At 38.3% G+C, this 62531-nt stretch overlaps 2 protein-coding genes across 4 annotated transcripts; both read right to left on the bottom strand.

The window, feature by feature from the left end:
• Nucleotides 1–4841: 4841 nt before the first annotated feature.
• On the bottom strand, nt 4842–31764 carry fhdc1 (FH2 domain containing 1). The gene is made up of 13 exons (XM_057328820.1): nt 31648–31764; nt 23303–23337; nt 22613–23081; nt 15270–15331; nt 13899–14001; nt 13690–13775; nt 13480–13580; nt 12496–12566; nt 10578–10685; nt 10418–10488; nt 10164–10281; nt 9557–9721; nt 4842–9391 (listed from the first exon to the last, which is right to left on the bottom strand). The coding sequence occupies exons 3-13, from the start codon at nt 23057–23059 to the stop codon at nt 7229–7231; spliced, it is 3495 nt and encodes a 1164-aa protein (XP_057184803.1). The 5' UTR covers nt 23060–23081; nt 23303–23337; nt 31648–31764; the 3' UTR covers nt 4842–7228.
• A 2331-nt stretch (nt 31765–34095) lies between these two features.
• arfip1 (ADP-ribosylation factor interacting protein 1 (arfaptin 1)) lies at nt 34096–50778 on the bottom strand. Of its 3 annotated transcripts, XM_057328818.1 has the most exons (10): nt 50600–50778; nt 50487–50511; nt 48893–49236; nt 43708–43806; nt 43140–43245; nt 38720–38832; nt 38108–38329; nt 37362–37519; nt 37078–37252; nt 34096–36070 (listed from the first exon to the last, which is right to left on the bottom strand). In XM_057328818.1, exons 3-10 carry the CDS (start codon nt 49232–49234, stop codon nt 35909–35911), a joined length of 1377 nt encoding a protein of 458 aa, XP_057184801.1. In that variant the 5' UTR covers nt 49235–49236; nt 50487–50511; nt 50600–50778; the 3' UTR covers nt 34096–35908. The 3 variants fall into 3 exon arrangements, with proteins under 3 accessions (XP_057184801.1, XP_057184800.1, XP_057184802.1); XM_057328817.1 differs by lacking the exon at nt 50487–50511; XM_057328819.1 differs by lacking the exons at nt 48893–49236; nt 50487–50511.
• Between the last annotated feature and the right edge of the window lie 11753 nt (nt 50779–62531).

Here is a 62531-nt window from a genome sequence, read left to right as displayed (position 1 = left end):
CACACACACACACACACACACACACACGCACACACATCATCATCACATACACTCGCGACCCAACCATTCCCTGTGCAAATCTCCACCATGCTGATATTTTTATTGCTAATATATTAAAGAGAAAGTTCACCTTCAAAATGCAAATTTTGTCTTGTACACACCCTCTTTTCATTTCAAACCTGTATGACTTTCTTCTGCAGAACACAAAAGAAGAAAATGTTGGTAACAGAAAACCGTTGGTCCCCATTGACTTGCATTGGTTTTGTGTCTATGTAATAGAAGTCAGTGGGGACCAAGGGTTTTTGGTAACCAACATTTTTCGAAATATCTTCTTTTGTGTTTTGCAGAAGAACAAAAATCACACAGGTTTAAATGACAACAGGGTGAGTAAATACAGAATTTTCATTTTGAAGGTGAACTATTCCTTCAAGAGAATTATGGTACAGTCCTTTATTTATTTTTTACTGATTTTTTTTTTCAACAGATGTCTTTTCAATATAAACCCAGAGAAGGGATCCAAAACCGTAAAGAACACATCAAGAAATCAAAAGGCAGTCAGTCCAAAGGTTCTTTCATGGTTTAGCAAAATTGCAGACTATGAATGGATGGAGTAAAAATTGTCAAATACTACTCCATTATCTTATCTTAAAATTATTGGCTGTCACTGATTGAAACTACATGTGCTTCTGTTGTCTATTTGTTCTTTCATGACTCATCTGTTGACAAGACAATTTCATGGTAATAAGTTGTCTAGTTTTTAAGGCATTTTATGAAATTTAAATTTTTGTATAAGTTGTAATTTTTATATCGTTGCACTTTTATATTGGTGAATTGTTGTAATGATTAACTAATTGTTCTATTGATATATTGTCACAGTGCATTTATGATCTAATTTTCTATTGGTCCATTACTGTTTAAAAACAAGTTATTTTTTTATTAAAACCTGAAAAACTCAACTTGAGGCAAATTATTTGAATCTGTGATCTTATTGGTACTTTAATGGTTTCTACATAAATTCCCACAATATGTAAGTGAATCTTTAATCTTTAGATCTTAAATTTAACATTATAAAAGTCAAGAAGTACAAAAAAAATCTTGTGTAAAATTACAGTTAAAAACTGTAAAATTGTGTGTTACAGTTAAAAACTGTAAAATTACAGTTAAAAACTGTATTTATAACTACGGAAAATTACTGTAATTTTATGTAACGGATATTTTCTGTTAATTTTACGGGTTTTTTTCCGGCGCCCCACCTGCCGGAAACTTTCCGGTTTTTTTACAGTGTATATGAATCCGCTTCGTGCTGTCCAGTGTCTCGCGCGGCTTTGTCACGCAGCAAAACTCTGAATTCGTCTTGGTTCACTTGATGGAATGTACACAGAAGCAAACTTGTGGAAAAATGTGTTAACCCGACTACCACCAACACAGCGAATTTTGAATGAAATAAAATAAGTATATGAATCCGCTTCGTGCGGTCCAGTGTCTCGCGCAGCTTTGCCACGCAGATTTAACCCTGGAGAGCTAGAAAGATGCGGATGCGAACTACATTAATATTTGTGATATAAATATTTATATGAAATGCGCTAGGTTGCACAGAAGAAAGTCCAGTCTATAATCTGCCCTGTACGGTTTGTGGACGGTTGTTTAATGTGAGCAATGAAACATACTTTCTGTACAGCAGCGGAGGACTATTTATTCGGAACCGAGGGACAACCGAAGACGTCGCTTACTGACCTTTGATTTGCCAATCAGCGGAAGGGGGCGTTTCATACCGCCCACATGTGAGAAACTAGTTTTCAAGTTTATTCGTTTTTTAAACGTTAAACTGAAAACGAAAAAAAAGCTGAATTCTCGTTTTTCCGTTTTTTTTGTTGAACGAAAATGGCGCAGTTTTCTCACTCCCTTTTGTTCAATTTCAAACTGAAAAACAAATGGCCAAAAGATACACGGACCATACACGGACCGAGAAGCCCCTTCATCCAATCTCAGAACTAACTCTACAACCCACAACATGCCTAACCGAACCCCAAACCCCAGCCAGACTAAACCAAATGATAAAAACACAAAAAGAGAAATATCTAAATAACTGGACAGAAGCACCAGCTCAGCAAAGTAAATTGGAATGCTATCTGTCATTAAACAGAGAATATAAACTGGCAGAATACCTCAAAACCGTATCAGACCCTAAACTAAAAAAGTCTTGAGCATGTACAGACTCAGTGATCACGAGCTCACTGTAGAGACATGCAGACAAAGACAGACATGGACACCAAGAAAAGAGCGACTGTGTCCACACTAGGGTTGCACGGTGTACCGGTGCTACGGTAGCTTCGCGACTCTAAAGCTTCAAAATACCCGCGATGCCTCTCTATTTTCGAAACGGTAGTACCGTAGTTAATGTTGCATATGCGCATTATATTTATTTGAACACTTACATCTGCCTTTTTGCGGTGTTTATCTCCAAAATGAATGTGTGTTTTGAATATCTCGGACGAGTTAATGATTCAAATTGGCGATTTGAACGAGTTGGTTAAATGATTCACTAACTCAGTGGAAAATTGACGCCACCTACTGGCCGTTTAAGTTCTGCATTTAAAGTAAACCTAATATTTCCCTTTATAAAGACTGCTGTATCGATTAAATTTGTCCAACATTTGAATTAGTTCCTATACGTGAAAAATGATCTTTAAAGTGTATTTACTACAGTAAACTACTAAAACTCATAGATACTAGTGTTTATGAGTCTTATTAGAGTAAATATTGAAGTATACTACAGTATTTATAGTATTTACAAATGACTAAATGTAATTGTATCTGCTACAATTTATCCAATTACTACAGTTAATACAACAACATATTCTAGTGCAAAGTATAATACAGTTTACTATAGTAAATACAAATGTTTCATCTAAATCTATGTTTTTTGTATAGATTTGAATTATATGGCACAGCATCGTGATACTACTTGGTATCGAGATACTTCAGCTGGTATAGTATCGTAAGACATGTTTATGGTACCGTGACAACCCTAGTCCACACTGCACACAGAATCAAGTGGAAACAGAGCTGCACTTTTTAATCTCATGTCCAAACTATACACACATCAGCGAAACATTCTTCCCCCAGTTTACAAACTCCCACAAAGACTTGAACTAGTTTCAACAAAAGGACAAGATTTCATACATACTGGGAGAAAACTCAAAAAGCTCAAACCTAGCTGCAAGATATGTCAGGTCCTGCCACGACAAAAGAACAATCAGCACAATAGAACAAAACACTGACACTATATGACAGGATCCTGTCACCCTGACTGAGAACCGTCATCAATACTTTTCTCTTTTTCTCTTTATATTGATATGTATATAGATAGTTATATACTTTTATTTAATTTTTACCTTAATCTGTATCTGTGCAGAATGTTTATATTTAATTTTCCTGTGCTTTGGCAATGTAATTTTTTTTTATCATGCCAATAAAGCTTCTTTAAATCTTCAATCTCTTGAATCATTCAACCAACTCGTTCAAAACAGTTGATTCATTCAAGAACAAAGCAAGTGTCTTGATGAATGACTCACTGAATCATTATCTCGTCCGAGTCGTTCAAAACACGGATTCATTTAGGAGAGAAACACCGCAAAAAGACAGACGAAAGTGTTAAATGCACGTTAATGCGCATATGCAACATTAGTTACGGCACTACGATACTACCGTTTAAAAAACAGAGCGGCATCGCGGGAATTTTGAAGCTTTAGCATCGCGATGCTACCGTAGCACCGGTCCAGTACACCGTGCCGCGTTCTCCTCGAAACCTTTCTTGTGCTTTCCACATTAGCAATTCCAGCGCCATCTAGTGTTGTGATAGTGTAAGAACCTAGTATATGTGAATTGGTAAAATTAGATTTACATCAAAAAAATAATATATAAAACAAAAGTATAATTTAAAATAAGTTATATTTTTATTTTGAAATAAAACAAATATATGTTTTATATACAATATATATCTTTATAAGATATATGCTATAGAATTCAGATTTATTTTTCCACTGCACTAAACTACATTTGTACTGTTGTTTTACTGTACTACAATAGAGTATTTAAAGCTAGCATTGATTTATAACGTTTATTTATATTTTATTAATTTATAGAAAAACAGACCATATATATATAATTTTTTAGCAATTTAGTCTTTTCATTTAAACAAAGTGTGATATTTAAAATCTGATTACAAATAAGAGCTCTGAGGGAAATTGTTCTCTTCTGGAAAAGCATTGCTATGGCAACCTAACAGCTAACAAAGACCACCATAAAAGTCAGTCAGTGGGAAAGGCCCTCACATCAACAAACCTCATGTTACTCTAAAGAATGAACAGCAGGTGGCATTGTAGTAGAGGAAATAAAAACGAAGTTTGGGCAGTAACTTTGATCAGTGTGAAAAGATCACTGTTCGCACTCAGTTAAGGTGGTAAGTTGACCACTGAAGTGTCATATTGAACTAAATGTACGCACGCACGCACGCACACACACACTTCTTTGTTTTACTACACGGGGTATTGTTTTAGTCAGGACATTCCGTCGACTTCCATTGATTCTAAAGACATTTTCTAACTCTTTTCCTAAACCTAACCCTCACATAAACATGACATAAATAAATTGCAATCTTTTGGTCTACCAGGACAACACACAAACACAGACCTTTGAAGTTGCGGCCTAGTAGTAAAGATTTCTCATAGATGTAATGGTTTTAATATTATTCTGCAACTCACAGAAACTTTTTAGTATTTTAGTCATTTGGCCGATTCAAAAAAGCATGCATGAAATCTTAATTATTTTAATATTTTTCACATAGATTTTTATTGATTAGCTTATATTGATTGTAATAATACAATCACAGAGAAAAAGGCTCCAAAGTAACATTCAAAATAGAAATTTCAAGCACTAACACATCGACATACTGTATATTCCAAGTTATCTGGCTGGACAAATGCAACTTCATTTTCATTTTAAAGTCACTCCAAGTTATCTAAATCAACAACCTTGACTATTGACTATTGTGTTTTTGTTGTTTATATGATTAAACTGCTATCTACAGCTGGAACAAGGATTCCATTGTGCAAGATTTCCCCATGTTGCCATGGATGCATTCTAAAGCATGTTAACCAATCAGTACTAAATACAAATGTCAATACAGTACATTAACTTTTCTCACAACATGAAAAAGGCATTGTACAATGTAACTGAGGTACACCTGCAGAAAAGCCATTGATTCACTTGATAAATGATTCAGAGTGAACCATCAGAATATTAGAACCAGAGGTGGCAAATATGATTCTAGAGGTAGAATGATTTTAGGCCTTTTGTGTTGTCATAGTGTGAAATCAGCACTACATTTAATTAGCGCATTATACATAGAAACAAAATAAAAAACAAGCTGACAGCATTCTATTAGTGTTGACTTATTATTACAATTAAATATAGCTGTTTTACACAATCGCTTCATAATAGAAACAAAGAAGTAGAAAGCTAAGAAAAATAGATAGCTTTGCTGTGCGGCAAGCTGATGGTAGTGACGCTATGCCCTTGGTCAAGGGCATAACAGCAGACACAGACAGTACCCTGCACATTGACAGTATAGTGCACACAGCATTTACCACTCTTTCCTAATAACACTTATTCTAAAACTGATTTTTTCATTTTTAAGAACACAGATACTATTGTATGTAAACATACTATACTTCCTCAAACACATACTGTGAGAACATTGCATACAGTGTATGTGCTTTCTCAAATGTTTAGACCACACAAAGACAATGTTCACAATATTCTATAGTCTCCCCTCTAGCACAATGTTTTGCCACTCCTGGTTAACAATATGGCTTTACAAATAAGTAGCAGTATATTCGCAAAACAGTCACAAATACAGTGCCAAAAGCAGCAAGATTGTACAGCAGTTTATAGTAAAAAAAATCTGAAAGCAACTCCGCAGCCACTGAAGATATTAGACCCGCTTTATATTAGGTGTCTTTACTTGCTTTATATTCAATGTATCTATTGTGTACATATGTGAAAAACCCAATTTGGGTATTTTTTTAGATTGACTGTTTTCTACATAAATTTATCCTACATAATGTAAAGAACAATCTGTGAAAATATAATCTTGACATATTTTAAATAAACTGAGTAATGCCATGTCAGACAATGAAATCATAGGGGTTGAAATCAAATTTTGATACATGTAATCTCATAATTAGATTATGAGACGTCAACATGGTTTTCACAGGCAGGGTCACATACTGTATGTGTTGTTAAATTGTTAGTAAATATGTGTTTTCTTTATCTCTAATCCTAAACCCGCCAATAAAATACACTATAAAAAATCCACAAAAAAAACGTAAAATAAAAGTTTTCCCTGTAAAATTAAGATGTTTTCACCGTTTGTCTTTTACTGTTATTTTACGTTTTTTACTGTATTTTATTACAGGTTTTTTACAGTGTGCCCCATAACACATACCAAACGATTTCTCTTATATACTGTAAATACACTGGTTTTAAAGACACCTAATATATTCTGGGACCAAGATATTTTCTGAAGAGGTTTTAAACTATTAGGTGTTGTACTCAACTTTCATTGCATCAGCTACACTAAAATGTATTTGGAAAACATTCAGACATTCATCACTTAAGATTGATTTGTCATGCACAAAAAAACATTTTGGTGGTATATCTTTAAGTGGAAAATCTTTTTCCTTCATTTGTTTTAATGAAAATGTGATCTTAGTAAACAATACTACTTACATTGCTTTTACTAAATAATATATAATATAAAGCAAGCATGTCAATATATGACAAATTGTCTTTGTGAGAACAGCTCACAAGTTTAATTACTAAAAATATAATCTAAGTATAATTTGTGATTGATGTGTTTTATGTGTTCATGACAGTGAGTTCATGACAGTTGATGATGTGTAAAGTACATGAAGGCCATCAGAACCATCCGTGTATGGATGTGAAAGTGCTTCTAACATATGCTGTCAAATGGTGACAGTAGCTTACATAACTTTTAAAACGTTTGCAGAGCATCTATTTCAGCTACATTCTAAAGGCAGTAGATACATTCAGGACAATATGAGACAACAAGTGCCTCTTTAGTAACTCTGGTGCACGTGCAGAAAATACATTTGTTCTGCCATGTTCAACATTGTTTTTACACCTAGTATGTTATATTTCCACTCTACTTCCATGTCGGTTTATTGGTCCTGCATACAGAAGCAGAGTCTCTATTCTGTGTGGATTTCTCTGAAAAACTGCTACTTTTAAAGGAATGCTCTCGTCCGGACTGTTGAGGTGTTGTGTCACTTCCTTGAGTGGTTCGACTGGAAGCCCTTACGCTCTGAACCCTCCTTAAAGACCCCCCTAGTTTGTCCTCACCCCTTGGCAAAGGTCCACTACTGACTGAGTCCGTTCTAGCAACAGAAGCCAATCTCTGAGAGCTAGTTCTTGATACGGTGGAGCTCTTTGATGGTGTTCCTACTGCAGGTGGTGCGGGGGAGTCTTTTTTAGATCTGGAAGAGGATGCTACAGTGTTGCGAGCAAAACTGGGCAAAGAACCTTTGGGGGTGTTGTTTGGAGTTTCACATGTAACTCCTTCCGAAGTTTCTTGGGCCTGAGCTAGAGCCAAGGCTCGCATTGTTGAACGACACATCTTTTCTTCTGGTGGTGGTTTTGAGATGTTAGGTTTGGCATTTGATTTCTTGTGGGAGGGTGTGCGTTGAGTTGACTCCCTTGTCCAGCGAGGGTTGGTGTTGCTTGCCAGTGTTCCTCTTTGCGCCCTGGGATTCTCTGGAGGGAGACTGGAATGTCGAACGGGTCTGCTTTGTCTCTCACCTCTCCTAGCTGGCATGCTTTGGTCACGAAGTGGACGCCTGGGTTCGGCACTTTCATGTCCAGGGGGTTTTTCCACTCTCCTCAAGTTACTACCAGATCGATTCTGCCTCGTAATGGGCACCACTTTACGCATGTTTTGCTTCTCAGTTGCCGTGAGGGTTCTTGTGGGACGGCTGGCATGAGTAGACCCTGGTTTGGACACAGTCTTGGTTTTGACATGACTGGTCCCTTTGGGTTTACAGGTCTGGACTGCCTTCTCATCTTTCCGCCCCTCAGCTGTGTCACAGCTGTCTGTCTCTGGTTCTTCGGTAGTTACAGATGTACTGACTGGTTCTGGACTCTCTTGGTCAATGTTTTCTGTTTTCTGTTCATCACTTAATGCAGAGACAGAGTGACCATTGAAGGACTCAAAATTGGAGGAAAGGGAATTGGCATCCTGAGGGATTCTTGAAAAGTTGGCATCCTGTGGCTTTGATTTAGGTCCAGATACTTCGTTAATAATGGGAAAACTCTCAATCTCAGAACAGTCCAACACAACAGAACAGTCAGTTTCAGTGCAGTCCATGACATTTAACACAGGTTTCTTATTGGACGCAGATGGATCGAGGGGCAATGGGGTGTCACACGTTGTTGAGGAAAAGGTGCTTGTGTCCACTTCCTCCTCCTGGGACATATCGTTCCATAGTTTTTCAGGCTTGGGTGCTTCCTCAGAACTTCTACTATATGGAGGGGTATCAAGAACAAATAGTTTGGAAGAGTTTTCATCTCTTTCCAGATCTGTCACTACAACTTCACATGGGTTGTCTAAAGTAACATGACTGTTGTTATTGATCTGGCTTGCTATTTCAAAGGGCTGTAGGCCAGGAACTAGTGTGTGTTTCTCTACACAAACACTCATGTGTCCAACACCTTGTCCAGATGTCTTCTGAAAAACATTCTTTGAGTTACTTAATTGAGGGGTAACTCTACCTTCTGAGAGAGATGTGTAATTATTATTATTGTAGGGATCATTGTTCATGTTGTAGCCAGAAGTTGAGTATCTAGCTAAAGGACTGATCGGTTCCGTTTCAGCCTTTGTTGAAGTTGCCTCCGTCTCTTGATAAGCTTGACTTTGTGGGTCCAGCTCCCTATTATTATCCTGTAAAAAAAGCCAGGGCACGGTCTTTCTTTTATGGTTCCTGCTTGAACGTGGAAGGCTGCTAAATTTGTTGTACTCAGTAGCTGAAGGCCCAGAGACGAGCTCCACGTAGCCACGGTCACCAACCGTGTGATGATAGCGACGAGCACTTGCCGAGCGCCCCAAAGGACTGTGGGGGCTTTGAGGTCTTGAATGAAGCAAGAAGTCCAGAAGACCTTCTTTTGTTAGGATGTCAACGTCATTTTCACTACTACTCCGACCAAAACCTTCATTATCACCTTTCTCATTTCCAGCCCAGGCAGACCGTCTCTCCTCCAGTTCCCGTAAGCGTCGCCGTCTGGCTTCATCTTTTAATTCTCTGTCCAGGTTGTCCTGCAGGAGAGTAGACAAGAGAATGTAATAAGAGGGAATGACTACACAGAACATGACTGTGTCCATGTTGTAATGTCAGCGACAGATAAACTCTTGATTTCTATTATTTCTTGTTCATTGAAAGACTGTGTTTTTTTTACTTTTTCCTGAAAAGGTATGTCATACCTTGACTGCTTTTTTGAACTTTAGGCAAAAGTCTTGGAAGATTCTAAAGCACTCATCCAATATAAAGGTGTCTTTGTCTTCACAGAAAAAGTCAATGAGAGCATTGCCCTCCTTGCGCAAGTCTAGTCTGCGGCGTTTAAGGTCCTGCAGGGCTTGTGTAGCGCTCTAATAAATAAAAAAGCAAATGACAAATGCACAAAAATTAGCATTAATGGGAGGAACAAGGGAAATCCTTTTCATAAAATCCAATATTTAATAATAGCACCATTATGACATAAGATATTGGAGTTAACACAGTTGTGTATGACCAAAACATATAAAATATAACATAATGACAATGTAACAAAACAACCAAAAAAATTGCTTAAATCTGCAAATGATAACTTTTGCCTCTATGTTGCCATTCTGTTAAGTGTAAAGTATAAAATTGCAGATTACATTACATATATTTACATAAGATGAAGTCAAATGACGTCAAACTGACATGCCCCATATGTACTTGCTCAAGTAATTTAGTTTATTTTTACCCCTGAAACATTACGGAATGCAGCTTTAACAAATAAAAAATGGAAACATGAAACTCTTATTGGAAGAATAATTCATTTACCTGCAAAAATGGATCTAGCTGCTTTTGCAGCTCATTGTCATGCTGGATTTTCTGCTCCAAAGAACGTGTTTTGACATAAAGAGAAGAAAACTCTGCCTCAATGTTTTCTACTGAGATTCTGCAACAGTGAAATAATAAGGCAGTGAAAAATCGAGAACGGGCAGGAGAAGTAATGAGGAGAAGTGAAGGATAAAATAGAGGAAATACAGGTTAAACATATCTCAGACATATCTTAGAAACAAAGTGAAATATACCTAGCTGCACTCTGGACACATGTTAGTTTCTCTGGAAACTTCAAAAGGGCCTCGTCTTTTTTCTGTGCTTCCTGAAAGTAAAAGCGCAAGTCAATGTAAAATAAAAACAGCAAAAACACTGCAGTACACCACATTTGCATTTGGTTCTAGTTCTAGTTACCAGTGCCACAAAATGGAGCAGGTTCATGCCAGGTTTGTTGGCCTTGTTATCTGCCAGAGAGAGCAGGGAAGACAGTTTGAAGCCCACAGCATTGCCTGCATAGCCACCCTATAAACAAAAAAATATTAACATGAAGCCAACTAAAATCCTGCATCTACTATTCACAAGTGTTAAGTTTTTTATTTTGTCTTAAACAATTTCAGTAACTTAACATTTATTTTCTATAGGGTTAATAATATAGATCGCAATTTTCAACAGGCTTTGTCACGAGTGTGTGGCAGGAAAGAAGAACCCAAGCGCAGGCAGACGTGAAGGGGTTAAACAAGATATATTTATTACAAAAAACACGCAAAACAAAAACCCACGAGGGGGTTTAAACAAGACAAGATAATAATAGGGGTAAACAGGGATGAAAAACTAACTAAACACTAAACTAGAAACAATACTTGACATGAACTACACTCAAACACTTACTTAGACTGGACAGGGTTCTTGAAACAGAAAGACAGGATCACAGGACCACTGACAAGCACGATACACATACACGTATGTAATACACGGGCACAGGACAAAGAAACAAGAGGGTATATATAGGTAAGACAAACGAGGGATAACGACATGGGGCAGGTGTGGTTAATTAAACACTCAGGGGAAGATAACAAGGAAACGAGAGGAGTGGGGCCAATGACAAGACACTGGAGAGAACGTATATTATTGTCAAAAGGACAATAATATGTTTCTCTCCACACATAACCAAAAGCCTTGTCATGGCTCTGCTACAGGACCAAGAAAAACATGACTAAATGAAGCAGAGCCATGACAGGCTTACCACTAACTGATGTGGAGTAATTGTATCAGCTCCTTATTAACTCTGTCATTAACTCAAACTCTTTGACATTAAGGGCCCTATCATACACTAGGCCAATGTGGCGCCAGGCACAACGCAAGTGTCTTTTGCTAGTTTCAGCCCGCTGCAGTTCTCATTTTCACGTCATGCGCCACGTTGTTTAAATAGCAAATGCATTTATATCCATTTGTGCGCCCATGGCGTGCTGGCCTGAAAACGAGGTGTGTTCAGGCGCATTGCTATTTTGCGGCAACTGAAATAGACTGCACCACTGACCAACTGAAACCTGGTCTAAAGTTAATGGCGCAATATTTTTTTGGTTATTTAAAGAGTGCGTTAGTAATATGTGCCCATAGAATAAGCGCACACTCTTATAACACACAGAGGGACGTGCAGCAGCACACAAACATGCCATGATGTAAAAGATTATTATTGTGTACATAAAGATAAAAATCCGACTTGTCCTGTAGTTGGACTGCTCATGCGCGAGGTTAAATGGTCTGCTTGTGCACGAGGTTAAAGCACACAGGCAGAACATTTACAGGACAAGTCGGATTTCTATCTTTATCTACACAATAATAACGTGTGCCGTTACCTCACTAGAAAAGCATTCAGTCTTGGCTATTGCAAATTCTGCCACCTAAATAGAAAATCTGCCATGGCCAACTGGCCTTAAAGGGAATGGTAGATGAGACTTTGACGGTTTACTGCACGTTTTGCCCAAAACACACCTATTACTCATTTAGAAAATAGGGACAACCCTTTTAGATCATTCGCCGAGCGCATTGACCATTTTCCCCGTTGTTAAACTAGCAAAAGTGGATTCAGAAGCGCCCTAAGCGCACTTGCGCCGTAAGTTAGACCATGCGCTTAGATCGTTAACACAGGGCCCTAAGTGTGATTAGCTCAAACTCAACAGACGTCAGAGAATCATAACCACGTTGGTTTTTGACAAAAGTTCTTGTTCACAAAAGACCTCTAATTGGAAAAATGTAGTTACGATTTTGGAAAACATTGTCTGGTCACTGCTACAAAACTGAGGAGAAAGCTATGGATAGAGACCATTCTTACAGCATTCATGATGTTTCCAGCTTGGAGAACCAAATGTAGAATGGCGTGGAGCTCTTCACAAGTCATTAGTTCTGTGGAATAATCAATACAAATATTGTAATCGCGGAAATCAACATCCATACACTTACTATTTTGTGTCATACTCTCTATAGTTTAAGAAATGCACTTGGCCATGTGTCCTAGTTTATGTTAGACTGTTTGGTAATAATTAGTACATTAGTGATTATTTTTAACATTAGTTAAATGATTATTAATGGAGTGCTATACATTATGCTATTATTGTACATTGAAGTACTGCTGAGTTGTAGAAAGCTCATACGCCATTGGTTTCTGCAAAGGCTACTGAAGACATTGCTGACAGATAGAAAGTGACTCAGCATTAATGCACCTCCAATTTCTACAACTGAGCCCTGATGAAAATTCACTCGGCTGTCCACACTTAATGGTAATAAGTTGGTTGTTTGAGCAAACTATCAAATTGCATGTGGCTGTATTTTGTGCAATTTACAAAAAAAAACAATGTGTAAAAGCCACACAGAAAAACAGGCTGGACACACTTATATTATTGCAACAAAGAATAAAGGTTCATGTTGCTCAAATTTAGAGCATTGCATTAGCGACGCAAAAGTTGAAGGTTTGTTTTCCAGGGAACACGTTTCTGCATGACTCAGATAACATATTCATTTAGGAAACCTGCAAAAGCAGATAACGCAGTCCCCAGTATAACACATTAGCAGATCAGCACTGACATTTTAAGCACATGCTATCAAGTTTGCATGTTTCATGCATGTAAATCTTTAGTTCAACGGTCAAAATTAGACTGAGTTAGATCAACAATTTCCCCTCAAAATATTCTGGCCAATTTGGCATAATTTTTCTACATTGACACAATATTTACAAAACTACTAATACAGAAAAGAGATTAAACTGCAGTACTTTAAATACTTTAAGTCAGAACAATAACAAAATGCGTCATGTTCTTACCTTCGGTAGCCTGACGCACAATGTTAATCTCACGACACATGGACGCACAAGACGGATGGAACTCTTCCTGTAGTACCATAGCCTCAATACTCACCTCAAAGCTTTAAAAGTGGACACACAAGCATAGTTGAATTGCCTGTTTTCCAAGGGGTTAAATGAACATACTGTATACTGTAAGTTTGTGTATCATTGATAAGCGAGTTTTCTTACCATGGTACTTGAATCAACAGGAACATGAAGGAATCGACCAGTGTCAGATTATTGGGATCTCCTTTGAATTCTCTCAATCTCTTTACCTAGCCATAAATATTGTGTTATGATTCAAATTTACAGTCATACATGAAATACACCAAAACTTTTCATACACTATGCATCCTCTATGAATATGATGTGCAGGTGAGGTTTAAAGGTCTTCTCACCTCATCTGACTCAGGTAGTAGTTTGAGTAGTTCTTTCAGTGGTTCAGCCCCATACTGTTTACTGTTGCCCAGACGGATATCTTCTACTATTGCATGATTGGACCTGAGGGAGCAAAGTAAGTACAAAACAGACGATCATGTATTTGCTCAGGCAACAAGACCACTGAGAATCTAAATGAGACTAACCCACGCACACTTCAATGTATGCTCCCAAGAAATACACACATAATAGGTTTATTCTCACGAAACCACTGAAACATCATGGCAGTTAAGGTTTTAATTATAAAACATAATACGGTAACACAAAAAATGGTCATAGTAAAGATAATTCGGTTCTCTACCTTGCACAAATCATAATTTTAACATAGCAATAAATTACTTTAGCATTTTATTGCTTTTTCTGTTGAAATTATCATTACGGCCCTGATTTGTCTGTTTGTAACAGATTAAACAATTTGAAAAAATAACTGTTTGTTCTACTTGATGTCCGACTCTCTAACCACTAGGCCACAACTGCCCATCAGTCCATGACTGATATTCTCATCCTCTGTATCATTTTGTAAAGACTGTTTAAACACACATGTACCAGTACCTTTCAAATGGCTACCGGGTTAACCGATTACTTTAGATTTTTCTAGCTAAAAACTTAAAGGAGTAGTTCACCTGTATGGTTAATAAAAACTTGCTTAGGCATTATGACTTCTCTTTTTTTAGGCAAACATGCTATGGGATTGACAGTTTTTAAATGGTTAGGGTAATAAGGCCTTTTTTGTAAAAAAAAAAAAATGTTCAAAATTGTGTTTCAATTGTTTCTCACAAGTGACCATATACTTTTCAATAATGTTCTGTCATAAATGTGTGAACAATCCACTAAAATGGGATAATCCTTTAGAGAACTTGTTTTCTACATTAGTGATTCAACAGTGTAAATATGACATGATACAGTGTCCACACACATGCATACATACACAGTACAGAACTAATATACACACATAATAAACACATAGACACAAAAAAACATTCATATACAAACATGTAAATAACAATGTGACCACAGCAAACTGTACTTATAATCATTCTGTCTTCCAGTCAACAAATCAAACAAAAGCCCTGTTTACACAAGACACATCCACCTCCGCCTGCCCACTTCCCCTCATAATAGAATTTACACACGCTTATCTTATTTTCTGCTTTATCTGAATTGTATATCTCACAATGAATGTACGTGACATCCTTGTGTGAAATACTCAGGTGTCAAACTGAGCAAAAAAGCTATCGACCATTACACAAAAGCGTTGGGTTTCCATTGACCACCAGATCTCATTTCTGTGCTGTAACACATAAATAAAAGGACTTCTCTGAGAAACTTACTTTTTGAACTGTTTGAGGAAAATTCCAATGTTCATTCCTCTCTTGGAATCCAGGATGCTGATCTGGGAGAACAGAGTGATGGAAAGGTAATTCATTTGGATGAAAGGATGCACAGAAAGACAGAGCGTGTGTGTTTTGATCACAAACAATGGGCATTCAAACAAAACATAGGCTATAAAATGATTTAAATTAAAAACGTTAAATAAGTTTTTATTACTGTAATAAGCATTATTGCCTCTTATTAACAGGGAGTTTTTGTATGAATTATGTCTCCCAGTATTACAATAAAAACACAGTAGTACAATAAAACTCCCAGTATTATTGTATCTCTGCTTTAAAAAAATTCCATATTCATTTTTTATACCTAAAAGAAAACGCTACGAAATACAATATTGTTTAACTAATTAACATAGTATCAGCACCAGGAAACCCTTTGAAGTGTGATGACTCATACGGTGAGATCATTACCCAACATGACACAGCGTTTTACTGGCAACTAAACAGACATACAAGATGCCTCTCTCTCTCTTTCTAGCAAACACATTTACATGGGTCATGTGTGTGATACATGCAATTTGTGCAGCTCAAAGAACAGGAGCTCAAAGGACGAACAGGGCGGAGTCTGAAATTACACATAAGACCACACGCGTGACCCACACCACCTCAAACAAACAATAGCTAAGCTACATTAGATCTGCACAGGTACACTGGGTGCCTTCGTGGATAATTACAAAGCTACCAGACCTGCATCGACCACACAAAACAGCAGAAAAACACAGCTGGTCGCTTAGACACAAAATTACAAGGGACCATATGTTTTGAGTAATAGCGACATGTTTGTTTTATGCAGAGGTGGGAAACAAACTATGGTTTCTACAGTACGTGATAAGAAATGTGTAAACATTTGATTAAAACAGAAAAATCAGACATTGCATGGACTACAGTGTCATGACTCTGCTTCATCATGTCATGTCTATTCTTGGTCTTGTAGCAGAGTCATGGCAAAGCCTTAGGTTTTATGTGGAGAGAGAGATTGTTGACCTTTCGGCCTTCCATACTCCCTCTCTCCGGTCCGCGTCTCTCTTCCCGCCATCTCGTTTCCTCGTTAACTTTCCCTGAGTGTGTTTCCTGCCATGTTTAGTTTACAGAGTGACAGAATGACCGAACCAACCAGAACCCAGCAGGCAGCTCCAAAGGACGGCACGGCGTCGTCCTCGCGGGCCGCCCAAGCCCACTTGCTGCTGGGTTTCCGTCAGGGGAGTTACGGGAACCGGGAGTTCGCCGGGGCATTCTCGACGGTGGCGAGGTCGTCTGAGTTTGGCGAGGCGGAGTTGAAGGCGATCTTCAACTGCTGCCTCAATCAGCGCATCGCCCCGTCGGAGAAGAGGCTGCTGGCTCCCCTTGGGTTTGCGGACATAGTCAGGTTCGTGGCCAACCGGGACGGTCCCGGGGGTGAGGTTCCACTCGGAGCTCTCGCCCCACGGTCGACCGCTCCGGAGGGCCTCGTCCTGGCTGCCGCTGCCCGGGGGGGCTCAGTACCCTCCGGCTTGAGCTCCACGGTTCTCCTGGTGGCGCCTGTGGTGAGTGGGGGAGGAGTGACCCGGGGACGACGTCTACAAACTCCTCCGACCCAGAACTCCCTCTGTCCTCCACAGACCCGGCTAACTCGGCCATGGGCCCGATGAACGAGAGGAAGAGGGAGAAGCGTCGAGGAGGAGCGTCCACGCCGGTGCAGCCGGTTTCCAGTCCGGTGCATCCGGTGATCCAGCCGGCGTTGCAGCCGGCGTCCAGTCCGGTGATCTAGCCGGCGTCCAGTCCGGTGATCCAGCCGGCGCCCAGTCCGATGATCCAGCCGGCGCCCAGTCCGGTGATCCAGCCGGCGTCCCAGCTGGCCTTCCAGCCGGCGTCAAGCCCTGTCCAGCCGGCATTTCAGCCGGCCTTCCAGCCGACATTCCAGTCGGCGGTTCCCCCTATGAGTCCCCCCCTAAGTCCCCCAGGACTTCGCGCCCTCGAGCGCAGCCGGGGACTAGGACTATTCCCCCAGAGACTGTTCCTTCCCGTCCCAACCCCTTTGGACTGCCCCATATGAACCCTTGCGTGTCCCCACCCCCCCCCCCATGTTTGTTGTTTTTGTTGTCACACCCCAGTCCCTTTGTTATTCTTGCTTGTCTGCCCCTGATTTTGTTTTCCATGTTTTGTCTGTTTTTGTCACTGTCTCAGTCTGTCTTGTCCCATTAGTCTACCCCTTGGTGAACACCTGCGGGTGTTCATTAAGGGGGGGGGCTTCTGTCATGATGATGCTTCATCATGTCATGTCTATTCTTGGTCTTGTAGCAGAGTCATGGCAAAGCCTTAGGTTTTATGTGGAGAGAGAGATTGTTGACCTTTCGGCCTTCCATACTCCCTCTCTCCGGTCCGCGTCTCTGTTCCCGCCATCTCGTTTCCTCATTAACTTTCCCTGAGTGTTTTATTACCCACACCTGCCCCTTGCTAATTATCCTTTGTCTGTCTCCCTATATAATACCCTCATGTTTCATTGTCCTGTGTTCGGTCATTGTGTGTGCTATGTGCTGTATTCAGTTGTCTTGTTCTCGTCCAGCGTTAGCCGTTATTGCCTGTTCCTGTTGTTGCTGTGTCATCGTCTTAGTAAGTGTGTAGTTTAGTTTAGTTTAGTTTGTCAAGTGTTTATTCAGTCTAGTGTTTAGTCAGTCTTCGTTCTGTGCTTGTTTATTATTTTCTTGTAGCTGTTTTTACCCCATCGCGGGTCCTTGTTTTGTGTTTGTTAAAATAAAGTCTTTTGTGTTAACCCCTTAATCCCCGGCTGCCTGCAATTGGGTTCTACCCCTGCTGATCGTGACACTACAGTATATAGAAGCTGCACAGCTGTAGACTGTTACTTTATCAGAAATAACAGATATGAATAGAATCTTATCTAAACTATAACCAATGCAAATAGTTCAGGGAAGTTATAGTTAACTTACATGTTAACATTTATGTAGCTGTGACAACTGATAATAAAAGATTAATTTCAATATTGCTTGTTTAACATGTTTTTGTTATGTATAATAGTCTCTCTAAGTGGATTGTGGGATTTTTTTCTTTAATTAAAAAATCTCATGTTACATACGTCATTGTGATCGTTAGAAGTCAAATAATCACAATAAATCTCTTGCATTTAAGCATTTCTGCATTCATTATTTGTAATGTAATGTTTACTGTCTAATAAAATGTGTTAATTTAGTGAAGCATCACTGTAATTTTATTAATGCAGCGCAGCATCACTAAACTTCCCCCTCTTGCTGTGAATTTAGCCATTGTAGTGTCCATGGATCTACACTTCTAATTTTTATTGAAAATAGTAGAACATCCCAGTAATTTAGGAATACTTAGTGTATTTCAACATACTATGATTTGGCACATACTGATTTAAATTTTTAATAGTATTTAGGATGAATATGCGAATTGGGGTGTAAGGATATAGATTTGGCAAAACACAGCAAAAGCACGCACATCAACTTGAAATGGGTGCTTGATCAAAAATGAAACAGGAAAAATTTTATACAAAGTCTGCACACCTAAGCTCCAAAATTCTAAAAAGTTTTAATACCTTCACAAAACGTGTGACGTTTCGAGCACACATGCTCTTCATCAGACATACATTATGTTCAGAGATATAGGTTTGCCAATTGTTTTACCGTTGGTTTGAAAAGAGTCGACTCATAAGATTCTTTCATTTTAAGAATGCCCCAGTAAAAAGAAATCGCAACCTTGGAAAAAACTACGCATTTTGTAAAACTTGAAAAAAAGTAACGAGAGGAACGTGTAACAGTGTAACGAAGTAAAAGTACACTTTTTTTACAAGAAAAATACTTTAGTAAAAGAAACTTTAAATTTACTCCCAAAATGTTACTACCTATGTGATACTATCTACCTCTGATAATGTGTGTACTTTACTGTATAACGTCTTGGTTACGGATGTAACCTCAGTTCCCTGATGGAGGGAACGAGACGTTGTGTCGAGCCGACAGATGGGGTTCGTCCTTGAGAACCGCTTCCGACTTCTTTAGAAAAGGCCAATGAAATTGGCGAATGAAATTTGCATATCCGGGTATAAAAGGGAGATGGCTTGCTGCATTCATTCACCTTTGTTCTGATGAGCCTGAGAACCTCTCACGACTGCTGCAGCGGGCAGCACGTATTGTGGCATAAAGGACACAACGTCTCGTTCCCTCCATCAGGGAACTGAGGTTACATCCGTAACCAAGACGTTCCCTTTCTGTCGGTCTCTCGGCGTTGTGTCGAGCCGACAGATGGGGTTCCTATGGAAAACGCCACAACGCTGTGCCCTGTCACAATCTCTAGCAAAGCGACGGTGACTGGCTTGGGCGTGTCAGCCGTGAGCGCTACCGCGAAATTGTAACCTACCAGTGGGTAGGTTTTGGCCCTCACAGGCGGCGGCCTTGTTTCTCTAACAGCGAGAAGCCGCCCGATACCGTAAGGCCACTGGGTAAGCGCTACTTCCTCAAATGGGGGGTGCGCTACAGAGACCACTTCCTACCGTAGGGAGGAGTTTAGTGGAGATACCAACATGGTGTCGCCGTTAGGGGAGAACTCATGGGAGGAATGTGCGGACTGAAGGAGTTAACCTAAAGGTGGAGGACCACCTAGGGAAGGTCATGGGTTGCCAAGGTGGGTACCAATCATGAGGATACATCAGACGGAACCGCCCGATGGGGGGGTTACAACGTCCGGTAGCACTAGGTCTGGTTAGAGCTATGTTAACTATGCTATGATAACTCAGTTGGTACCCGGCCTAAGGGGCAGGGCTGCTCTGCCCAGCCCGCCCGCAGGAGGTGCTTGCTTAGTGATGGATGGAATGCCTGTTCTTCACCCAGTGGGGGAAGAAGGGGGGCAAAAAATAGCATGCTGATCCACCTAGGAGGGGGAAGGCGCTTTCGCAGGCGTACGCCCTACCGGCCGCCGGTCTTACCTGATGCCCTGCCAGACTCGAGCTGATACCGGTTTTACGCAGAGGCTGTAGAACCTCGCGAAGGTGTTGAGCGTAGCCCAACCCGCAGCTCTGCAGATGTCTGCCAGAGAGGCGCCTTGAGCCAGTGCCCACGAGGAGGCTATACTCCTTGTGGAGTGAGCTCTCACTGCTAGTGGGCACGGGCGAACTTAGGACCGGTACGCCATAGTGACGGCGTCCATGATCCAGTGCGCCAATTTCTGTTTGAGACAGCCCTGTTTGAGACAGGCGCAATGCTCGTACTGGACACAACACGGATGGGGGAGCACCTGTAAGTTCACCACCTGGTGTCTAGGGGGAGTGGTGGGAACTTTGGGCACCTCGGACCGAAGCACGGGAGCATCCTTGCCTCTGACTGAGGTTTGAGAGGATGCCCTGAAACTTGGGCGGGCGTCTGGGGAGTTGGATTGCATAGCCGAGACGGATCGTATCCCGTAGTCACCGTGACGGTTTGGGAAGCTCTTGTCAGGCTCCCAGGGACCGAGACAGGGAGGCTAGGGGTACGTTCTGCTTTATCGACGTCCCGGGGGGTGGTTCGATGACTGGCAGTGCGGATCCCTCGCCGTGGGGGGGCCCCCGGAGAGGAGATCGGCTCTGCTGTTTTACCTGCCTGGCGATGATGTAGCACATCGCACCATCGATTGAGAGTGCTTAGGCTGATGATTATCCTCGACATTGGGTCTCGCCGCAACGTTGAGTTGCCGAACACCATCATGTAGAGGGTGAGAGCGGCTGTGATAATACCCAGACTATGATGTAGCACAACGCACCGTCGGTTGAGAGTGCTTAGGCTGCTGATTATCCTCAACATTGGGTCTCGCCGTGACACAACGTCGAGTTGCCGAACACCATCATGTAGAGGGTGAGAGCGGCTGTGATAAACACCCAGAGAGAGAGAAAACTCTTAGAAGTGGGCTGTTGGGACGGGGCAGGAACCATCCCGGATCGACCTACCAGCGATGGAATGGCTGGGGTCGGGCCCGAAGGTATTCTCGATCTCCCTGGGGTTTTCCCATGAGGGCTGCTTCGGCTTCCCAAGAGGGCTTTATGGCTATAGTCATAGGCCACTAGCATTAAGCCAGTCAGCGTGGTAGCCAAGGCACACATAGTCATAGGCCACTAGCGTTTAGCTGGTCGGCATGGTAGCCGAGGCACACATAGCCCATTAGCGTTAAGCCGGTCGGCATGGTAGCCCAGGCCCCATAGGCGGATTAACCATATGGCAATTGGGCGAATGCCCAGGGGCACCAAGACTTTTGGGGCACCAAATAAACCAGCAACACAAAATTAAAATTTTATAAATGTACATAAGTACTTGTTTTTTAAGACTTAAGTCATGCATCTGCGCTAAATCGGCGTGGCACCATGTGCGTAGAATACCCCCCACTTATCTGGTTAGTTAGAACTAACATTCAGCCATTCACGAGTGAGTGTTATGAGACGAGTCGTCTTTCGTGTACACTTTAAGCTTCAAACACACGGAAGGGGGAACGGTGCAGAGTGCATTGTTGTAGTGGCAACTAAAAATGCGGGGATTAGCACTGATTAATAAAGGCATATATATACATGGCATGCATCAGAAATATGCTGGTATAGTGCCAATAATGTATGCTAATAGTACGTGGAGGTAAGGGCACTATTTAAGGTCCAACCCTGCGTTTTAAAGTGAAAGTGAAGAACGGTGTCATCACTATAGCAATCAATTCATATGTGTACTTTTTAGTGGAGTACACTTTTATCGCAGTACTTTTGTGATCGTTTAGGAGTCTGTAAGAAGAATAGACACATACTGTGTTTAAAAAGAGCATTTGAATAGCTGTATGTGCAATTGAATCCCGTCTGTTTTGCGCGTCTCTCTAGCAGTTAAAATAGTAATAATAACGTTTCATGTTATTTTTATAAATAACCTTGCTATACATTGTAATCTGATGAATGCCACTTTCTTGGCTAGTGATTGTCGTAGCAGTGCAGCACGCTTAAGAAACCCTCCTACTTCCCCAGCTCCACTTGTATAGATCTGCTACAAGGTGATCATGTACGCTATATGGGGGTTATTCATATATGTTATATGTGCAGCAGCAGCATTCCTTACATGCACACAGCGGCATGTTGTGGATGTATTGAAAGTAGCAAGGCTCTGTACTTGCTCCGCCCAGCAGATCTATTCCGCCAAGACTAAATACATTTATATGTCATGAACACTACCATGCTAAACCTTCTGAGAGTTGTCATGACAGAAATTACATTATCCACCAGACTATATTGTACGGCAGCTATTCCTAGTGGTGATTCATTTCTGATTGGGTTGACTTACCTCACCCTTGCTCTCTTTAAACGAGCCTCTGGATCTCCTTGCACAAGGGTGTCCGCTGCCCGTCTTGGTTCGAACGTCCTCCTGCTGGCCAAAGAGCTCCTCAACCGTCTTCACGTCAATTTGATACTGCTGCTGTCTCACTGCCAGAGTCCAAATATTGGGTTTTCCCCGCACCTTCTCTTCTGGAATGGTTTTCCAGAAGAAACTCCGTACCCGCCGTTTCTTCCGTGAAGCGTGCATTTGACCGGGATGGCCCAGCAGTGGTGGCGGAGGTGGAGGGGGTGGTGGGGGTCCCTCTGGTGGACTGACAATGCTGTCTCCTCCATGGCTGGGGTCATTTGTGGATTTTGCAGAAGGTTCTGGGAAATCCAGTGGACTTACTGCAGGTCTGGTATGATCGCCTGCCAACTCTTCCACGGCAGATGTCACACTAGCCATGATAAGCATCACTTTAGCATTGACACAAGTCCTGGAGGGCCAATGAACAAATACTTCACAAATCAGGTCAGCCTCCTTGCTAAAATACGGTGTGATGTCTGGTTGTCATTACAAGGTAATTTCAAGCAGAATGCATGAGGAGTTTGTTCTTGATTTCACACAGAATATAGAATTTATTTTTCACAATGCTGCCGACTCTTTACTCTGATGAGTTCACTTCAACCACCCAGTCCCATCATGCCGTGCTGTTACCTTCAGACTTTTGGTCAGAGGTCAAAGCCTTGGAACTGCAGGACAAAAGACAAAAACACACAATTACTGAGGTGCAGTCAAGCGAAAGAACTATAACATAGGAAATGAGAAAGTAACAGACATCAAAAGAAATGTGGTTGTCCACTGAAGGAAAGCTCACAGTAGGAAAACGGCAAATGCTATTGTTCAGCTTAAGTAGTTGAGGCCAACCTGCTTTGTGTAAAAATGATCCTGACAGATGAGTAAAATCTTCACTAATGAAAACTCAAACAAAGACCTTTAAAAGGAAATTGTGCAGCAAAATAATTTGGTATCAAAATGTATAATTCTACAACAAATAATTCTACTAATGATTAATTCTGATTATAAATACTAGTATGTTACATACATATTAAAACATAAAACAGGCACTTCAGTAGGCACTGAAGAAGATGCTACTCTGAATTCCTGTAAGGGTCTTTCAGAAGTTTATCAAATATCGACGAGTACATAAAACATAAATCTAAAGTATATTGAGATTTCAGAATGAACACATGTAATACCTACTGTATGTCGAGGTGCCTCATACATCTGCTGATTTGATATGTTTGCTACAATAATGAAAATAAATATAACTCACTGTTCTATCTACATACTTAGGACGTTTGTGCTGTAAGAATGTACAGGGAGACTTCAGATATAAGAACAGTGACTGGTAAGTTACTGTTTTATTATTAAAATCTGAAAAACGTCTCATTAATTAAAAATAATTTTGGGCCTACCAACAGGTGCAGTGGCTGTGAGGTGGTTTCATTATGATGATCATGTGTGTTATGATTATCATGTGCAATCCAGTTCTTTACTTCTGATTAGTGGTTAAACCATCAGTTGCTCTCATACACCCAAGAAATACATCAACAGCAAAATCATTGTTACATACTTATACTGTATGTTACCAAATAACAAATGAAGTAAACAAGTTGAAATAAATATGAATTTAAGACATAAAAAGCAATAGTGTTGAGATTTAATCAAGGTGATATATTTTACAAAATGTACATTATCTATATATTATTGTTTATTTGTTTGTTAGCTGAGAATTTAAGTCTCACATGGCCGAATGTCATAATTAGAGGAGTTTACATACTGGTGATTCAGTCATGACCACATCTGCTATTTGAATATGTAAAGCAGCCAACATCACAGAACCTTCAAAGTACAGTGAGGTTGCCAGGGAGACCAGCAACCAATCAAAAGCTGCTGCTCTACTGAATTGCAAAGATATTCAACCAAAGTAACAAACAAGAGGTCATTTTAGTTCTCTTTTATTTGAGATATGTTTAATTTACAAGAGACTTGTTAGCAGTTTAAATGGATTAGCACTTTTTCAACCATTGAAATTGTTTAGTATTACAACGAGGAAGCGTTAACTCCAGTAAAAGCCCAGGGGTTTCTGCTTTACTGTACTCTATACTACTGCTGTCTGTTGGGACTGGACAATCACACACTGGACACAGCTCTTTTGGGAAATGCTTTTGGAGGGTCACAACAGACTAACTCATGATTCTTTCTTTATGATCACTGTATTTGTTCTCCATTTGCTCAATGGGTAATATTTTTGCATAGTGCTTTTTTATTTCCAATACAATTTTTTCATATTTTATACAAAATGTAGGCCTACAGCAACAGTGCACATTAGTGAAAAGTGCCATGGGAATCTATCAAAAACCATGTTCTTGTATACAAGTAACCTTAATGCTGGGACTGACCAGTGGACAAAAGCAAAAAACACATATATTGTTATTTTTTGACAGAGTTGTTTGCAACAGCATGTAACTGTAGTTATTAGTAGGATTGGTAAAAAGACAGCAAGTCCTGCAAACCAGAACTCATCACAGTACAACCTGTGAAGTGAACAGTGTCTCATTCGATCCTCCAGGTTTTTTACTTATTAAAACACATTTGACGTCACAGGAAGAATCTGGTTCCATCCTGACTGATCTGAGCTGAGTTAAGCATAAGCTACTACGTATAATTAATTCATGTGTAAAAGTAAGGATGTCTTGCCATTTTGAGTCATCTTCTTTAGGAAATGCTGTGTGCGGTTCTAACATGAATGTCATTTGGCACAAATACTTATGTCTCAACTATTTTTTCACAATGCAATGGAAAATCTGTGTAGTCAGCCTATCAAACTCTAAAGTTCCAATCCTACATGACATCTTTCCTGTCTCAGCTTTCCTGTGCAAAGATTCCTTTCTTCCTTGATGCCAGAGGAGAGTTAAGGTTTAACAAACTCTAACACATTCTCATTCACCTCAGTGGTGTCTCTGATGCAATGTCAGTGATAGCAAACAACACACCCAGATACTCAGTATCAAATCTGTCCATTATCATAACCTACAGTACATTTAAATGATTTTATAAGAAATACTGTATATATTTTGATATTTTGAAGAATGTTGTTAACAGCCCCCCTTTCACTTGCATTGGTTACAATAGAAATTATTGGGGGGGGGCTGTGCTGTTATGTTACCAACATTTTTCAAAATATCATCAGAAGAAATCTGCAGAAGAAAGAACGTCATACAGATTTGACACGACAAGAGGGCGTGATTATGATGACAGAGTTTTAATTTGGAAGGTGAACTACTATAAGCTTAACAAATAATCAATATAATGTTGGGTCAATCACGAGAAAGAAAAATATTGATGGAGATTCCTATTGTAGTTTTAAACCTTAAATGGATACTTCACCCAAAAATGAAATTTCTGTCATCATTTACTCACCTTCAAGTTGTTCCAAATGTGTATAAATTTCTTTGTTCTGATGAACACAGAAGTTCTGATGAACTTTCCTGTAGCTTTCCTCAGTCGTAAGAGCATGGCGTTAACAACGCCAAGGTCGTGGGTTCGATCCTAGGGGATTGCACATACTTAGAAACAAATGTACAGGATAATGCAATGTAAGTCGCTTTGGATAAAAGCGTCTGCCAAATGCGGAAATGTAAATGGAATAATGCTTATAACCAAACAGATCTCAACACCCATTGACTACCATAGTAGGAAAAAAACAATGGTAGTCAAAAGTGCCCCAGAACTGTTTTCTGTCCTACATTCTTCAAAATGTATTTTTCCACGTTGTTCTCACTCTGTCTGTCACACACGCCTATAAAAACATAATACCAATCTTGAGTGTCTTTTTTTGAATTCTGCTTTTGGAATTTAGAATTTATTCATACATTATCTTACTCCAAAATAAGAGCTGCACTCTACATTCTACTAGCTCACTATAGTCACAAATCTGATTACAACAGACATTGTTAAGCATGTTTGATGGATTTTTGACAACATTCTGAATGAATGGGACAGTGTTACAGTCCTGTGAGGAAAATCTCCTAAAAGTCCCAGTTTGTTTGTTAGTGATTAACAATGCCAGATAGGAATGTGTTTTATTTACTGTTTATTGTAATTGACATTGACATTGTGATTTAAATAATCACTTAAAATCCACCCCAAGAAGTATTCTCATTTTATTCTAAAAGGCTCAGAGCAATTGGTACTCCAGAAGACATTTTCAGTTTACATAACAGTAGCCTCACCTGCCCTTGGATCATACTTTCATGGTCGTCTCAGGTCGAGACAACCCTATCACAACTCTTCTAGCAAAATCCTGTCATGCTACTTGATTCAACTGATACTACCTGTTTGACATACTCGGCTTGAATGTGTCTGGTAAATGAGGTCCAAGGCACTAACCCACACACCAGGCATATAATCCCTCCAGCAGAACATTTGGTGCTATGAACAACACCAAAACAAAGAAGCTTTGAGGAAACACACAGAGATTAAGAAATACTTCAGGAGATTCAAGTGTTCTCAATGGTGCTTTGGATTCAGTCTTCGCTGTAAATCAGCCATGTGTCAAAGTCCAAACACACCAGTTTTTTAGGTAATTACTGTAAACTGCTTTTCTATCCGAGGAAAAGATGCACAAACTAAAAGGCCTAAAATTTAGGAACAATGATAAACAGCAACTGTTTTGTTTGATACAGAGCAATACTGAGCCATGTAATGATGCTATGCAAATGCTTCATGAAAACACTTTTGGACAATCATTTCTATTACTTTAATTCTAAGGTATAATGTGTTTTATAATGATGCTTTAAAATCATTCCTCATTTAGGAAGACATATCAAGGTAAAGGGAAATCTCCATTACATTGCCGTAACATGGTCATAAAAACGTCTACCAAACATCTGCCAACAGTAACTTTTTAGTTCTTTCAGGAGGGAAGTAAGCTCTCTTTACTTACTGTTTGCTGTTAAATACTCCTGTACATTTTTTTTGTTGTAGCCTATATATGCAGTGTAAGCTAAAATATGTTAGGTTAATGGAGTATACTACAGTATATTATTTTCTTTTATCACAATTCTTTTATCGCTATTGAAAATATTCAAATGAATAGAAAACCTATCAATACTCCACCGTGTTTGGTTGCCTACACTGAACCACTATAACAAAGATCTACAACAATCTTTTATCATGAAAATATGCTATTTTAAACAAAAAATTAGGTGTAATTTTGAAATATCTTGTCTGATTGTGTAGGTGAAAAAACGTTGAATGATTTATACATAGATTCTCCACGTAGTGTAATAGAATCGTGATTTTCCACTAATGGCTACTGTGAATTTCCTAATTGAAATTAACCACATCTGCGGGCAATGTGAGTGAGGACCCAAATAGAGAATGAGAGGAAGCAAAATAATGAAGGGATGAGAGAAGATATATAGAAAGAGGTAGGTTATGAGTGGAATCACACATTAATCAAATGTGATGTGACTAAACTGGTGGTTCAGGTCGACAAGGGAACTCGGAGAGGAACTTTATAACCAAGACTTGAAAAATAACTACTATGTCAACCTCACTTTGCATTCCCTTCATTCATACAAAATAAGACTGGTCCTTTTACAAATACCTTATATAAAGACAGTTCTGTCATGACAACTCTCGGTGGGTTTAGCATGGTAGTGTACATGACATATAAATGTATTTGGTCTTGGCGGAATAGATCTGCTACGCTGCTGCTGCGGCAGAGCAAGTACAGAGACTTGCTACTGCTAATACATCCACAACATGCTGCTGTGAGCATATAAGGAAAGCTGCTGCTGCACAAATAGTAACATATATGAATAACCCTCATATAGCATACATGATCACCTTGTAGCAGATCTATACATGTGGAGCTTGGGAAGGAGGAGGGTTTCTGATATATTTCTAATATATTTCATATTATTACTGAACCAGTGCTAGTGTGAGGTGGTGAGCAGTCAGCATGAGATTCATTGCTTAGTGATCTCTATTGATTGTAAAGGGTCATTACAGAAGGTAAATGAACCATTAACAACGAACGTCTAACAACTTAGCAATGGCCATCACACGATACATAGTCCGACGTATAGTAACAGGAGGACTTCAGGAATCGCACAGATGACAGAGGTAAGAGCTTAATGAAACCAAAGTTCCAGGTTAATCTCAATAAAGGTGTAAAAGAATATCTCATTTCGCAAATGAGATGGTATTTTCAACACGTTACAGAGTAAAAACAACAGTGTTGAAGAAGCATGGATTTCAAGGTACAATCTAATAAATGTTGGGTTATATCAACCCATCGTTGGGTCAAACATGGACTAACTGTTGAATTAAATTAAACCAGAGAATGTTTACATTTGACCCAGCAATGAGTTAAAACAACCCAGTATTTGGGTTTAAGGAACCAGGTATAGGTTAATTTACAACCCAACGGTTGGGTTTGCCCATCATTGATCCAATGCTGATTTGAAATAACCCATCGTATTTTTATAGTGTAGATGTAAGTAAAAAGAGAAGAATAACTCTGAAAATGTGTCTTCTAAGTCTCTGGAAAAATTTGTTAGTATATAAGTGTCCCTTTATGAACTTGTAGGTAGGAGCCAATAAGATCATCGTTCAGGTCATGGCACAATCACTTAATATAGTATGAAATGTGTACTGACAAGGAAACTGTCAACTGTCTTCACTTCACTGTCAATCACTGATGCTGACTTTATATCTGCCTAAGAGAGTTTTCTCCTTCCAAAAAAACCCCATACATCTAATAATATGGTGGAAATGTGTTGATAGCTAAGGGGCTGACAAAACACACACACACACGCACACACACACACACACACACACACACACACACACACACACACACGCACGCACACGCACACACGCACACGCACGCGCACGCACACACACGCGCACACACACACACACACACACACACACACATGTCTGGTTTACTATCTCCATGGGGACAGTCCATAGGCGTAATGTTTTTTATACTGTACAAACTGTATATTCTATCCCCTATCCCTAACCCTACCCCTAAACCTAAAGATCATAGAAAACTTTTTGCATTTTTAGATTTAAAAAAATATTGTTCTGTACAATTTATAAGCTTTTTTGCCCATGGGGACCTCAATTTTGTTCCCCACGGTGACACGAATCCCCATGTGTTGGTGTGCATTCAGGTTTAGGTCCCCACCGGGATATACAAACATGAACACACATATACACACGCGCACACACACACACACACACACACACACACAGTCATGTGCACACACATACTCTCATATTACAGTACTCACTGCCCGGCTTGCTCTCGACCACAAACAGACACGGTTACTCCCACAGTCAATACAAATTCAAGTGCAGACGGTCATAGTAAACAGAGAAATACATTAATGTGTGTGTGCTTCATTAAAATCAAACATCACAGAATACCAAAGCAGTCACTTGAAAATCATGCAGCTAAACAACTGCTTAATACAGAGAAATAGAACTAAAAATACAAAGAACTAGATTTATATGATGTCATTGATCATTTCATTTCAAAAAAGGAAGTGAATGATCTAGCGGGCAAACAGGATGCACTTTGGTTGCCAAGGTGACAACAGGTGGGACTAGAAACTGGAATCCAAACACCTGATGTTTATGTGTGAGCAAACACAAGAGCTAGAAGCTTACTATTTAGTCCCTTTAGAGCCCATTAGAAGTATTATGACAGAGTAATTACAACAACAATTGGAATTGTCGTAAGGAGTTTCTGTTTAGACAGACACTGTATTTGTGACAAATAAACTGTGTGTGAACAGAGAACAGAATATATGTGTATTGCTTTAAAATCCAAAAGTGATATTCCTAATAATAAAAACACAAAAACTTTAACTAATAATTTTAAACAAAAATCAGAACCCTACACAATCCACAACTTCACAAAGTATAATCCCCATCAACAACCAGGCTGTGAGTCAAGTGTTTCCACGGTAATCAATCAAGTCATGTATCTATATAGACCTTAGCTGGGTGTTGGGGGGGCTTCAACCTAGTTCCCCTACTTTAGGGTGTGTTACCGTGGCAATGTGGCAACAGACAACCACCCTCCCCCGTTGACCTTAGCCCAAGGGAAAACTTTTCCCTAACCTTTGTTTCAGAACTTGTGAAAGGACTGTCTTCAATTCATCTCACCATGAGAAATGCGTAGGGATACTAAAGAAGCTGGCTTCAGAGGATGACAATAAAGCACATCACAACCTGTGACAAAGCAGCACAAAAGCACTTCTAGTAAAAGCCCCTTGGGTCCCTACAGCTACAGGACAAAACAACACGGCTGAACACCTTCAGATGCACTAGAAATACTAAACATCTGTAAAGAACAGTTCACATACAATCAGCATTATATATAAACTACTGTGAGGTGAGGGATTTCTGATGATGTAATGTTTACAGACCATGATCCACACTCAAGTCAAATAAAGGAGGCAGTGGAGGCTTTTGGGCAGGCACTGAGGTTTATTCTTCTTATTTAATTCTGTACAACAAGTTCGAATTACAGATGTGCTGACTCATGGGAACATCGACGTTGTGATCTTGCGTCCAATGATGTGATAGCAATAAAGGCTACAAAATAAATCCCGAGTGTTGATGTGACAGGATCGATTTGTAGAGCCATCAATGACGGGCGATATTATACAAATGACTGTCAACCCAATTCCTCCTTATTATAAATAACCACGTAATCATCACATTTTAAAAACTATTATATAGTTATCTATATAATACTAACATCTAGTACTGCCAAGAGTCAGCAGGAACATTTGCCTAATGTTCGACCATGCGAGTATCACAGGGAAAATATTTAAATGCTTTTCAGAAAGACCCATTAGACCAGTATCTGGACAGGGTATGCTTTAAAGGGCATCACTAGAAACAAAATAACTCCATAACAGGTTCCAATAACTAAATACGTAACGAAACAACGTAAAACACCTTACCGTTTAGGATGAGATGCGCTGTGTTTTTCCTCCCAGTGCGGCAGGTGTGTGTTTTCAGGGGAAGGTGTGTGTCCGTATCACCGACATCCTGCGCGGCCAGCGCTGCAGCGCTCAAAGCTGCGGTATATTACTGCGAGCAGACACACTCCGCATGCGCAAGATGTGCTGGGATCCGGCGCATGAGCAGTCCGTGCTGCTGTGACTTGCTCAGGTGAATCTCATTCTCCCTCGTCTCTTGGGACCGCGATCGATTCGTATGTGTGCCAAATGAAACGTAGTACAGACAGAAGTGCATAGATTGACTTCTTTAAATATTTATTAAACATAAACAGGACATTGCAATGGACGAGTTGATGAAACAATTTATTTGGAACGATATTATTAATAGTTGAGGGTAGTTTCAGAATCAGAAGAGCTTTATTGCCACGTGTGCTTGCACACACAAGGAATTTTCTATGGTGTTGGAAGCTTCTAGTACAGACATTCAACACAATGACAATACAAATATAGTAAGATTTACAGTCTAAAAGATTCTAAAATATGCATATATAAAATAAAAGACTATTGTACAGAAAATGGGGAATAATAACATGAGACATTGTACAGGGTAGTATATAGTAGAATATACGTATATTAACAGATTGTATGTACACTTGTGCAAATGGATAATGATATAAGTAGAGGTAGTGATATATACATGTAGAAATAAAATGTAGATATAATAAGGCACTATAGTGCACACTATAGGAGTAGTGAAAGTGGAATATTGCTCTTAAGGAGCAGTTATCTGTTTAGGAGGGAGATTGCCTGGGGGAAGAAGCTGCTTCTGTGTCTGGAAGTCCTGGTGTTTGGTGCTCTGAAGCACCGGCCAGAGGGCAACAGATCAAAAAGTTTGTGTGCTGGGTGTGTGGAGTCGATGATTTTTCACTCTGGAATCGTACAGGTCCTGAAGTGTGGGCAGAGGAGCACCAATAATTTTCTCAGCACTACGAACTGTCCGTTGTAGTCTTCGTAGGTCTGATTTGGTGGCAGAGCCATACCAAACAGTTATTGAAGTGCACAGAACAGATTCGATGACCGCTGAGTAGAACTGGGTCAGTTGCTCCTGTGGTAGGTTGAACTTCCTCAATTGACGGAGGAAGTATAACCTCTGCTGGGCCTTCTTTAAAATGGAGTCTATGTGGGACTCCCACTTCAGGTCCTGAGAGATGGTGGAGCCCAGGAACCTGAATGACTCCACAGTATCCACAGTGCTGTCCAGGATGGTGAGGGGAGGATGTGAAGGAGGGTTCCTTCTGAAATCCACTATCATCTCCACTGTCTTGAATGCATTCAGCTCTAGGCTGTTTTGACTACACCAGACAGCCAGCTGAGCAACCTCCTTTCTGTAAGCAGATTCATCACCGTCTTGAATAAGGCCAATGACTGTAGTGTCATCTGCAAACTTTGACAGAAGGGTCTGTAGAGGTGCATTCGTTTGTGTAGAGTGAAAATAGCAGTGGAGAAAGAACACATCCTTGAGGAGCTCCGGTGCTGATGGTACATGTGCTGGATTTAAATTTTCTCAACCTCACTAGTTGCTGCCTGTTCGACAGGAAGTTAATAATCCACTGACAGGTAGAGGTTGGCACAGAGAGCTGGGTAAACTTGGGCAGAAGGAGGTCCGGGATTATGGTGTTGAAGGCCGAGCTGAAGTCTACAAACAGGATCCTGACGTAAGTCCCTGGTCTGTCTAGGTGTTGTAGGATGTAATGCAGTCCCATGTTTACTGCTTCTTCCACAGACCTGTTTGCTTGGTAAGCAAACTGGAGGGGATCAAGAAGGGGTCTGGTGATGTCCTTCAGGTGGGCCAGTACAAGTCTCTCAAATGACTTCACGACCACAGATGTTAAAGCGACAGGCCTAGTCATTAAGTCCAGAGATTCTGGGTTTCTTTTGTACAGGGATGATTTTCTGATCTTTTGTTTGCGGAAAAGCTGGCACACATCCTCTTCGCAGGTTGAGTGTCAAGAGGTGTTAATGGTATAGAACCACTAACTGAAATGCATTAAATAATTCACAAGTTTGGCATGGTTACGAATCCAATCCGCACTTTAAATTCAGTTCTGATGCTAAATCTAATACACCCTGATGATTTCAACACTAGTTATTTGCATAAATTTGACTTGTTAGGAAACAACAGAAGACAGACATTTTCCAGGACCTATAAGCACTCTTTGTGCACAATGAACCTGTGAATTTAAACCTAAAACCAACATTACTAGACGAAAGATTGTGACAGGATAGCAGGTGTTTTTCTGTTAAACGATTCTAGTGTGCTTATTTTGTAGACTATTTCGTAGACAGTGAACGCAAGTTATCTTGTCGCAAATGGATACGTTTAAACAACACGTGGGCGCGTTACAGATGATCTGAGGTACATCATGAAAAACCAATTAGACGAGAACATTAAGGCACCATTTCCTTTATTAAAAAACACTTCTTCCCGTTCACAGCATTTAACTCAAACAAGTGAAGCAAACTTGTATGAAACGGAACAGTGCCCTCTGTAGGAAATATTCAGGCTTATGAGAAATCATGTTCATAGTAACTTTCCACAACATGTTTGAATTTTAAAGGTGTCTGCAAACTCATAAGATGAATATAAATAAATCACACAAATGATTCAATAATGGAAAGTTTTCTCCCATAAACAACATTTAGGATTTTTTCTTTCAAACGCTTGAATTCATCACTTAACAAATATTAAAAAAGGAAATATTTTATACCAATGTAAAATACAAGATTTTACAAATATATAGATGTGTTTCTATGCCTATACATGTGAACTTACATGTTTACTGTACATTGGTGTTTGTTTGCTGCTGGAACAGAACTAAAGTTACAAACAACTGTAAATTAAATAAAAAGTTGGTAAGACAGGTGGTTCATTGTAGAAATCTTTAAATGCCAAAATGTACCATGTAAACATGCAATTAATATCTGGGCAGATACTAGTTTAATATAGTATAAGTACAGAGTTTTAGACTTATGAGTTTGATTGGACAATGTAGTAATCTGAGAGTAATGATTTAAAGAGCTCTTTTGGTTTAGGAAAGGGTAAAAAACAAAATCCTAAATAAAAAAATAAACAACTGAAGCAGCTGACAAGGTACTGTACAATGTGTCAAGTCAATTTGGTTTATATTTCATAAAAAAACGGCTTCCTGACTTGGTCATTGAGGAAATGGAATGCAAAAAGTGGTTACTTCTAAAAACAGATAATAGAGATTGTTTCATGTACAGATTAAATAGAAGTTGCTTGTCTTGCACATACTGTAAGTATTGAAAATACAATATCTTTGTGTGATTATCCAGGGCTGCAAGTATGCGTGTTTTGGTCCATTCTGTGGTCTGTAAAATAGTAATGGGAATGTTCGGAACACCTGCCAACACGGAATTCGATTTACAGAGAAAGGCACATTGAGCCAGAAATTAAACATTAATTTCCCATGCACTCTACAAAAGATTCACTTTAAAAATGTATAGCAACCATTAAAGATAAAAGCTTACATTTGAAGCTTACAAAACTTGACATGTTTAACCTGTGATTATCCCATGCTTTCCCTCTTTTACAACAGTAAACAAAGTATACTTGAACTGCTGCAAGTCTGTCCTACTTTACTATCCTTATCCCCTATTCGGTCCCACCTTCCTTTGAAGTAGGCAGTGCAGAGATTTACACAACTTCCAACTATGTGGTTTTATTAGAAAATAAATATTAGGGAGAGGTGGGCACTATTGAAGTCTACAAATGAGAAAATAGGAAAATTTTAGAATTAACTCTATAATTAATCCTTATTATCAACTAAAAAGAGCTGATAGCACTTTTCAGCCAAAGACCAGTTTGGTTCTGAATTGTCATTTCTTTCTTTTAATTTGTTTGTTTTTCCTATTCCATAAAGTGCTGGCAAATTGATTGCGAAACAAGATTATTTTATGTTGCACAAGAGAGAGTGTAAACTCTCTCACCGAAGCCAAAAAGCATTTATTTAAAATTAAAGGTCAAGTGTCAAGTCAGACATAGCAAAAGGAGGGGCAAAACATTACTCTTCTTTATCAAAATTGCTTCCCGTCTTAAACATTTTCCTGACAGGTTTTAGTGTCCTGAACGGAGTAAAAAACTGAAAGGAACGATAGCAAAACATTTTGGTTTTCTTATGGAGTGTACACATTTCAAGCATTCTGCCATCCGCTCAGATACTACTTTGGAGAAGGGGGATCAATCGGTGCTGCTTTCTAACCAAGAGGGGGCGTCTCCTCCTGGTAACTTTAGTTTGATGTGGAACTGTTTGAGGGTCTGTTCCAGTTGCTGCTGGTTGCCAGCGAAGTATGCTGCGATAGCATTATGGAAGAGAATCAGCTGGTTGTGTAAAACCTTCACCTGAGGAAAAGGGAATAAAAACACGACTTATTGTACTTCCTAATTCAAAGTCACCTGCAATACTCTAAAAAGTATGAATATATATTAAGCAGATACAGTGTTTCAGTCCATTAAGAAATTTACTCGCAATATAACCAGGAAATTTTAATTGGAATCAAGTCAAAATACGTTCTACCAAATGTTTGAGTTTCCATTTATGGGAGTGAAACACGTTTTGTAAACACAGTGGCTATGGTGCTGTCAAAACATTGCTCTGTTTGTTTAGATGACTGTACATGGCTAACGCTCTAAAGCAAAAAACTCTCTTTACTATTAGCTAAATCAGAAGCCTTTAAAAAGAATCTATCTGTGTAGAAAAACATGAATAAACAATCACAACAATCACAAGATGAATTTTAAAAGAACTGTTGGGAGAAAGTGAACTTACAAAGGTTCCTCTCAACTAATAAGTCTTGCTAGGTCACAGTTTAGCTTTAAAGGAATAGTTCAGCCAAAAATGAAAATTCTGTCATAATTTACTTACCGTCAAATCTGTATATCTTTCTTTGTTCTATTTAACACAAGAGAAGATATTTTGAAGAATTTGTGAAACCAAACAGTTCTGGGGCACCATTGACCTTCCTAGTAGTAGTTTTTTCCTTCTAGTGCCCTAGAAGGCTCTGGTTACAATCATTCTGCCAAATATTTTTATTTGTGTTCAACAGAACAATTACATTTATATAGGTTTGGAACAGCTTGACAGTAAGTAAATGATGACAGAATTTTCATTTTTGGGTGAACTATCCATTTAAAGGTATAAGTCTTTGGTTACAGAGAGGACAAGGAGTGTTTGTAGAACATGCAATTCCATTTGGTCACACTAGTGGCTATTTACAAGTAATAATGTAATGCTGTGTAACAAGTAAACCAACTCAGTAATAATTTTATGTAAACTATCTAGTGTTATAATAGAAGAAAAACGCATAACCATTACAGTATTACAGTTCTGAAAAGCTACATTCACCTACCTTGTTCTCTTCCAGAAACCTAAGTTTGACCGAGACATCATTACGCATCTTTTCATATTTTTCTCTGTGAATCTGGAACTGCTGTTGAGACAGCTCAATCTTGGGCAGTGTGTTGGTGTCCCGTGGACCCAGATTGAGCTCTTCTAAATCCGTGCGATACGCATCATACTCAATCCTACAGAAAGAGGACAGACCTCTCAGATCAGCAGGGATTGTTTGCTAGTTTGTTAAATATTTCCCCAAAAAGTATACAGTTGTATATAATAGTATGCATAGTATCCCACCTTGCTGTCTCATATTGCTTAATGTTGATCATGGTGTCCTCTATGGTTTTGTCCACTAGAGTTTTAACACTGGAGATGAAGAAGTTGATAGCTCCTAAAAGTGTTTCTCCATTTTTTGCTAAAAGTTTCTGGGTTTCGGCATTGTAGCCAAATTCCTCCTGAAGCAAAAGGAAAATAAAGATTAAATGGGTATTTATGAGTCAGACAGCCAGCATTTGGGTAAAAATCTAAAAACAAGCTCAAATCTCCAGCAAACATTTAATAAAACAATTAAACATTTAACAATTTAATGCTTTTCCCCAAAGGATCAAGTCTCTTACTGGCTATAGTCTGGTCATAAAGTATTAAGTATTTATAGTGGTTCTGGAAAACTAAGTATTACTGCACTGACGCAGTTATACTGTATCATCAAAATTGCTTTTATTGTTCTTACCATCAGTAAATGTATACATTAGACATACACATTGTCCAATTATGAATTTTGAATAAAATAAAACTGGAACTGCATTTCAACTGGAAGTCCATCAGTGCAAATGTCATGGGTTCGATCACAGGGAATGCTAAATGTATGACAGATAAAAAGTCACTTTGGAAAAAAAAGAAATTTGTACCAAAACTTGGTATGAACACCTTCTACCTGTCATAACAGGTATCCACCTACTAGACATAGTTTGAAGTGACATATGAGGACATATAGTGAGTATAACATGGCATTAAGATGAAACAACTAATTTTTTTATACTTACATGTAGCTCGGGTGTCTTGAGACTGAGATCAGCAAATGCGTCTCCAAGCTGTCTCTGCGTCAGCATCATCTGTCCCAGCTGAGTGACAAGTGTCTGGGCCAGTTTGATCACGTGTTCATACTTGCGTTTATTGTCACGAAGAACCTCGATCTGAGCCTCCAGCTCCAGATCTACCGTACGGGAACCACGACCTAACTTCTCTGATAGGATCTGTTTAGTGCACTGTAGAGAGTGACATAAGACATATTTTTTAGAGTACAAATAGAAAAACAAAAAAATTATATATACAGTATGATGAATAACAAAACATAACTAAATGAGAAAAATAAAAACAAAAGACTGCTGCAGCTGTGCATATGGAACATAAAGACAAGATTTTTGTCCAATTTTTGACAATGATAATATAAGGTGGACATGAAATGATGGTCAATAGATTGGGGAAAGAGCATTTAGGTCTAACCTCTCCAACTATCCATTAAATATTGTGCTAAATTTAAGCTAAAAACCACTAACTTCAACCAAAACAATATCCTTTACTCCCATTTTATAGACTTTGTTGAGATTGTACCTATATATATGGATGCCATCATAACCACAACATGAATTACTCACTTTGTATGTGTTGATGCTCCACTTCCTCACCAGCTCCAGTTTCTCTATGGCAGGACTCTTTATGTCATCAGCAAGGACCACAGCTCCTGCATTTTGCTCTTCTCTTAAAGCACCTGATGACAGAATGACATGCCAATTAAAATATGAAATCTTTCTTTACTCATATTCCCAGAGTAAAGCTTTGAAAATCATTTGCATAAATGTTTTGTGATGAGTATGTAGTGTGATGAGACTAAATCAACGTCAATTTACAAAGTGTAAAGTCTTTTATATTATCATTTAAGATAATATCATGGACCAAATCAGATTCTAGTATTGAGCAAAAAACAGAGCAAAGATAGGTTTCATTCTAAACATAAGAAAGAAAGCATGACAAAGTCCCTTTAAAGTCAGAAAATAGAAAAGCTGTGCATTGTTTTGCATTAGCAAACTCCTACAGGAAAAGACAAACTGATTTATGACAGACAATCATCAAGTTATAAGGTGGTTGGTCGAATAAAGATGAATGAACGCCAACCTAAAGTTAATAAAAAGGTAAGTAAAAAAAAGAGGAAAGAGATCAAATCACAGCGCTGCAGGATTTAAAAACAAAAACACCATCATAAAGTTAAGCAAAAGTTAAGCATCATAAAGTTATCAGATAAAGGTAACATCTCACTCCTAGTCCTTCTTGACCTTAGTGCTGCGTTCGATACTGTAGACCATAACATACTTTTAGATCGCTTACACAATTATACTGGTATTCAGGGACAGGCACTACAATGGTTCAGATCTTACATATCAGACAGATATCAATTTGTCCATTTAAATGGGGAATCATCAAATCTAACGCAAGTAAATTATGGATTACCTCAGGGATCGGTTTTAGGACGCTTGCTATTCTCCATATACATGCTACCCCTTGGCAACATTATTAGAAAAAATGGAATTAGCTTCCACTGTTATGCAGATGATACTCCGCTATATATCTCATCAAGACCAGATGATTCCTTCCAGCTCTCCAAGGTGGCAGAGTGCATCAAAGACATAAAACATTGGATGACTAGTAATTTCCTTCTTTTAAATTCTAATAAAACAGAAATATTACTTATCGGACCAAAGACATGTAAGGAGAATATTTCGGATTATAACCTGCAAACTGAATGCCGCACTGTTACTCTAACAAATACAGTTAAAGACCTAGGCGTTGTATTAGACAGCAACCTGTCATTTGGAAATCACATCTCAAATGTCACAAAAACTTTTTCCACCTTAGAAATGTTGCCAAATTACGAAATATTCTATGTGTTGCTGACGCAGATAAGTTTATTCATGCATTTGTGACCTCAAGACTTGACTACTGTAATGCACTACTTAGTGGTTGTCCGGCATCATCTATAAACAAACTACAGTTAGTTCAGAATGCAGCTGCCAGAGTTCTAACCAGGTCCAGAAAATACGATCACATAACCCCAATGTTATCAACCCTTCACTGGTTACCCATTAAGTATCGTATTGACTTTAAAGTTCATTTAATTACTTATAAAGCCTTAAGCGGTTTAGCCCCTACCTACATAACAGAGCTTCTATCACACTATAAGCCATCACCAGTGTTGGGTGTAACTAGTTACTAAGTAATTAGTTACTGTAATTTAATTACTTTTCCCTTGAAAAGGTAAAGTAAGGGATTACTCTTATTTTTTCTGTAATTTAATTACAGTTTTGATGTAATTAAACTAAATACTTTGTGTATGTGTGTGTGCAGAAGTGGAATTGACATCAAAATTCAAAGTCTAACTTTAAAATCCGTGCTTTAATGTATAATTCTCACATTTGTAATTAATAATAATACTTTATGTAGTTTTATATTATTTATTTGAATGAATTAAAAGAGCCGTTTCATGTCTATCTTTGAATCACTTAACTCATCAAGGTTGATGTAGGATATAGAAAGTAATTAGTAATTAGTAATTAAATACTTTTTGAAGAGAGTAACTTGTACGGTAATCTAATTACATTATCGAATGTGTAATTAGTAACTAGTAATTAATTACTTTTTCAGAGTAATTTACCCAACACTGGCCATCACGCCCTCTAAGATCTCAAAACTCCAGACTTTTGATAACACCTAGAATAACTAAATCCTCCAAAGGGGGTAGAGCTTTCTCATACATAGCACCTAAACTATGGAATAGCCGTCCCGATACTATTCGAGGGTCAGACACACTCTCCAAATTTAAATCTAGATTAAAGACACATCTTTTCAGCCAAGCTTTCACTTAATGCAAAATATGCTAAATAAACCACCGGGAGACTGCATTTATTAGATATTATTTACTAGAATGATCTTGCTTGTTCTATAAACACCATGCACTGTGCTGTGTTACCTTTTTTGTTTTTCTTATTTTCTCCTGTAAAGCGGTTTTGGAACAATGCACATTGTGAAAAGCGCTATATAAATAAAATTGAATTGAATTGAATTAAGCATGTACTGCACTACCAAGCAACAGCGAGAAACCTGTAAAAAATCGACGTCAGTTACAATACCTGACAGAATCACATATGTATATAAGATACAAAGTTCTGTTTTAATAATCTGCTAGTTTATGTCTTTTGAAGATAAACCTTGTTTTTAAGAGGGGGGTTCAACGGTGTTTCATGCATTCTGACTTCTTCACAATGTTAAACGTGCTGGCTTCTAATGCTTGACATGGTCAACTTGTCAAAAAATGAGTTGGACATATGATGTATTTCTGTGCTCGATACACTCCCCCAAGGTTTGTATAGGTTTCAGGAAGTTTTTTTTTAACATGATATTCCGTTACGTAACAACTTTTCTTAGTCCCTTATTGGGCAATTCTCCCAGAAAAGCATGCCCACGCGTCAACCAGCGAGAGCGAGAGAAAGAGCACGCCCACACGTCAACCAGCGAGAGAAAGAGCACGCCCATACAACGTTATGGGCTGTGTTTGCTTGTTCACTGCATTTTGGTGATGAATGTTACATAAATGGTGGATATAACGCCGAATTTGCAGATCGTTTTAAACTGATAGATGGAGCGGTCCCAGCACACGAACTGCATGCGGTAAGTGAAACGGAGTCATATGTCTGTGTTTTGTTGGCAATCGGCGCATACGTGCATAAGGTAAACAACATAAACTTATAGTGAATCAACAGATATGAAAGAATAATGCAATTATGTATTGTGTGCGCATGTTTTAATTATGCCCACTGCACGCCTTCAGGAGGTCGACTGTTTTTCGGAAATAATCGTACAGCTGTATCTGTCATTTATAAATGTGATAAAACTAAAGACTCTTCGAAGATACAAAGTATGCAATTCTACTCTATAGGTACTCAAGATTCATATGAGATTGGCAGAAACTGCGTGTGTTACTTCCGCTTTAACAGACATCACTGATAGCTGGTACAGAGAAACAATGTCTTTACGATGGTACAGACTGAAAGAAAACTGACAGTGCAGTTAGTAAGGAGATAAGGAAGGTATCTTCTGTTATGTGGTACCTTTCTGTGTCTCCACCTGACTATCGCTGATGCTGCGAGCTAGCCGGCTGGCTGCCGCATTACTGGGAACAACTGTATGTGTGGTGGCTTGGCCAGCCGCCCCTAAAAATGGTCAACGCAACGGTGATTTACATGTTATATACACTAAGCCTGAAAGACTTCCTGTAAAATACAGCCATATATGTACATAACCACAGCTTAGTCTGTTGAATGATACTGACTGTAGGCTTGACGTGAATGTATGTTTGGTAATCATAACAAATGTTTAACACTGAAGTTAAAAATAAATACATTTTAAAAAGTAGTAATTGCAGTTAAATGGACGTCTTAAAGGCATAGTGTCAAAAATACTTTGTCAAGAGAAAGTAAATAACAATTCAAATAAAAAAAATTATTCTACAAACGTGTATAGCAAACAAAATCGAATATATATTGCATCAGTTACACTATCAGTAGCTCATATGAGGCAAGAAGACACAAGCTCCATAGCCTCCCAAGCTAAAAAGTGACAGGGAAATGTGGACTGAATAATAAAAAGGGATGGACAGCCATTACATCCAACTAATGACAGGTTGCCAGGTTTCCAACCAACAAAATAAATCACACAGTGAATGAGAAAAAAATGAAAGGGGGAAACAGATAAAAAAAGAAAGCAGACGAATCCATAATGAGATAGGAACAGCTACCTTTTCAAATTCAAATCCTGCCTCTCCACATCACACTTAAAACATGGACAAACAAATAACCGACTGTGGGCTCATATGATACACAGTATAGTAAAGATAGTAAAGATACTAAAGCCATTCTCCACTAACTAATGTAAACCCTACATTTCAATAGTCTTTGAGAAAAATAATTTGTTTTAACAGGATATTTATATATATAAAGCGTGCTTAAGGAAAGAATTCTACAGTACCTGTGTATGGCCCCACTTCGACCACTCCCTCAGTCACTGCATAGTTTTCAGGTGAATTGTGGGAGTGTGACGTCATTGGTCCAGAGGAGAGACCATATGGCACATCCTTAAGAGGAAAATTAAGAAGTAAGTTAGCTCAATAAATTACTTTTTTTACTAGTGTCATTTTATTTCTACTTTTTTTCTTAGTTTGTCACAAATGACAACTAACTATAAAATAACACACGAGCAACTCTGCTGATATACAGTAGGCATAGTGTATAAAGCGTATACTAGTGTTTGGTGACTTACTGTGTAAATTATATAATAGTTTGCTCATCCTTAATAATCAAAAACATAATTACAGTCATGCGAGGAATGCACAATAACCGAATGTATTTCTTTGTTTTTCATTAGTATGTAGTACACTAGCAACATTCACACTAGGTCTATGTCCAAAGGACATATTGACCTCTGTTCAGGACAAGAACATTTAAGAAACATTGGAAGTGAATAAGATCCCAGTTCAGATCAGATTGAGTGTCTTTGTGTGCGCTGGTGCAACTGCATTATGGGTAGAGTGTCTTACCCTCTGAAACACATCCTCGTTACTCCTGTCGGACTCTCCGTTTCTGGTGACTGAGATTTGAGCAGCTGGGCTTCTGTGGGCCTCTTCCGCCATAGCCACCTTTAGTACACACACACATAAACATGATAACTAAGACATAAAAACAACATAAAAGCTGCCAGATTGAGAATCTTCAATGCAGAGCAGTACCACCACCAGAAAGCTTTGCACATAACCGCAGCACCACAGCCAATACAAATTTTAAGAATGGTTAAGAATTATTTTTATTACAGAATACAGATAAGCAGCTGCATTGTGACATTGATTCGAACATATAAGTTTAACTACACTGCTGCCATCTGGTGATCATTTCAATCAATGATACACTGATATCTCACTTTTGAGAGAAGGAGTCACACACACACAGCAGAGTACTAATAGTAAGTATACATGAACAGAATAGAGATAAACAAATATGAGGTAAATCTTTCAAGACAGACACATAATTAGGCATGATTCTGACCTACAGTATAAGTGATCACTATAAGTGATTATTATAAAAACTATAAAAAAGTGATTATTATAAAAAGACTGAAATTCCTGATGGTTTCCACACCTATACTGTACATGCTATAAAGCAGTAAAAGTCACACTAAAGCAATTATGAGTTATGAGTCCAAATAACCTAGTTTAAGGGAAGTCATCCTACTAGGTGGCCATTTATGCAATGCCTCAAAGTACTTTTACCCATTCTTAGTACCAGAGCTGCTCTATTCTGTTAATATCTATAATATCTGGTTCAACCTGTTTATAAACTTAGAAATGTCAATTGACCAATTGAACTGAATGAATCTGGTTGTAAAAAGGATCGTTCACCTAAAAATGAAAAACCTGTCATCATTTCCTCACCTAGTTATTTCTAACATGTAGCCTATATCACTTTCTTTCCTCTACACAACACAAAAGACATATTTTGAAGTATGTTGGTAATCAAACAACAGTGGTACCCATTGACTTGCATTGGTTTTGTGTCCGTACAATAGAAGTGAATGTGCACCACCTTTGATTGATTACCGACATTTTTGTTCGGCACAACTATCACTTTACACGACTGTAGCACATCTGGAATAAAACAAAGATAGCAATGCCAAGGTCATGGGTTCAATCACCAGAGAACACACAAACTGATTCAACGTACATCTTTTTTTAACACAACTGCTTTTGAGAAAAAGCACAAATTTGCAATCGTGGTAAGTACTACACAGAACTAAAAGAATAATTTTTCACAAATGAATTTACCAACATACCCCCAGCTATTCCACTATTAATGGATAAACTGAGACTAACATCAGTAGAAATTCTTGGCAACTTGGCAAGAAACTGGTTTCGGTCTGCTTCGCACTGATGTGCGTATGGTTGGGTGACACAAGGGTTTTTCACACTGCACTTAACCCTAGGGATGCACCGAATGTTCGGCAACTGAAAATGTTCGGCCGAATATAGCAAAAAACGCAAGTTCGGTGTTCGGCCGAATGTGTGAAATGGCCGAATAAATTTTACCGAACATGACTCGTGATACGATCAAGCAGCAACCAGCACACAGCACGGGACTTGCCGCACGTAAGTAAATTTCCGAATGAAAGCGTTTTTACCGGTCGGTAACTTTACTTCAGACGGAAGCGGGTTGTCTGACAGTAGCCCCGCCGCTCGCGACAGACATCCTTTGACATCATACAGTGGTCGCGTACACACGGTTCCTTGTACTAAACTTGTCAAAGTATGTCCTGTGCATCCTGGCTACGAGTGCACCTTCTACGAGAACGGTCAGCTTTTGTGGGCGGAGTTTGGAGGAGAGACATGAACTGAAATGGTTGTCAGTCAGCATCAGTCAGAATTGCTTGCATTGGATGTTTTTTTTTCTCAAATCTTTTTGCAATGTAGCCTATCATAATCCAACAGTTTTCTTTTATTCGTATTTTTAGTTTATAGGCCTAATGTGGAATGACAGTTTTTAATGAACTGTTTTGTTGTAGGGGTACAGAGTAACTTACATTACATTCTTTTAGCAGTCAGTTATAGGCCTAATTAATATAGGCTATTCATGAAGGGAGAGGGCTCAATTTTTTGTTTGAATATACTTTATTTTGCTCAATTTTATATTAAGTTGTATTGTATTTTATTGAAAAGCAAGACAAGTGATAAAAAGCACATTTTGACTATTCAGTTTGTGCAATAGTGAAAAAATGGCTTAATAAATAGAAGAAATGCAAAAACCATGTTCGGTTTTCGGTATTATTCGGCCTTCGGCCAAGTGTTTCACGTCATGTTCGGCTTCGGCCAAGAATTTTCGTTTCGGTGCATCCCTACTTAACCCCAGGTTATCTTCATTCTAAAAACCCCGCTTTTAAACCCTGGTAAACGAACATTTCACACTTGAAATTTTGAAGCGGGGTTATCCCCGCATTTTACCCGGGGTTATGAAACCCCGCATTGCGGTGCCAACATGTGCAGTGTGAAACGAAGCGGGGTTAGAATGATACGATCAGAGGCTTAGCAACAGACACCCAATCAAAAACTGAACAGCGCTTACCTCATTTCACAAACTGTGCCAGTCACAGAAACTGTGTAAACAATCCTTTGATTTTTTTATTTATTTGAATAAGTAACATCTTAGTAGGCTTAAAACAGCCAAAAAGGATTTGCGAGGCGTCATTTTTTCCCGGATGCAGAACGAGGTATTCGGTTATTTAAAGGGACCACGCAGTATTTTTATTCAGTCAATTTGACGCTACAGTATTTATCCAATCATGACAGTTGACACTGCAAATATGCAAATAAGAATGTTAACCCAGGGTTTAGTGATGTACAGTGTTAAACATCAGGTTATGAATACCCAGGGTTATCTCTTAACCCCTGGTAAATTATAAGCAGTGTGAATTGTGAAACAGATAACCCAGGATTCTGTTTACCTGGGGTTAAGAATAACCCGGGGTTAACGATTTCTAGTGTGAAAATCCCTACTGACTTCCAGCACAGAGTTACAAGGTCTGTAATAGAGGCATCTAATAAAAGACTTAAGGCTGGTGTCCCCTGATTAAGTGCCTGTCACGGTCTGAGTCGTTCTTCGCTGTCCTATCAATAAAGCCTGAGAATCAAAGTAAAATATATATTGATATTTATTTTTTACTAAAAAATCTGAATAAAACAAAAAACTTTTGTAGGTCAGTCTAAGGTTGGAAAACACATGAAGTGTTTAAAGAAACAATGACCATTTAAGTTAATAAGTAATCCAAGCATACAGTATACTGTAAAATAGTTACAGATATCAATTAAATGTGTCTTGAGAAATTACACTAGAAATTTTGAACAGACAGTACTGTTACTACTTCAGTGCTGGGTTACTACAAACAGTACTGTACAGTACTACAAATAGATGCAATGAGAGTAAATGATGACTGAGCTTTCAGTCTCTTCTGTTTTTTTGTGGGTTTCAAACTAGAATGAAAGTTGAAGTTTAGAACCTGAAGTTTAGAACTACAAAAAGGTCTACTAAGGTTCGCGTCTCAGTGATTTGAATCTTCTAGACAGGTCTGTTATTTGTCTGGCTGGTGAAAACAGCACACAGTGTCCAATAACAGAGCATGAATATTTCAAAGCTACCTGATGCCATCACGCCAGGAGGTCAATGGCTCAAAAAACCCTCTCAAATGAACCAACTGACCAGTACAAATCTAAATAGATTAAGAATCATCATTTTGTTTTAAATTTGTCCATGACCGCCAATGTTGTCTTTTTCTGTCAAATCTACCCCTTACATTAGCTAATAGAAATCCCTTCTTTCCAAGCAGTTTGCTACCAGCAGATCTGCTTCTATAGCAGCATTGATGATCGCAGCACCCACTGTCAAGCCCAGCATAAGAGTCCCCCAGAGTTGAGTTGCTTAGATACGTACAAACAAAGAGAACAACAGAAACATCAGCAATCCGATCAGTCATACTGAAGACCGGTGTTATCTTGATCTCTTTATAAATGCTAAGCGAAATACAGTATGTCTAATGAATATTAAATAAAGAGGAAAGAAAAGACATAGTTCTGCTTCTATACGTCTCAGACAAAGTTCCTTTATCAGGATACCATCATAAGTTTAAATGCTATTTGATGCACTGTTAAGTGTTTCCCACTGAGGTCTTGAAGAACTTGAGGTTGTTGAAGTAAAGAAGGTCATACAAAAAAAGCAAAGACTCTACCTTTACAGTAACTAGAAGAAATGGTGACCAGTTATAGCACCTAAAGGAACAGTTCACCCAAAAATGAAAATTCTGTCTGTTCATTTACTCACCTTCAACTTGTTTTAAAACTGCATAAACTTATTTGATCTGATGAACACAGAGAAAAGATATTTGGAAGAGTGCTTGTAACCAAACAGTTCTTGGCCACCATTGACTACCATAATAGGAACAATTTCTTTATAAATTTGATATTAAAAATTATATTTTAAAGAATATAGGAAAGCAAACAGTTCTAGGGCACTTTGGACTACCATTGTAATTTTTCCTAGTCAATGGTGGCCAATAACTATTTGGTTAGAAGCATTCTTCCAAATATCTTTCTCTGTGTTCATCAGAACCAACAAATTATACTGTACAGATTTGGAACAATGATGTCAGATGATGTAATGATGACAGAATTTTTGGGGGGTGAACTGTCCCTTTAAAATGCTCGCTTTACCTCAATCACACTTCATAAAAGTTTTGTTTCACCTAAATGTTCCTTTACACGTTAATGTCAACCTGGACAAAAATACAAACTTCATAATACTAAATAATAAATCTCTGTTAAAATTAGCCATGCATGATTTTAGATGATTCTTATTTTACAAATGACATGTTCCCATCACCAAAATGCTTAAAAGCAGCAACAGCCACACAAGATTTACTAGAATAAGCTAAAGAAATGCACCATAAACGTAAAGATACAGAAAACACCTAACAAAAAGATTGAAAGAGAAAAAAAGCTTCACTGTCACATTATCATGTTGTAGCATTCAGGCAGAGGTTCGTTTCTTCTAAATTTAGATACAATTCCTTTGATTCAAAGAACATTTTCCACTTTTAAATAATCTCATACCTGAAATCACAGCAACATGTATGAGGGAGATCAACTATAAGCCAAGCTACAAGTTCTAAATATATATCATTATTGTCACCTTGACATCAGCTTCTGTCATCACAGATGCCACACTGCTGGTTCTTTCAACATCAGCATTTTCCTTTACATCTTTAAGGACTTCACTAGTTTTTGTCTTGGCCTGATCCTCATAATCATCTTCATCAGCATCATCATCATCATCATTCACAATATGGCTGTGGTTTTCAGCTTCCTTGTTTTCATTGATGTCAATTTCAGTCATGTGTGTTTCATCCAGGCTGTTTTCACTAGCCTCTGACTGGCTCTGAGAGTCAGCGGTATTTTGAGGGCCCTGTTCTTTCGGGTCCAACTCATTATCCTGTGAGGCATTCTTCTCTGAATCAAAACTAGCTTCTGACATTCCTGAAAATAAACATACATGTGAGCAACTGACCTAGTCTTCCCAGAGAGGGTTTCGCTCTCATGCTATACTCAAGTCTATACAGACCCAAAAGATGTATGGTTGAGAAAAGGTTTCTATAACGTTAATTATAAAGTTAACATAACAAAACCATAGTCAGCTCATGATAATCCAAAATCTATTTAGCAAAAAACTGTGTTTATGGTCTGTGCACACCTGGACATGCCCATGACACTTATGTACCAATAAATTAAGGTTTGGTATAATGTGTGCAAAAAAACATGAGCTCAAATATGTTTTCTAAAAATTGAGTTCTAACTCTACTGTAAAAACAAATGATTTCATCTAAAACTGTGATATCGGCGTATTCATTATGCTGCATCATCTGTGTGTCATTTACACCAGATCACATTCGAATAGCAATACAGACGAACAGAATACATTTCATAACGTCATTAAATATATCTAATTTTCTAAAAGTGCCCCAGCATTGATTATCATTAACAGTTTTTTCAAATCTGTGATATAAATATCCTATAAAAAAAGTTCGAAAAAGGTGTATTTTGTTAGTACAAAACTGAAGAAAAGAAATGCTAAAGGAGGGTACGTCATAGACAATTGCAGGAAGAAGTCCGCTGTCCCTTTAAGTGTGAAATGAGGAAACGACGGTCCTAGACAAGAATTTACAAACCCTACTATAACACAGGCAAACCCAAATATTTTAATCAGGTCATGCTCTTTAACATTCTTTGGAGCGTCCAGTCACATGATTCATTTACTATTCATGAACCAGCCTTCTCCATAGTAGTTTCCGCTCACTTGCGTCACGGACACGTAAACGCTTTCTACTTTCCAATGTAGAGCAATGGTTTATTTACACAAACAATGTCTATATAAAAAACACCGCTTCTAGAATACAAGTTTTGCTGGTTGATTACATTTCCTTTTTCTTTAATTTGGGATTTCTCTACTTTGAACATTGCTACATTCTTGCGCCAGTACGTCATAAAGTTGCGATTGAGTTACTGTACTTCCTATGCCAGAAGCACTTCAGTCGATTTGTTTCAAAACTCGATGTGCCTGTGCTTTTACTCTCTGTACCACCTACATGCTCTGCATTTCCTCGAGCATGCACACTTTGAATCTTATAAATACAACTGGTTGACATTCAGTTAATGTCTTTGGATCTTCTGATCTAAGACGTGACATGATCTAATTCGATAGTCCGGTAGATTGAATTTCCTCAACTCACTTTTCCTCGTGCCGAAGGATTAAACCTGAAGAGAAAAGCATTACTGTAGCCATCCTCCCTGCCATTACTCATAAGCACCAATGCAACAGTTGGCCCTGTTCAACAGCACTCACCTGCCCTCAGTTTACAACCGCTCTCTTTGCTGCTGCAGGGATCTTTTCATATAAATGATCTTGATTGAGTTGGAGTTAATGTTTGTATCATTCGAGCACACTGAGTCCATCCACTGCTCAGTGAAAGTCTTTTCGAAAACACCCGGAAGAGGACGAGTATGTCAGTTCATATACTAGATCCACAGCACGTCTGTCTCCTAGTGGTCAAATCAACAATAGCAACCAAACACCGACAGAAAAATACAAGGGGATCATAATATCTAAAAACCGCACTGAGAAAAAACAAAGACATATGAGGAACAGGAGGAGGAGTGGCAACATTTATAGAACAGGGTCTAAATTATAGTTATAGATATTAAGGAAATTGAAGCTGTTGTTATAGAAACATGGGCAGAAGAAAGAGGTATTAGAGTGATTAATTTTTATAACCCATGTAAGAAATTACAAAAAGTACAATTACAAGAGTTAGTATGTATGTAGCTATGTGGTAATACATTAGTGGGGTGTGGAGATTTTAATGCCCATAATGCATTATGGGGTTGTGAAATCACAGGTTATAATGGTAAAATTATTGAAGAGATACTGGATGAATATGGGCTGGTGTGTATTAATGATGGTTCTGGTACAGAGTAAATATTGTGAGTGGACATGAGTCAATATTAGACCTCACATGTATATCAGAGAATATAGCTAGCAAAAGTTTATGGGAGGTATTAAAGGAATCAAGGATAGGGAGTGATCATTACCCAATAAGATGCAGAATAGGAATTACAGTTAAAAAAAACAGAGCAGGAGAGTACAGGAAGATGGAAATTGAAAGTGGCAGACTGGGAAAGATACAGCTATATCTGCAGTCAAAAATTAATTTATATAAAAAAGTGTAAAAGATGATGTGGAAGAATATAATTCAAAAGTTTGTAATATTATTCATGAAACAGCAACAGAAATTATAGGTAGTCAACAATAAGGAAAAGGAAGGCAGTCCCATGGTGGGCTGAAGAATGTGGGGAAGCTATTAGAGAAAGAAATAGAGCTTTTAGGAAGGTAAAATCATCGTTTTCACATAATGATCTTGTAAAATATAAAAGAGCCCAGGCTCTGATAAGGAAATCAATTAAAGCTGAAAAAAGGAAATATTGGAGGGAGTATTGCAGTAATATTGTATGGGAAATACAAATTTCAGATATTTGGGGCATGATTAGGAAAATGGGTGGAAATCGTAAAAATCTAAGCATGCCGGCTTTACGAAGTGGGGAAGAAGTTGCAATTTCAAATGAAGAAAAGGCAGAAATGTTAGCTAAAGTTTTTGTTAATATACATAGTTGTAATTTATCAGAAGAAGCTAGCAATAGGAGGGAAATATTTATAGAAGATAATCCAGATATAGTTAAAAAATTTGAAATAAATAACGATTGTTTAGGTAAAGAATTTTCTTTGTATGAACTAAAAAGAGCACTAATTATATAAAAGAAACCTTATCAAAAATAAAAGAAATTATCAGATGTAGCACTTGTAAATACTGTATATTAAAATTATATAATAAAAGTATAATAAATATATATAAAAATAATAAATATAATAAAATGGGAAGTAGGTGAACTGCCTAAATCATGGAAACATTCTGTAATTGCTAGTAAAGCCAGGTAAAGACAGATCTCAGGCGACAAGCTACAGACCAATAGCGTTGACCTCAAACATGTGTAAGATTATGGAAAGATTGATTGTAAATAGATTTACATATGAAATAGAATGCAAATGCATTTTCACACCTTACCAGAGTGGGTTTCGAAAGGGCAGAACAACAATGGATTCTATACTGTGTCTAGAATCAGAGATTAAGAAAGCACAAATTAATAAAGAGTCTGTAATAGGAGTTTTCTTGGATGTGGAAAAAGCCTATGATATGCTTTGGAAAGAAGGACTACTGATTAAAATGAAAAACATGGGTATCTCAGGAAGTACGTACAACTGGGTGTTTAACTTTTTATTTGATCGTACAATTTAAGTTAGAGTGGGAATATCATACTCTAGGATCTATGCAGTTGAAACTGGAACACCACAAGGGAGTGTTTGTAGACCCCTTCTATTTAATATAATGATTAATGATATATTCAGTGAGGTGGAAAAAGGAATTTTGAGGTCAATATATGCAGGCGATGGTGCACTTTGGAAAAGAGGCAAAAATATAACATATAAGAAAGTTCAGCAGGCATTAAATAAAGTTGAAGTGGGCTCAGAAGTGGGGCTTTCGAATGTCTGTGGAAAAAACACAGGTAATATGTTTCACTAAGAAGAGAAATGTTCGCATTAGGTTATGTCTATATGGAAAACAACTGGAGCAGGTATCAGTGGTGCTACAAGATCAGCAGATTCTGTGGCCATCTTTAAGAATCGGCTGAAAACACATCTCTTCCGTCAGCACCTGACCGATCATTTCTGACTTCTATATATTTTCTACTCTATCTATATATAAAAAACTTAGCTCTGTACACTGTAGTAGGCTTTGTGAGACATGTTTTATTGCACTTATGTTTTTTGTTTTCCTAATGTTGACCCAATTGCTTCCATTGTTTACCCAACTTGTAAGTAGCTTTGGATAAAAGCATCTGCTAAATGACTAAATGTAAATGTAAATGTAAATGTAGTGGTAAGGTTTCTCAGAGATTGGTTGGATGAGAAATTGAACTTTAATACACATGTAGAAAAATTACTGGCTAAATGTAAGAAAGCATTGAATGTTACGAGATGTTTAGCGGGCAATGAATGGGGGGCAAGCCGTAGTTCTCTTAAAAACATATATTTGCCAGTTATCAGATCAGCAATTGATTATGGATGTACAGTGTATGGATCGGCAAGCCAGCATTTACTGGAAAAAAATTGACAAGGTGCAGACACAAGCTTTGGGAATATGCTGCGGAGCATTTAGACCATCACCCAAAGCTGCCCTTCAAGTAGAAATGGGTGAAATGCCATTAGAAGAAAGACGCAAGCAATTAAAAATGGTATATTGGGTATCCTTAAAAGGCCACAACAGCAAGCATCCAACTAAAGCGATTTTTGAAGATTGCTGGTAACATGGGAGAGCAAATATAAAAATCATTTGTTGGATAGCTGAAGAAATGGCACAAACAATGGATTTAGTATATAGGAAGTATAGTGATACAGTGCCAATGTTTACATATTATTATACAATATATTATTATAGAAATAATGCAACTGGTATATAGACTTCATGCACAAGGCAAGCTTGTTTCATTTTTGTGGGTACCAGCACATGTTGGATTGGATGGAAACGAGACGGCAGATAAACATGCTAAAAGATTGTTGAATAAAAATAATATAGGAATTGATGTAAAGATTGTCGTTGCGAAAAGTTGATCAGCCAATGTAGAAAGAATTCACGAAGACCAGAGAGCCAGGTTTCAAGAGGTTTCAATCTTTATTTGCTCGAGCAAGCAAAGTGAGACATACAGAGTTCATCTGTAGATGCCCAATGATGTCCAACGAATACATGTCTGACTCCATCTTTTATACATTGTTCTCAAGTTTTTATCACAGTTCAAACCAATCATGTTTTACCTGACATCATCTTCTACCAACCAGGTTTTACATGACATCACTTATTTTTATTAGTCCATCCCCTTATCACTCGCTACAGTTACATTTCACGTTACAGTTATATTTCCGGCCTACCATATTAGGATTTAATCGTAGGGAGCGCCTCTCAATCAACACATACGTATATCTTGTGCTCTTTATCTTGACACCTTTCCGGGGGCTTTTCGGACGATACATGATTTAACATTGGTTTTAAAAAATGAACTCATGGTTTAGTGATAATGAGCACCCCAGCGTCCTTGGCTGTATGCACAAGTTAAACTCCTCTACAAAAAGTGTGTGGTTTTATAAAAAATGAGCTCATTGTTTAGCGTAAGAATAAGCAACCCAGCGTTTTTAATTAAACTTCTCTACAAAAGTGTGTGTGGTGTACGTGCAGTTCGTGATAAGATATTTGGTGTGTACGCAGGTGTTCAAGTGCTCAAATATGGAGGACTGAGAGTGCCGATTAGCAATAAAATGAAGAATCAATTGATCAATTAAGTAATTAAAACATAAAAATGTTAACAAATAAACAACTTTTCAAATTGAGAAATTAATAGACTTATTTAAAATGGTTTATTTAATTTGTGTTTTAAAATGTAGTTTAATTGAACTATAAAACGTTAAATTAAAAAAACAATTTTAAATGTATAAATAAATATACACATTTAAAACTGTTTATTTAATTCATGCTTTAAAACGTAAAAAAATAAAAAGTTTTATTGTGCACATTTTAAATGCACATTTTAAATCGCTTTTTAAAAAAGCATTTGCCAAATGCTTTTCTCTCTCTATTTGCCAATTGCTTTTCTTTTTCGTTTTGCCAAATGCTTTTCTTTATCCATTTGTCAATCGAGTCAAAAAATGCCATTGGACAGTACACACGTGGGAACATACGGGGGCAACTGTGGAAATATTTTTCAGATAAAAGTATGATTTAATTATCAATATAATCAATAAGTGTTTTCTTTCATTAAATCATTAAGCTGTGTGCTTTTGTCATGTGCTTTCTATTTTACTCAGTGGAAAATTACTGTGGCAAACGGAGTGAGACAGGATAAGTGGGGGTTGGAACCATAAATTTAACTAAGTCAACACACACACACACACAAAGAGTCACACAGAAAAGAAATGTTATGAATCAATCCACTGCATATGTTTTAAGTATAATCATGAGTTGTGATGTGTTTTAATGAATCATAGGATTAAGAAACAACGCTACATAATTAAAAGCATTAGATGATTGAGTGTTTTCTTTTTACTAAAAGAATGTTAAGAATGTTGGTATGTTGTCCGGCCACAAGAAACTGTCTCTAGGAAACACTCCCCAAAAGAAACTGTCTCTAGAGAACATTCCTCAAAACTAGCGACTGACCTCAGTATGTATGTTGTGAGAAGATGTTATTTTGCAGGAACTAAGAAAAAGGACGGAGTCAGATAACCTGGTTCACGGTGATTGGTTGCCAGGGAGCAATACTCCCTAGAGACGGAGGAGGAGTCAGAAGATGTGAGCGACGTCACATACTGAATAAATATGTGTGTTTTTGAATATCTGGGTTGTTGGCTTGTGGTGGAGTGAGGAGATCGTCTGACAACCCAAAGCTTTGTTACTTTTTACATCTGATAATAAACTTCTAATCGATTTTGGAGAACGTCTCTGTGCCAATTTTTGAGCATGCAGGACTGCCTTAAAAGTCCAACACAACCAATCAGCTTTCGCTTCAATTTGAAGCGCCAAACCCTCTCTCACTCGTAAATGTAACACGCACTGTCATTGGACAGTGAGAGATCAAGCTTTATTCCGCTTTTGTGGCGCCACTTTAATACCTTGTATCGAAAGCCAACAGGTTCACAATTCGCGTGCTTTTGATCGCCGTATTAATATTAAAACGCCGATTTCTTAACGCCGCCAGGCGTTAAATAAGCGCCGCTTGGCGCTAAATTAACGTCATACGCCGCCACGCTTTAAAATAACGCCGATCGACGTTAAGTTAACGTCACACGTCACTCAAAATGCAAACTTATTAGCTAATATACATAGCCCCTCCTCTTCTGGGTTTGCGAGCTCTACGGCAAGTCGGAGGCTCGGAGCATCCAGTACAATTTCCAAGGGCGCTGTTTACTTAAGTTAACTGGGGGTCTGGCACGCGATGAAACCGTCTGACCGTAGAGTCACCTCAAATCCATATCCATCTTAACTTTGTGGAAAACAAAAATGTAAAGAAATGAAAGAAAAACCAGCTGAAAAGAAAAAGATATAACTAATGCAGTATGTTCCAGGAAGCAATGTGTAAATGCGGGTGCGTTTATCACACAAGTCGATGCTGTTGGTGTACAGGTTAGCTCGGTTGGCTCGCAGTCGCATGTTACGTATTTAGCTGGTTCGAGTCCCGCTCGGACCATTTGCAGACTTTTACATCGTTGGTCTTATGTTTATCTCTGTCACAGGGATTTTTTTATATTTCAGCATTTAATGCGTGGTTAATATATAAAGAAAGTCAGGAATAAGAGCTCTTTTTCCACAAAAAACTTACAGGATATTCTAAGTTTCTTAAGCGCTCCCGACAGCCTCGCCAACAGCCTTTCAATAATCACCTTAACGCACATCACCTGCCCACTTAAATTTCATTAGCACGCGACCACTCACATTACCTATGGGACATTTTGCCTACCTCCGTGAAGAGACTGACGCTATACCCTGTGTGGAACTGACTTTCAGCCGAGCGTTTAGATATAATTCATTTTACTCGACAAAGTATATGGAACAATATAAAAATGACGACCATGCTAACTTGAGTGTTTATGCATGTTCTCTACTGGAGAGCTACTATTATGTGAAGTCTGCTTTATTAACGTTTTCTTCCGTTAATAAAGTTAACAAAAATGCTTTTATTCTGTATCCGTTTACAAGGCTGTCGAGAGCGATTAAGAAACTTAATGTACGTTTGTTGTGGATATAGGTTGTTATAAGTAATATAATGAGTAATATATTAATGTAAATGTCACACTATCCAGGGCTTTTTGTGTTGTATTCGTTTTGCACAGTTACTGTAGCTGCATAAATCGGCTTAATTTGTTTTCTTTTAGACTTCACTCCGTTGACCTGTATTGAGGCTCTGTATAAGTTTTCAATGCAGGCTAAACAACTAGCTTTTATTTATTTTCATTTGACAATGTATATTTATCTAAGATGGCTAGGTGTCTTTTTCATTTTATTTTTGCATAAAGGAAACACTTTGTTGCAGAGGTGTGGACTCGAAGTCACATGACTTGGACTCGAGTCAGACTCGAGTCATGAATTTGATGACTTTTGACTCGACTTGACAAAATGTAAAGAGACTTGCAACTCGACTTGGACTTTAACATCAGTAACTCGTGACTTCACTTGGACTTGAGCTTTTGACTTGAAAAGACTTGCTACTTTCCCCAAAACCCAAAGATTAAAAAGTATGTTGACGTGGACCGCTCTATCTCTCTCTGTGTTTATGTGCTCTGTGTGTGTGCTGTCGGCACAACATCCAATCAATTTAGATCCACGTTGTTTGATCCGACAGTATCCATCCAATCAAATTGCAGGACAACCAATGAAGAAGAACTGTCAAACAACGCGCCAGTTGGCAAAAATGATACCAAAGATAGTTTCTTCGGATATAAAAACTACGAGGTGGTCAACAAAAAACGAACTGCAATATGCAAAACATACGGGTCGAAGATTACAAGATGGAGACGCAACAACTTCTAACTTCGTTCGACATTTGAAGTTGCACAAAGAACGGTAATTTTGAATGACGCTAACGTTAGCTTATCGGCTAAGTAACTTTGCTAGCTGCATAGTTAAATCAATGAGACTGTAAACTCACTGTTAACGTTACATTGCAAACACGTTAAAAGGATCCCTGGGTATAGAGCGATGTATGGCTTAATATATGAACAATGGCATTGACTTTATAATTGTGAAATAAAAAAAACAGTGTAACTGTCACAGTATTCATAAACTTTGAAAAATATTTTTACTAGGAGGCCGCTATTTTTTGCGTCAGAATCCGTGATGTCAAATGGTTGCGACCTAAACCTGTTCTCTTTCGCAACAGCGAAGCACACACGTTTTCCATATATAACAGTAAAATATGACACGTAAAACATAAGATCAGATATACAAACACACAGGGACAGTAGGTGGCGGTATGTCCTCTTGACACAAGCCAGCCTGCCAGCCATAAAAGAAGACGCGTTCAGTATTAGACGTCTGTTCAAGTTGAGCGTGCATTAAATCATAGCTTTAAACTACCGCCTTTGAGACATTTAAGATTAAGACATCAGCATCCACCATAATAATCGTATACTTTATACATTATGAGAATATACGGATAAACACAATAATAATGCATGCGGTTTGGTTATTTATTCTGTATTAGAGCACACGTGAATATTAGCCCCCGTCAGCTAATGCCGAGGGAGAGAAGACAATAACGTTAGGCTACTGATGTTGATAAATCAACATCAAAAAGTCAAAATCTGGATAAAATGCATTGTATAATGGCTAAAACATTGTGTATATGATAAATTGAAATGATTTTGGTTATTAATATGCATGTTTGTGTTGTTTCTGACAAACAATATTAAAATGTAGGAAAATACACCAAATAGCGTCTTTATTTTCTTTCTTTCTTCTTTTAGCATTATTAAAAGGAGGAGCGACAACAGTAAAGGACGAGAGAGAACCAGGCCTGGACTTTACGTTATGTTTTATTATGTGTGACCGGCAGTCGACCGTGAGGGAGCTGCCGGCATTTTACTTTCGTTTTGTTGTTTGTTTATTTATTAAAGTTTTGTTGTTCAACGTTCGCCGGTTCCCTCCTCCTTCTTCCTTGCTGTGAACATTGTTACACATATATATAATATATATATTATCCTACAGAACTTTATATTTACTGAAGAACTGATTAGTTGTCGGTGTTTAGTTTGGCTGCCTAGCTGTGCGTGCAACCAGTTTACGTCATCGAAAAAGAACATGGCGGCCTCCTTAGGTTAAAATGAGTATTACATTTAGGGTTTTTTTAAGAACTGAAAATATTTGATGGTTTCTAACGACAAATGCTAGTAGTGTAAGGCTATTACAACGCATTAAGCCATACATCTCTCTATACACCGGGTTCGCTTTAAAGGGACTCGAAAGGACTCGAAACTCAAACTGTAGGACTTGGGACTTGACTTGAGACTTGTCGGTCTTGACTTGGGACTTGACTCGGTACTTGTCTGTCTTGACTTGGGACTTGACTCGGGACTTGAGGGCAAAGACTTGAGACTTACTTGTGACTTGCAATACAATGACTTGGTCCCACCTCTGCTTTGTTGTAATTGCACCTGTTGTTCTGCATTAAATAAATAAAACAATATATATTTCCATTTAAAACTTCTGTCTTTTTCACTTAAAAACATTATATAATAATAACCCAAAAATAGCGCCTTGCGCTCAGGGAATGAACTGGTAGCTCACAAAAGGGTATTAAATCATAAATGTTTCCGCTCATTCTTCTTCACAGCTGCTTGCTCCATGCTGGTGGAACGATCTTCCAGATACAGTCCGGTCAACCACGTCTCTCTCTTCATTCAAGAAACAACTTAAAACATATATTTTTTGTAAATGGCTGGTAAATGTTGACAATACAAAAAATATTTGAGACACAAATCTTGTGTATATGCGCACGTTTTGGATGTTCAGTCAGAGTAAGATCAGTGATTTACAATCTTTGAAGAACTCTCAACACCGCACTTTATTTTCTCTTTTATTGTATGTAAGTCCGTTAACCTAATAGTCAGACTCTTTTTGATTGAAGTGGACATATTTTGCAGTAATGAATGCAATTTATTTGTCCATGCAACAATAGGCTAAATTGTGCATTAAAATGCAGGATAGGCTTTTTAATTATGTTTTTGAAACATACGCCACCAACCCTGAATCCCGCACATTCCATGAGCTGAATAATATAAAGAATGTATAATATTTTTTATTTCAACTGGAAATGTGGCTGTTTATTTTTAGTAACGCAAGCCTCTTTGCAGTGCCACACACGGTATAGCGTCAGTCTCTTCACGGAGGTAAGCAATATGTCCCGTAGGTAATGTGAATGGTTGCGTGCTAATGAAATTTAAGTGGGCAGGTGATGTGCGTTAAGGTGATTGTTGAAAGGCTGTTGGCGAGGCTGTCGGGAGCGCTTGAGAAACTTAGAATATCCTGTAAGTTTGTTGTGGAAAAATTATTCCTGACTTTCTTTATATATTAACCACGCATTAAATGCTGAAATATATAAAAAATCCCTGTGACAGATAAACTTATCAAGACCAACGATGTAAAAATCTGCAAATGGTCCGAGCGGGACTCGAACCAGCTAAAGACGTAACATGCGACTGCGAGCAAACCGAGATAACCTGTAGACTAACAGCAACGACTCATTTTACTCCTAATTCTGTCATCATTTACGCACCCGCATTTACACATTGCTTGCTGGAACGTACTGCATTAGTTATATGTTTTTCTTTTCAGCTGTTTTTTCTTTCATTTCTTTACATTTTTGTTTTCCACAAAGTTAAGATGGCTATGGATTTGAGGTGACACTACGGTCCCCCAGTTAACTTAAGTGAACAGCGCCCTTCGAAATTGTACTGGATGCTCCGAGCCTCCGACTTGCCGTAGAGCTCGCAAACCCAGAAGAGGAGGGGATATGTATATTAGCTAATAAGTTTGCATTTTGAGTGACGTGTGACGTTAACTTAACGTCGATCGGCGTGCGGCTTTATTTAAACGCGTGGCGGCGTATGACGTAAATTTAGCGCCACGCGGCGCTTATTTAACGCCTGGCGGCGTTAAGAAATCGGCGTTTTAATATTATTACGGCGATCAAAAGCACGCGAATTGTGAACCTGTTGGCTTTCGATAACCTTGCACCTGAGAGATTTTTTTTACTGTGCGTTAAATATTATGCAAGTACCATGGCTGGCATTGCTAATATTTTAAGACAACTTGCCAGCTATGTCTTAACAATGGCATACGTTATATGTGAACATAAAAAAAGCGTACATGCATTCAACAACATTTAAGAAAGACTATAAGCAATTTTTCTTACCGTCCACGGCGTTATTATGTCCTTGCGTTCCAGACGGAGTTGCTGTTCGGTCTGGGACACTGGACTGAGAACCACGATCCACTTCNATGTGAGTGTTTTGTGTGGTCTACGTGATCATTTTTAGCGTTGTGCACTTAGAGTTTTGGGCTTTAGATAGAAGTCTGCTAATGTCTGTAGATTACATGTTGATCTCTTATCAAGGCTGTTGTACTCATGATGTCTGCAGGTTATCATATGAATCCATTCTCAAGTCTACTGTACAGATGAACTTCCCAGGTTACTGTTAGTTCACTTTGTAGCTTATTGAATTTTTGATCACCTGCTATAAAATAAGAGCGTGTGAATGTTCAAAAATCATGTTTTTATTATGTTATCATGTTAGTTAGCTGTATTTTTTTAGCTATTGTGGCTTAAATCAAAACAATAGTTTTTTGGTATTACCTTTCTGCATTACAATTCGTTGTCATTTCAAACAAATATAGCCTCAAATAAACAGACAAAAAATATTTAGGCCTAATAATTAAGATTTATGTATTTTGATTGCATATAGAATTTCCATGTGGATTACATATTTTTACCTAAACAGAGAAATTAACTTTGTGTGATATTTATTTGTACGTCATGTATAAATGAAACGGGTAATAATGAGATTTATGTAATTGTATCAATAAATCTGATTTGATTCAAATTCATAAGAAACAGCATAAGGTATTCTTTCATAATAGCTATTTAATTCAAATGCATCACATTTAAGTCATTTTATAGAGTATTTTAAAATGAATTTATACATGTATATTTATTTACTCCTTCCCAATCACAATATGCTACATCAAAATCTAACTACAACACACAGAAAAGAACATCCAGACCACATCTGATCAATTGATTAGTCTTTTCAGACATTTAACTGTTTTATAACAAATCTTAAAGGTTAGTGAAAAGGGGCGAACAAGAAAAGAATGGTTTGAAGAAGGAAATATCAGTGTATTGACGTGTCTTGTGTATTTTCTTTCTCTTCTGCTCTGTTGCAGGTTCCTCCAGCTGTTGTTGGGAAGGATGCTGATGACGGGCTGAAAGGATAAAAGAGGCGGCCGAGGAGTTGGGCGAGGGAGACTCTTTTGGTGTTGGAACTGGTCTCCCGGCCCACGTACTTGTGACATGATTCTGTTTGTTAAATTGGATTCATTTAGTTATGTCCTGTATGATTT

This window comes from Triplophysa rosa, unplaced genomic scaffold (assembly GCF_024868665.1).
Source record: "Triplophysa rosa unplaced genomic scaffold, Trosa_1v2 scaffold84_ERROPOS85878, whole genome shotgun sequence".
In the NCBI taxonomy this organism is placed as follows: domain Eukaryota; kingdom Metazoa; phylum Chordata; class Actinopteri; order Cypriniformes; family Nemacheilidae; genus Triplophysa; species Triplophysa rosa.
Note: the sequence above shows the minus strand (reverse complement) of the source record. Positions and strands in the feature narration are given on the sequence as shown.

Coding starts and splice junctions, on each gene's coding strand:
- fhdc1 (XM_057328820.1), bottom strand. CDS start 23,059: ATGCTTATCATGGCTAGTGTGACATCTGCCGTGGAAGAGTTGGCAGGC. Junction 13,581..13,689: donor CTGTTGATTCAAGTACCATG/GTAAGAAAACTC, acceptor CCACTTTTAAAG/CTTTGAGGTGAGTATTGAGG. Junction 10,489..10,577: donor TGCTCCATTTTGTGGCACTG/GTAACTAGAACT, acceptor TTTTACTTTCAG/GAAGCACAGAAAAAAGACGA.
- arfip1 (XM_057328818.1), bottom strand. CDS start 49,234: ATGTCAGAAGCTAGTTTTGATTCAGAGAAGAATGCCTCACAGGATAAT. Junction 43,246..43,707: donor ACGAGGATGTGTTTCAGAGG/GTAAGACACTCT, acceptor TTTCCTCTTAAG/GATGTGCCATATGGTCTCTC. Junction 38,833..43,139: donor CGAAGTGGGGCCATACACAG/GTACTGTAGAAT, acceptor TTCTGTCATCAG/GTGCTTTAAGAGAAGAGCAA.